Here is a 72,089-nt window from a genome sequence, read left to right as displayed (position 1 = left end):
CAGCCTTGATCGTCACCTAAATGAAACGTGCGAATATGACACTGACATATTTGCACATTTCCAGTACCGCAGATTTTAACATGATTTGTAATAGGCAATATAATATTTAGGAGGTGTCGTTGTCTAGTGGATACGTTGATGGACTTTAACTCTCGTGGCTCGCGGTTCGAGTCCCACTGCGACACTTATGTTCTTTAGCAAGATGTTAATCTACATTTGCCACTTTCCACCCTGGTGTAGTAAATGGCTAACCGATAGGAATATTTCCTTGAATGCTTGAGCACCTTATCATGGTTGCTCGGCTAGAGCTGGTGAAGCATTATGATTACAAAGCCCCCATCGAGAAGAGTATTTTACTGCTGAGGTTACCCTGCAAAAACGAAACATAATAATATTATCCTTATTTTCTTTTATTACTATTATTATTATTACTATTACTATCATTATGGTTACTATTGTTATTATTAATAATAATACTATTGTCATCATCATTATCACTATTACAGGATACTGACATTGTCCTTTTGTTTATTTCATTGTGTGTGGTTAAAGTGAATTCAATCTTCTTTAAATAAGGCATTCTTATATCCATGTCGTTATATTATTTCATTAACAGGAAGTAGAAGTGCATAATCCCGTTTCGGCTGAAGAGAGTATTCCTACAGAACAGCCGGACACAGCGCCACCAACGGACGTGACAGGAGGAGTTGAACAAGACACCCCAGAACAGCCCGATACAGCGCCACCAACTGACGAAACCGAAGGCGTTGAACAAGACACCCCAGAACAGCCCGATACAGCGCCACCAACTGACGAAACCGAAGGCGTTGAACAAGACATGGACAGTCCGCCCGCTGATGACGCAATAGCTGGTGAAAGCGACTTTCCTCCACCTCCAGAAGACGTAACCTCCCCACCAGAACCCGACCCCAGCGACGAGGTTGACCATGAAGTCAATGACGTCACCGACCTTATAGACAGTGCTGTTGAACCGGAAGTAGATGACACCGTCGAACCTACTACGACTGAAAACGAGGTCAATCCGCTAGACGAGGAGATTCAACCAACTTCTGAAGTCACAGAACAATCTGAGCTCGATTCTCCAGAGTTAGCCAACGGAGAAAGCACGCCTCCACCGATGTATGACGAAGCAGCTGAGACTGAGAAGTCTTCACCAGTTTATCAGAACGGCATGGTCGCTGATGACCCGGATGGCATCACAAGTCTGGACGATGAAGTTCCCAATGGTCACGGCATGAATGGCGATCAGGATCCAATCATTATGATGTACTCCGATGACAAGACGTCGTCGACGAAGGCCAGATTGATCTGTTTCGTCATGTGTTTCGTCGTGGTGGCCGTTACGGTTATTGCTCTTGTCTTCTACGTTGTTGGTGAATATAAAAGTCTATTGATATAACAATATATTGTGACTGATTGCCAAACAAAATCAAATCAAGAAGGAAATTTGAAAATATCAAATAATATTGATTTGACCATTTAATGTTAGTGTTTCAAGAAAGAACAATTATTCGAAGGTCAGATCAGGTGGTTTCATTTTTGGATGACAAAAATGGATAAAATAAAGTGGCAAATGTCGTAACAGATATATTGCACTGAATCCCTCTATTAATGGGTGTTAGTGCATCGACAAGTTTCAATCAACATGATTAACCCGTCTCCCCAAAGGACCCAAATTAGACTTAACTTTTAACAAATTACGATTATGTTAACAAAATCCAGTATTTAAAAAATGTATTTGATTGTAGCTGATTACCTCTATTGCAACGTCTATATTCACGGTATACGGTACAGCATAGGGCACGATTAAAAAATGGCCCGCCTTATAAAAGCCCTTCTCGCCCAGAAAATTTCGTGGGATAACATTACTATTTCGTCTTCTTTAAAACATCACCCTACTCTTTCTGATATGTTTTGTATCCATCTCTGCCCTACAACTTTGAATGTTTCTGCATTCCGCATTTCTCCTAAAAAAAAGATTAGTATGGTAGCGTAAAACATATTATTTATTGCTCTGCTGCCATACCATATTTCTACAGGGAAAGTTATGTCTTCAATGCTGATACAGTTTCCTTTCATTTCCTCTCTTTGTTGCAGTTTATTTGGGCATTGGGGAAAGTTCAGACGGTTCAGGAGACACGATGACTACAACACCTAGTATTCCATGTAAGTACGCCAGGATACACTTCTGAGGTCATTCTAAAGCCTTGTTCGGTGAACCGTCGCTCTGTGATTAAACAAAATATTGTGCCGAAAGTGTAAGCACTTCAATGATCACATTCTAAAAACTAAATATGCTCAATCACCATTTAAAGGCATCGCTTAACAACGTTAAATCTGAGAAGCACGGCCCTGCGTGTAATCAGTGTCTGTAATATTGAAGCCCTAGCATATTTGCGCTTCAAACTGATCAAGAAGTGCCTAAAAAAAGTAAACATCTTTGAGTGACCGGTTTTACCACACTCATTTTCCCCAATTGACTGTAGTGTCGTGAAAAACCGTTAGGTAAACGAATTATTCAATTTCGATTTCGAATCATTCATATCTTGATAAGTGTAAACCTGCAGGTCAGTCAGGAACCCCATGATTTTTACAAGCCGATAGTCTGTCCGATTATCAAGATATTGAACAAAAATAAAAGTACTGGTATAATAATATACACTGTGAGAAAACTATTCTTACACGACAGATTCTGCCATTGCATTGTTGGTGTTTCGTTTCTTTATTTATTACAGTAATAACGTTTTAATATTGCGAGAGAAATGCATACAAACATATACAACTCACCCAACAATTAAAAAAGAAAAAACAAATTTGGGATAGATGGCCGAAATTCGGAAGAAGATCTCAAGATGAAACAAAAGAAATCTGTATTAGAACAAAATAAAATATCTACGAATCTCATTTTTGTTGTTTTACATTTTTACATTTGCCTTTACCAAAAAAGTTAAGTTCTATGATAGTCCGTTTTTTGATCAATGCTTGCTAACATTCCAGGGTGTACTTTTATTATTTCTTCTCTACAGGATCCCGAGCAGAGCAAAACCAGTATTGGTCCTCGTCATCACCATGGGAACAAGGAATTTTCAGGTTGTAATATTGCCAAAATGGAGTCATGAACATTCACCATTATACTCAGTGGACATATTCTGATAAAATCCCGTCAAACGTACGTGTGGTGCCTGAAAATACTTTAGAGTGAGGACAGAATTTGAAGTGAAGCGAAGATATCCTGAGAACAGTTTTAACTTTATTTATTGAAACTTTTTTTGGTCATAACAAGTTTCCATTTCTAATTTTTTTCACCGCCGTTGGTACAAATGCGTGCATCAATGATGCGATCATAAGTAAAGATTTGTTATGACAATTATTTCACGAACATTACAAATAGAATAAGAAAAAAAATCTCTAATGATACAATTCAAGACGTACTTGGCTAAAGAGGCTTGGAGTAATGGACATCACCCAGACACAACTTGAGAAAACCGAGTACAGAGGAATACTTGGAAAACTGCGAATAACGTGCAGTGAATTGAGAGCCCTCAACGTTCAATTCAAAACAGTTTGTATAAAATACATGGGGGAATCCTTTCAAAGTCAACGCAATGTTGATGTGGGTAAACTATTTTAAAACCCCTGAAGAATTGGTCATTTAGAAATAACTTCCAAATTGCAAACATATGAAATAAACGTGTCCACAGCAGTAATTCTTAAAACAAAAATGTATTTGACTGTAGATGATTTCCCATACATTTGACAAATTACTAGACATGGAACTGTAAGGGCGATACATATATTGTGTGTTGTTTTCTGTTTCCCAAGTATTTACTTGTACTGAGTCTTTCCAAAGTTGTTCCTGAATGGTAATGGTAATCGCAATGGTAATTTTGGAAGATTTTTTTTTTTCTCTCTTGAATATTTTAAGTTATGCAAAGATCAATAGGCTGATATAATACCAATGATTTAAACATTTTCTCTTGGTATATGGATGGGCTGAGCAGCATTTCTTGTAATACGACTCCTGAGAAACATCCAATATAATCAATTTAGTTCAAGGATCAAGCAACTTTAAAAAACATATAGAATGATAGTTCAAACGTTCTTTGAAATTTTACAGCTCACATTTTTCACGATTTGCAAATATTCGATTGCTTTTACATGCATGTATATACTTTACAGTAAAATTTGTATTATCAATACTCCCCAATTTCCTGGTTTTATAGAATAGTCGTGCTTAACTGGCTTACAGTTTTCAGTATATTTAATATGTTTTATTTGTGTGATGTATTAAAGAACAAAATGCTTTACTTACATAGGCATATGTCAATGTATTACTAAAGGAGGATTTATGGAATTTATATAATAATTTAGTTCCAAGATCAAGGAACTTAAAAAAAAACATATAAAACGATAATTCAAACGTTCTTTGAAATGTTACAGCTCACATTTTCCACATTTTGCATATTTCGATTGCTTTTACATGTATATATATACTTTACAGTAACATTTGTATTATCAATAGTCCCCAATTTCCTATTTTTATAGAATAGTCGTGCTTAACTGGCTTACAGTTCTCAGTATATTTAATATGTTTTATTTGAGTGATGTATTAAAGAACAAAATGCTTTACTTACAATGAGCATATGTCAATGTATTACTAAAGGAGGATTTCTGGAATTCATATAGATATATCTCAATGGAAAGTTTGTGTAAATGAGAACAAAATAACGTCGTGTCAATGATAATTACTATGTATTTCACGTTGGGGGCAAGAGGGGGGGGGGGGGTCAAAAAGTTTTAGATTTTGAATACCAAGTGGCAAATCGTGTGTCCATTGATGGAATGATGGGGGGGGGGGGCAGGTCTGGACAGGATAAAATACAGTTGAAAATCACCACAGAGACCGAGGGCGGGATGTTATCGCAACTGACTCCTCTTCGTCTCACCCGTTTCCCCTTCTTGTTTACCCCTCCCTCTCTATTTCTCTCATTTGTCCATTTTATAGGCGAGGGTGGGAGAGGGGGCGGGGAGGCGTGCTTATCACGCCCCTCTGGACATTGCGTGACCATGTTCCTAGACGTCATGATTCCGTTAGTATTTTGTCCCACCCCAGGTGCCGTTATCGCATACTAGTCATGTTAAATAGAAGAGTTTTAAAATAGTTCATAACAAAAAATTGAAAGCCATCAGATCTCGTTATTTAGTTTTAATGCACTTCGGTTAGATGTCATGTTTATTACTGTCATTAGAAAAGAAAGAAAGTTCTTAAATTCTTTATAAGACACTAATGTTATCTAACGGGTTATAACCAATATATATGTATTGTTTGTATTCTACGTGTGATAGAGAAATGGCGATACTTTTTTCACTCTGTAACTGGGCCGTATCAAAGATGATCTTCAGTTAATACCTCGTCCATATAGTCTCATCATGGTCGTGAGATGTTGGCCTCAAGAGCTGTTGGCAAATTTACATCCATAATGCAAAGAAGATTTGTGGTGTGAAAGTGTCTGATAAAAAGAACACAAATGAGCTATTGAAAAGGTAGCTGTGGTGGAAGTGGTTAATCGAAGTGGAGGTGGATGGGTCATGTGTAGGAAAGGGATGCTAATGAACATGTACAAACACTATGTGATCTGGAATTGGATGGCAAAAGAGGAGAAGGAAGACCCGGTGTCTTATGAAGCGAAATGAGGAGGATGCTCCAGATAAGAAGAAGTGGCGCGTGGGAAAAATAACAGTATTTTAAGTGAAAATGTCTTTCATCTTGTGTAAATTGGAATGTAATTGTATTTTAACAGTTATTTTAGGTACTCGATTAGAAATGATTTTTTTTTTGTATGTGCGTACTATGGAAATGTAATAATGAAAATTGCCTCCTTTTGGAGGAAAATTTGGAGAGAATGAATCGACGTATTACATGATTGCGTAAAATTAGAAGTTTTATAAATAAAGATATTTACTTTACGAAACGATATTGATTGTACGTGAAGCAATTCTTGGAAAATTATAACCTCATTACTTTTCATCCTGGACTGTAGATAAAGATAATACATGGCATCACCAAACTCTGAATTCTTTCAACAAAAAAAGATTTTCTCCCTTTCCTAACGAAATAGTTATTACTATTATCAAATTATTTAAGCGAAGAGGGCGGTATGTGTCTGTTTTTATCTTATAAATTCGGAACAATAAATTATTTGTATAATGACCTTTGACCCGATAGTTCTTTCATTCGTCATCCCACTGTCCCGATTCATTTCAAATACTTTGTGCGCAGCCAGCCGAATAACAGTACTCTTGAAAGGCTTTGTGTAGATATAATGGCCAGACTAGTGATCAATTGAAAATCGTAGCTGCGAAAATATTTTCACACCATCTGAAATATACATGATAACGTCAAAAACACGACTGTGTCTAAATATAGTAGTTGTTCTTTGCTCATTGTATTGTGTTTCTTTGTGGAAACGGTGAAAAGCGTATCGGCTGCTCAATTGTTGTTTTGCCAGATACTATGCAGGATGGATATAAAAGTAAGCTCAGCTTTGATGTACATATGTCAGAGGTTTATAGTTTAATGTATTTCAATACATTTAGGTATGCACCAAATCATATAGGGTTAGTTGTAAGCCAGTAAATGAGAAGATATTACTTGGTTGGCTTGTAAATAATTTGCTGTTGACTTTATTTCTCATTTCAATAAAAAGAGCCAGAAAAAAGAACTTTAACGGGAGAAAGGAAAAAAGATACTAAAATTGAAAAATATAAACAGTATAAACTGAGAGTAAGGATTCATGTCATGAATGTTTCAACATAGGCCTTCGGTTTTCATATGGATAACTACTATGTTACATAAAGGAAAAGGTAAGAGAAACATTAAAACACAAATCACACACTGACAAATGACAATAATTGATTCAGTCTGTTTAATTTTAGTATGTTATTTGATAAAATCTGTCAATCTTGTTACCATTCGATGGGGGGGGGGGGGGAGGGAGTAGAGGGTCATGCTGTACTGGGTTCCAGAGTTCCGAAGGGGGAGGAGGGTGAGCAATAAGTCACAACAATTTAAGTAAATTGAAACATTCCTCGTTAGTTGAAATTTACATTTCATATTTTTTTCTGTATGTTCTGGTTTTGTCAGAACTGTTCAGAAAAATGTGCCAACAAAAAATCATCCGGGTATTAACTATGATCATTCATTCGGAGAAGGAATATGTTAACATTATTTGAAAACCTATTCCTTACGTGTTCTTCCAGTCTAATCAAATTGAATACCCAAACCAACAGATTCAAAAGTTCAAAGCCGAAAATTATTTAATTTTTTTTACCAAAGGTGTATTGCCCCCTTATGTCTAACCCATGGTCTTTTATTCGTAAAAACTAAAACTGACATAGAGGGGGGAGGGGGGATGTGACGGACAAGGAAGCATACTGTAAAATGTGCTTACGTAATACCAACGCAATACAGATTTTCTACAATATTTACTTGAACAGTTTGAAGGGAATCGTGCGAGGGGAAGTAGCGACCGAGCGAGAAGATTTTTTGCATTTGTATTAGTCTAAACGTTTCAAACTTGGGCCCTCCAGAGCCTAAAAGTGTGTTACAGTCTTTAGTCAGTATTTGTTATTCATTTTTTCTTTCTCACTTTTTCAAATTTTCCGGGGGGGGGGGGGAGGGGACGACCCCCCCCCCCTTCAAAAAATAAGGGGGACGTGGAAGCTTCCCCTGTCACACCCCAAACTGACACCATGCCGACTCCACACCGACTGATTCCTGACTATTTGTGACAATATAATGTGCCTTGAAGGGTGTATATGTAGTTTATTTTTCTTTTGCTATTAACAAAATATGTATACATGAACCTTGTAAGTTTGAGCATCCAGGGGCCCTATTTAAGGCAATTGATGTTGTCCGGAAGCTAAGGAGTTTCATGTATTCGATTACGGTCAGATGAGCATTTAGGGGGCCCGCCTTAGGGTCCTTAGTGGGGGTCCAGGGGGCAGAGCCCCGGAAGCTCAGGGGTTTTAGGTATTTAATTACGGTAAGATGAGCATCCAGGGGCACTATTTAAGGCAATTGATGTGGTCCGGAAGCTAAAGGTTTCAGGTATTTGATTTCGGTCAGGTGAGCATTCAGGGGCCCGCCTTAGGGCCCTTGGTGGGGGTCCAGGGGGCAGAGCCCCCGGAAGCTCAGGGTTTTTAAGGTATTTAATTACTTTTTATCTTGGACTGTAGATAAAGATAACACATGGCATCACCAATTCTTTCAACAAAAAAAGATGTCCTCCCTTTCCTAACGAAATAGTTATTACTATTATCAAATTATTTAAGCGAAGAGGGCGGTCTGTTTTGATCATTTACATTCGGAAAATTAAATTATTTGTATAATGACCTTTGACCCGATAGTTCTTTCATTCGTCATTCCGCTATCTCAATTATTTTCAAATACTGTCTGCGCAGCCAGCCGAATAACAATACTCTTGAAAGGCTTTGTGTAGATATAATGGCCAGACTAGTGATCAATTGAAAATCGTAGCTGCGAAAATATTTTCCCATCAGTTGAAATGTACATGATAACGTCAAAAACATGACTGTGTCTAAATATAGTAGTTGATCTTTGGCTTTGCTCATTTAATTGTGTTTCATTTTGGAAACGGTGAAAAGCGTATCGGCTGCTCAAATGTTGTTTTGCCAGATACTATGCAGGATGGAATTAAAAGTAAGCTCAGCTTTGATGTACATTGTGTCCAGGCACGTAGCCAGAGTTGGATGTTTGGGGAGCACCTACATGTAATCGATCGAGGTCAAAAAAGGGGTCTAAAAAAGTTCAACCGATCATGGATTTTTTGTGGGGGGGCACGTCCCCCCCCCGTGCGCCCCTCCCCACCCCCCTCGTGGCTACGTGCCTGCATATGTCATAGGTTTATAGTTTAATGTATTTCAATACATTAAGGTATGCACCAAATCAAAATTACCAAAGGTGTATTGCCCCCTTATGTCTAACCCATGGTCTTTTATTCGTAAAAACTAAAACTGACATAGAGGGGGGGATGTGATGGACAAGGAAGCATACTGTAAAATGTGCTTACGTAATACCAACGCAATACAGATTTCTACAATATTTACTTGAGGAGTTTGAAGGGAATCGTGCGAGGGGAAGTAGCGACCGAGCGAGAAGGTTTTTTGCATTTGTATTAGTCTAAACGTTTCACACTTGGGCCCTCCAGAGCCTAAAAGTGTCTTACATTCTTTAGTCAGTATTTGTTATTCATTTTTTCTTTCTCACTTTTTCAAATTTTCCGGGGGGGGGGGAGGGGACGACCCCCCCCCCCCCCTTCAAAAAATAAGGGGGACGTGGAAGCTTCCCCTGTCACACCCCAAACTGACACCATGCCGACTCCACACCGACTGATTCCTGACTATTTGGGACAATGTAATGTGCCTTGAAGGGTGTATAATTATGTAGTTTTTTTGTTGTTGCTATTAACAAAATATGTATACATGAACCTTGTAAGTTTCAGTTGTTCTGTAATTTAGTTTGAAGTTGTAATTAAAATTGTTAGGGGCCTAATATTTCATTTAATTTTCATTCAATATATTTTACAAATTCCAGTCATATAAAAATCATGCAAACATGCGAATACAAAATAATGTGCATTTTAAAATATAAAGGAATACATACATAACGATACAAATAAGTACACGACAAGGGGGGGGGGGGATAGAATGATAAACCAGTATGCAGAGGGGGGAAACGAAAAACAACCTGCTTGTCAGGGTTACCCCAAAATATTCATATCACATTGTAGACATAGTACAGCAATGAAGGGGAGGGGGGGGGGGGTCATTGGAATACAAGTATTACCAAGCTACGAAGAGAATTACTGTTTAACCATAAGTGTTTTTATGAATTTTGTTTTAATGCTTTGAAGTGCTACAGAGTTTTGTTTATGTCTTCGGTTTATCCATGTCAGAGGGCTTTTTTTGGTTCTTGGGTAGTTTTATAAAGAATGATATTAATGTGAATTTCTGGTGTTGTAGTTCAGAGCATTCATCACATAATCACAAAATGCAGTTAATGTAAGCGAAGTTTAATGAACCGTTCTAGATCCACGATTAAAGCTAGATAGAATGGTAATATATATAAATCTATATTCTGTTTCACAATAGTCTGTAGTACTGATACTACCATGACCTGGGCTTTTCTTTGGTTTTAAGTTTCTAACTATTTCAATAATGTCCTATTCTTTAATGGGTTTTTAAAAACATAGACATAGAAACATGACCTTTTAGGAAATTAAAATATTAAATAGGATCAATATTCAATGTATCAGAAGTCTTGGCTCCAATACTTACAGAGTATTGACAAAATTTATTTGCTATTTTATTGGAATCTGTAATGATACAATTTATAATTTCGAAAAAAAATGGATGAGATATTTACTCATCCGTATCTAGATGGATTCAGTCTAGCAAATTCATTTACAAATCTCTAAGTACACCGTTACGTTTGTTTTTTGCACATTTTGGATATAGCTGCTGTAAAACATGTTTCACTTTGTTTTGTTGGTATATAGACAGTAACAATATTTGATTTGTGTAACATTTTGTAATATTTCTATACAATGAAACTCTATATCACCATTAAAGACATCTAAATCAACGTGTTCTTTTTACAATGAGCTTATAACTAATGAGTACACCAACTCAAACACCACGACTCTCTCTGCTTTTGCCATAAAATGTGTAATTAGGAAATGTTTCCGAGGAATTCAGGTTACCTGTTAAGTAAAGCAATAACATCAAATTCAACTTTCAACCACTGCATGTACAAAGATACAGCTTAATGGTTCCTATTCAAGCCTCTGCAATTCATTTGAACAAATGAAACATTGCTAGAATGTCGGACATCAACGATCATATTATTAAATTGTCATATTAAAATCGAAGTACAATGTATCTGTTTCACACACTACATGAAATTTGTCATCAACTGTTAAAGATGATTGAGTATGCAAAACACTCTCTTCAGAATCCTCAAAAAGACCAGGTATTAAACAATTATTACATATAGACATGAAGGAAATATAATTTAAAAGACATGTAAGAAAATATCTGTTAAATAAAGAAAGAAAGTAAGAAAAAGGCCAATATATCCCTTAAAACTGCATATAAAATATCCTATTAGATATATTTCATGGAGAAATGGTGCAGTTGAAGATTATTCGTAGACTGCTTTAACCAGGTAAGATCACTCAGTTTCATTGCTTTAGTACAAATTATGTTTTTTAAGCAAGTTTTGTCAAATCTTATTTGCAGTTGATGAGTCTCCTGTTTTGGGTCCCGGCTTTCCTTGGGACCAAGCACCCTGAACTCTGACTATTAATCGCAACTCTATTAATCTGAACTATAGGCATAATAAATGGGAGAGTGCAAACTTATGATTAATTAAAAAAATTGCGATTACTCTTGATAATACACTCTTAAAAATACGTGGTCAAAAAATGACCACGTCGTGGTCGTTTTTAAAGGTGCATGGTTGACTACCAAAACGTGGTCAAAAAATGACCACGTCGTATTTTTAAGAGTGTACGGGGGCCTGTCATCAGTCCGTTAGTGGTCTCGTCAGACTGGCTGTGGTATAAGTGAGACTTTGATTGTCTGGGATTCTGATCAAAGCTCCTCTCTGCTTTTTGTCATACACAATAGTTTTCCACCCACCTAATGAAAATATGAGTCGTTCGTTGAAACTGGCGACCATGAAGCCCGCAACCTATAAAGAGGAGGCTAGCCACCAATAATGGGGCCTATAGTGTCTCTAAATCGTACAATCAAAATGATTTTTTTGTGTGCACTGGTCGGCTGACAATAACGGCAATAGGATTAAGAGATTAGATTTGGATGTATTAAACACTATCGTATGCTATTTAAACTAAGAAATGACTGACAAAATTTGAAAGGTATGATCTTACTCTTTGCTCTCATATATGTCACATGCCGAAGCCATTTGTCTGGGTCTTTCTGTTTCAGATTGAATCTAGGAATCTCCAAGGCATATACGGGACTATGGGGTTTATCCGGGCGTTTCGAGTATATAATTGGACAAAATGCGTTTTTTTTTTTTTGTTGGTTTGTTTTGTTTACTTTGAGGGCTTTTAACACAATCGTAAGACATTTTAACTAAATAATGGCTGACACCATTTAAAAGGTGAGATCCTATTCTTCACTCTCATATGTGTCTCATGCCGAAGCAATTTGTCTTGGTCTTACTGTTTTAGATTGAATGTAGGACTTTACAAGGCATATACGGGTTAACAGGGTTTATCTGGGCATTTCGAGTAAATAATTGGACAAAATGCGTTTTATACTCTGAGGGCTTTTAAAACTAACGTTTGACATTTTAATTCAAGAGTCCAATTGCATTAATTAAAATAAATAAATAAAACATCGAATCTCACTCGGGGTCCCTCCAGAACGGAGGCTCCTTTTTTACGGTTGTTTAAAATTCAAGACTACAGTTAAAGCTTTTATCTACTTCAACTTCTCTTTATCATTCATGTTACATATTATTTTTTAGTTTTCTTTCTTGAAGACACCATAGAGCGATTTCTATTGTTTAACGGGCTTACTTCGCCCGAATCCTAAATGGTCGCGGTTATTGGTCGCCAAAAGTAGCCAAATTGAGTGGAAATCCCCAGCTCTTGAACGTGTAATACTGTTGGGATAATAAAACGAAGCGTGCAAGAGGAACATATTGTATCTCATTTCACCCAGATGCAGTAGACAGTGGACGTAGGTAAGTTGCCTAGTTTAATAGCTAATTATCTAATCTAATTTTATCTAGAATACATGTTTCAAGTAACCACAAGAGATATTGTGATGAACTCATGAAATAGGCATTGACAATGATGATCATTACGATCTCATTATTTTCATGCGTGGGTCGTAAACGCTTTTTCAACCAGCTTTGAAAAGAGTAACCCATGTTTTTACTGTGGAGCAGGCAAGAGCATTGCCTCTTGATATGGTAACCAGCAACTCATCAATCATGTACAAAACGCACCCCACAACAAAAAAAGAACGCCCCCCTAAAAAAAAAGCAGTAAAGGAGTAAAGAAGGTTTGTATTGTTAACCCAAAATTTAATGACGTATAAAATTCCATTCAAAGAAAAGGGAAGTTAATAGGAATTACATTTCCTAAATATTGCGCATGCTACCATTTTTATCAATGGAGGTTTTCATAATAGCGATACGCGCATATCGTGGGCATATTGCGAGAGAAAGGGAAAGCGTGTCCGTTTTTTGTTACTAGGGGCGAGAAGCTCATGAGCTCCTGAACGCTGGCGTACTGATGGGGGGGGGGGGGGGGGGGGGGTTTATTCGATACCAGTGATTTAAAAATGTTGCTGAAATGATATGATTTTCCGGTTTTTGTTCTCAATTTGCGGGTCAGTCATACCTTTTTATGCGTTTGTTGGAAAATTAAAAATTCCCAAATTTACAGTCGGGCGAAAAATATGCTTATTTAGAATCCTTTATGTCAGGGTCTGCAGAACGGCCGGGCTCGGGGGCTCGAGCCCCCCCTCACTTTTTGGAAAAGTTTGTTACAGAGAAAAAGAAAGGAAGAGAGAGAGAAAAAATAAGTGACCTGCCAATGTCACAAATGAGGTATCAAAATATTTTTTCACATTGCGGCAGACTCGTCGATTCAAGATCATATCCATGAACGCACACTTGATATTCTGTCTGAACTTTGAATTCACGGATAAGGTAGTCTTTCATTTGATTTGCATTATTTGATTAAAATTCAAAAGCACATAAAAAAACCAAGGTTACAAAATTGCTCAATGGGAAATGGGCCAGCAATTTACATTTCATATGCTCATTGCATTTGACAGTTTTTTCCTTCATTTTCTTTCTGTTTTTTTTATTGCTACAATTCAAGTTATGCGCGCGCTTTTTCAACGTTAGGTGTACCTTGTTTAGTGTGCAGTCAGTCAAATTGCACTTCAAAGAGACGCTGACGCAGTATTATGTCACACATGACTCCTCATGTGCAACGGATATGACTTCAGAAAGCGTTAACAACCCTCTGAATCTCTGCAGGTGTCAAACAAATCATAAACATAGCGTTACTTGCATATTCTCAACTTTTTGTTGGTATACTGACCTTTGACCCAATAGTTTTTTCATACGTCATTCCACTATTTCAATCCTATTCAATAAGATTCAGCTCATGCAGCCAGCCGAATAACAATACTCATGAAAGGCTTTGTATAGAAATAGTTGCCTGAATAGTGAAGAAAAAAATTAACAGCTGCACAAATATTTGCCAAGTAGTTGAAACACCGTGTACAAATAACGAACATGCTTGTGTTTAACCAGGGAAGTTGAACATTTCTCATTTTATTACGTTTTATTGTGGAAACGGGGAAAAACGTATCGGCTGCTCTACATTATGTGTTGCCAGATACTTCACAGCATGGATACACAAAATAAGCTCCGCTTTGATGTAGATATGTCAGAAGTTTATAGTTGAATGTATTACAATACACTAATTGTTTGGTTTGCCCCTCGAAAATTTGAAAAATCGCACCCCCCCCCCCTCATTTAACGTCAGGGGGGGGGGGCATATCCAAAAAAAGGTAAGACTTAAAATTAACGTGTTTCTACACTTTTTTTTCCCAGGGGAAATTAGTTTGGGTAATAATTGTTTAGAAACAATGATCAGATAAGAGAAAATGGTGATAAGGTAGTGACTTCAATGATAGATGTACAATTTAATATACTCTGAAAGTTTGAGTAGAAACGGACTGTCATTAATGATAACAATTAGGAAAAACTGATCTGATGGACTCCTTAATTCTCCCAACTACATTATTTCAATTTAATTACATTTTAGGTGGATGTAAATTTTCACAAAGCACTGAATTGGCTTTAAATAAACCAATTTGGTCTGTGCCTTTACTTTTTTCGTCACATTCTCTTTCTCCCTTCTCCCTGTCACTTCTTGTATTTCATTTTTGCAATGCCCTTTTCACCACTCGATGTGTGTGTGAGTTGGGGGGGGGGGGGGATGTTACTATGGATGGAGTTCTGGGGAATACGGGAGGGGGCGATGATAACAAACATGTCGGGAGTTGAAACATCCCTGGTTAAAGTCTCCATTTGGTATTTGGTTTATGTATGTTTTGTCAAAACCGTCCCGAAGAATGTGCGCAAATTCCTCCGAGCATTAATAAGTAGATCATTAATTCGGGGAAATAATGTGTGTACATGAGTTTCAACCTATTCCTTACCACTTTTCCAAGTCTATTTGAGACTGAATACTAATCCGAAAACTATGAAAACAGTTACAGAAGGTGTTTTGCCCTATAATGCCTAACCTTAGGCCTTATATTAGTAAAACTTAAGAACAGAGATGGCTTTCTCTTTATTGCCCTATTTATTGTACATTGGACTCCATTATTAAACAAGTACATACCAGCGGGACGCCCCAACCGACACCACGCCGAAGTCACACCGGCTGAGTCCTGACTATTTGGGATAAACTAATGTGTCTTGGTGGGTGGGTACACAAATAATATGATAAAAGCCGTAGTTAAAGGTCATTGCTTTTTCTTTTGTTTAAACAAAAATATATTTACCTTGTAATTGTATTTTTCTTTTTTCAAATTGTATTTAATATTGTTTTTTTCAAATTGTTAGGGGCCACGTGTACCAGCACAAGTCGCTTATTAGCGGTCATGGCCTACTATGTATTCTGTATTTATGAGTTGTACTTTGATGCCCAATAATTGAAATGATTGTATTTGTTATGGTCAGGTTAGAGCCTCGGGGGGGGGGGGGGGGGGGCTTACAATCCAAACGTGGTTTATTTCTAATTCGATACCAGTGATTTACAAATGTTGCTGAAATGACATGGTTTTTCCCTGTGCATCCGGGGGCTCTGCCCCCTGGACCCCATCAAGGGCCCTAAGACGGCCCCTGGTTGCTCTTCTGACCTTAATTAAATGCCTAAAAATCCTAAGCTTCCGGGGGCTCCGCCACCTGGATGCTCATCTGACCCTTCTTAAATGCCTAAAACCAGCGGGCTTCATGGGGCTTACGCCCTTGGACCCCACGCCAATTTACGCTCCACGCTTCGCTCTACCTGATCGAAAATATGTTAGCCCCCCCCCCTCCCCCCCCCCCCCCCCCTGTTAGCAGTCTCGTCAGACTGACTGTGGTGTAAGTGAGACTTTGATCGACTGGGACTCTGATAAAATCTCCTCTATGCTTTTGCCATACACAATAGTTTTCCACCCACCTAATGAAAATATGAGTGAGTGGAAATCCCCAGTTATTGAACGTGCAATACTGTTGGGATAACAATACGAAGCGTGCAAGAGGAACATATTGTATCTCATTTCACCCAGAGGCAGCAGGCCGTAAACGTGGGTTAAGTTGCCTAGTTAGCTAATTATCGTTTTAATCTAATTTTATTTAAATGTCTACAGTCTCCACAGGGGACATTGTGGTTAACTTATAATATAGGTTTTTAAGAATGATGATCATCACGATCTCATTTTTTTCATGCGTGGCTCGTAAATGCTTTTCTAACCAGCTTTCAAAAGAGTTACCCCGGAGTTACCCATGTCTTTACCGTTTAGTAGGCAAGAGCATTGTCCCTTAAAACTGCCACTAGCACCATGAAACAGATGACTGCACGTTGCTCAATGGTATCCATTGATATAAGTCATTTGTTCAAGTCCCATGTACTCCGATTTTAACGGCTGCTCTAATAACTTGGTGAGGTGCTGCTGAACATAAGCTGTGTCACCTGGAATGGAAAAGATTATATTTTTGTAGGACATAATAACGTCAGCCAGGGGCGGATCAAGCCGGCGACAAGGGGGGGGGGGGGAGGGGCAATTCGTGAGAAAATATTAAGCTGCGAATCGGCTAGCCAGCAAATAACCGGAAGGGGGGGGGGTGGGGGGTTAGAGGACTTTTTGCTTTTTAATAATTAAATCCAAATTTGGCCGGGGGGAGGGGGGGAGGGGGAGGGGGGGGGGGAGCCCGTTAACCATTTTAATCGTTCACCTGTTTTTTCGAGGGGTGCTACTTCATATTCTGTCTCAACTCTTAATTCACGGATGAGGTTGTCTTTCACTTGATTTTCTATATTCGCTTGAAATTCAAAAAGACATATGACAAAAATCGAGGACACAAACTTACGGTTAACATTATATAATTGAACAAATGAAACGTTTATATAAACAAACATAATTCCGTTATATTTCAAAGATGAAAGACTTTCAGGGGGAGAAGCAAAAAATATCAATGATAGGTTTGCAAGTAAATATATTAAACATCGAGAATCTCGTTTAAACATTCATCCCCACCCCCCCCCCCGATATCCCAGTCAGGAGGCAAGCGTCACCATCCATGCCACTGCGCATACCCAAGACAACGCACACAAACACATAGTTACACACTCAGGAAAACACACACAATGACTCATACACGTACAAGCTCCCATCCGTATAAAATCCCCGTGCAGAGGATCATATATGTTATCTAATTTCACCTAGAGGCAGCAGGCAGTGGACGTTAGTAAGTGGGATAGTTAGCTAATTATACTAGAAAACATGTCTACAATCTCCACAGGCGACATTGTGATCAACTCATGATATGGATATTAAGAATGATGAATTTATTATCATCACAATCTCAATATTTTTATGCGTGGGTTTTAAGCGCTTTCCCAACCAGCTTTCACCCCTAGAAATACAAGCTACCATGCGACTGCCCTTTTTTCAAGAAAGAAAGGCAGTTAAATTTCGATCGACAGTTTGTTGTGAGCAACTCTAGCACATTTCACATGGGCAAATTATTTAATAGATCTAGTGTTAAACGATTAAGAAAACTCGTAAGATTCATAGCAGTAATAATATATACAATTATTTTCCTTTGTTCCTAAGGCTGAAAGGCATTGTCCTATATTTGTCAATAAATGGCAGTTACTCGTAGTGGTAGACAAACCCAACCACGTGATATTTTAGACTTATAACTATAACTCGTATATTATACAAATGATACACATCAGTGAGGGCATTATTAAGAATTACCCACACAAGGTACCTTTGGAACAGTCCGAGGCGACAATCTTAAGCCTGATTACTACATGTATCATAATTAAGTACACGTGATATTTTTTTTATTGAATTTACAGCATTATACTATACTCCGTTTGCAAAATGAGTCGCAACTCCAACGAAGATTTTGACGATATTTTAATGAAGATAGCTAAGCAAATCTACGGAAAAGTAGTTGTCGATGCTTTAGGAAAGGATCTAGGATTCATGCCTGCAGATACCGCTCGCTACAATGATGAAAACGCACAACAAGGGGGCTCATACATGGGCACTTTGAATATGCTTCGAAAATGGCGTCAAGGGCAAAAGAAGGCTAAGCAAAGGGAGATTTTGAAAGCTGCCCTGGAAAAAAACGGCTTCGAAGAAATGGCAGAAGAATACTTATCTGCTGACGATGTGGGTATGTAATAATGTTTAAGTGTCAATTAAAACAATTTTTTAATGCATACTAACTTGACTATTGTTAACAATTTAGAATAAAATAGCATTTGTACTCCGTCAGAAATCAGTGATAACTCGATTTAATTTATGGACAATTCCAAGCGTTACGGAATGAAGTTTCCAGACAATTGTCTATTTTTACTTAATATTATCGTAGTTAATTTCAAAATGATATGATATATAAACTAATATGAAATATTTTCAGAATACAAAATACTTCTTCTCACCTTCAAATGTATCCACGGTGTGGCTTCTCCCTACCTTCCTGAACTCATATCTATCAGGCTTACGTTACCTAAACCTACATCTGTGCGTGCCCAGCTGTATCTGAAATACCTTCACAAAATATTTCAAACCTTACCTGTTCTGTTAACAATATAACCCTAAAGCACATTTGAAAAAGTTATATTGAAAAGGCAATATATGAATAGATTATAAATAAAGCTATAAAAAGTGCTGTATTTATCCATGTGTTAATAGAAAAATTAGCTGTTGTGAAAATACCTCATAATAATTTTAAATATAATGACATTAAGTTATACATGTTTATTAAATCGCAACGCTTGGAAAAGACCTGATGTATTAAATGTTCTCTGGCGGCATAATTCACATTTATTTTAGAGCACTGTTCATTACAGGGTTCATATATTGAAGGTTATGCTATACCAGATGTGCCTTTGCAAAATATGCTTCCTCTCTGAAAATGTTCACCATGTTCTTTATAGGAAGGATTTACTTGCGACCATTTTGATTCAATCTCCAAATTTTGCGTAATCCTATCGATTGTTCATATTGACTTACAAGATATGGGACGGACTGAATGTGATAGCCCTGAATATTCTCTTAATCAGCAAGTTCATTTCCGCACTGTAAAAATACATAATTTCATATTTTAATTTGGACATTTTTCAACATCTCTGTGAAGATAATAATTCAATAACATGGAAAAGCTGGGATTCAAACAGCAGTGCCGCCTACATTAATAATTCCGTACCTTCTCCTTATTAAGTACCTTCTCCTTATGAATAAATGAAGGCATGAATATTTTGCTAATATTGTTACATTTCCTTTGGAATGTATTAGCTACCTAAGTAAATCCTGACTTCCCCTACTTTTCGTATTCAAAGGGCAAGACACAAAACACACTACGGCAGCTTTAGCGGGGCAAGGAGCAAGCTCCCGTTATCAAGAGAGGTATGTAGTATCCCAATTACAAATAATTTATTATCACTGTTTCTCAAATTGTATAGGAGAAGTGTATACGGATCAGTTTCAATCCCATCATAACCATGTATTATTGCCTAAATAGTTATCATAGGATATACTATGTATACTTTAACTTCTTAATAATGATTTGAAAGGTTGACGAAGTCTTAGTGTTTTCTAAAGATATATCTCAATGTTCCCAAAGTCAGAATGAATTTCACATAACCATAAATTAGTCGACACAGCACACTGCTAAAGCACCATGTTGTGAATGACGTACTAACCAACTCTTTTTCAACCGACTCATATTTCAAACTTCATTTAAAACGTTGAGTCGCTCAGATGATGAAAATATAAAAATTTTAATAATTAGTTTGCACAATAAATCTAGCAAATTCCCAGTGTAAAGTCGCGTTTCGCGATGTCCCATGAAAAAAATGTATTTTCCTCGGAAATTGAAATTGTTTCCATTCATACATTAAGTCGTCTAAAATCATGCCAATATCCTAGACTGAGATAAAGGGCCTTTGTAAAATCTAAAATTGATATTCGGAAAATATGACATAAACGACATGAAGTGATATTCCATGTGATTGTCCGTTTGGCAAAATCGATTAAATTAATACATTATGGATAAGCTATGGGAAGGGATGAGGCTAAACCCTTGGAATTTAATCGTAGATATTTAACCAAAATTATTTTAAAAACTAAGGTTTAACATTTCCCCTGAATGGTGATTTAAGTTTTCTATGATCTTACTTGCAAATCAAAATTCTAGGAAATTAAGACAACGTTAAATAAATGGAATCGCAGGCCTTTAACCTTTTATGGAAAGGTAACCATTATTGCGTTTCTTGTTTCACCAAAATGTATTTACTAACTTTGTATTTTTCCTGATACCCCTTTATCATTCTTCTTGGAAATTCAGAAAGTGTTATTTCAATTTGTATGGAGTAATAGGAAGGAAAACAATTAGTCTCTCTTTACCTTGCAATGAAAATAGAGAAGGATGACTTGAAATGCCCCGTCTATTATCGTTTAACCATTCAATGAAAGTTACTTGGATACAGAGAAACTTTGATGAGGGAAACAAAACTAAATTGAAAATGTTATTTGCACATTCTCACATGGAAACTTTGGAAAAGTTTTTTTTCGCTAAACTATGTTGATTCCTTATTTAAATATTTCTGTAAACTTAAACAAAAATCTAATATTGCGTACGCTATTTTCTCAGAACAATTTTAAGTTAAAATCTCAGATACAAATCCACAAAATAAATTGCAAATTTGAATTACAATATTTTTAAACAATTCAGAAATTTTAGAATCCAGTGTTACGTTACAAAAAGGTTCACTAATAGATAATAACAAATTACAGAGTATCCAATTCAAACCTATTCATAGAAAAATGGCAACATAAATTTGTGTTTATAATATAGGTGCAAGCACTTCTTCAATAGGTGCATTTCATAAACGGACGTTACCTCATTTTTTCATAAAATTGGAAAAACTACGATATATTTTCATGGTTAAAAAAAAAAGTTTTGTTGGTATTGTCATCATTAATCATTTCTGTTATGTCAGTAACAGTTATTATCTTTGCAAAATATTTCACATGCACTAGCAAAATGCAAACATTATTTCACTATATCCTTCTTTTCTACAAGCTCTTAAACATTGAGAAAAATTACATGTCTAATTGTTTTCAACAAAAATCGTCTCGATCTTCATAATAAGAAATGGCAGATATTTTGTTAAGTGATTTTGTTGATGAGTTGCCATAGAACAATACATTTTATTATATATTCTTTGTCTACACAAAAATCTTGTCATTATGTATGGCAATTGCCTTAATGAATACTTTGACAAAAACATTACAAAAAAAAGATCATTTATTAACTTATTTATCAACATAAAATTTCGATAATGATCTTTTCAAATTCAACAGAACATAACATTACATTAACACAATTAAGAGAACAAATGCATACAGGGGTAGTTGCTGGTTCTTGAACATTTTTTTGTTTTCATTTGCACAATTTTGCAAGAAAATTATACATTTTAATTTGTTTTGCTCTTTACAATAACAGGAAGACCATGTAGAGGTACAGCTCTATTGATCATAACGTTGTTTATAAACATAGATATATCTACCGTTCAGTGTTTTTGGGTTATACAAACTTTCGAGAATAATCAGGCCCTAAATCACGAAGTGAAACGTTTGTTAAAACCACCCCTCTCATTAGCGATAAGAGAGATGTTGGGTTGAGTTTACCCGACACTTTATGAAAAACCAGAAACAAATGTACGAAAACTCTGGTCTTGACCCGAGACTTTCTAGTTCGTATCAAGGCTAGACGCTTTGTCGTTGTATTGGCTTTTTCTCACAGAAATTCACCAAAAATATCAACGATTTCTTAACAAATTATTGATAATTTACCCGAAATTCCTGAATACGGAGGTCTGTTTTCACAAAAGTACGTGTAACCCGACACCCCACCTGAAGGGAATATCCAATGGAACGAAACAGGCTCTACGTTTCTCGTTTAATTATATATGAATGTCTTATGTCTTAGTAGCCAGTGAAGTGATGATAGTACCATAACAAACAAAAAATCAACTCACGTGAATATCAAAAACTAATTTAGCCACCTTGAGATCGAACTTTTACTCACTAAAACAAATACTTAAAATATAAATAATGTGACTTCGGTGATTATGAGTTATGTATCCGATTTTGTGATTGAAAACAAAAGTAAAATGTTGGTGATCAATCTAAGTGCAGACTTTATATAAGATTAAAAATCTGATCTTAAAAGAATATTATTTTACATAATAATCGGCCTTTATTCATTCAAGTTTTTAATTCAGGTATATAAATATATATTGTAGGTCAACCAACAGAGAAGTAACAAAAAAGGAGATCGTCAAGTTATCCAAACTTCTACCCGATGGAAAGTACAGCGAGCTGTGCGGAATCTTAGGATTCGAATACAACTACATAAAGAAAATAAAGAAGAACAATTTCATGGACTCCACGGCTGCTTTCGAAGAACTATTGCATGAATGGAAAGACAAGGCTGGATCCATTGAAGATCTCGATGCAGCTTTAAAAGAAGCAGAACTTGGAGGACTTGTATCTGCATACAAGAACTAGTCATGGCAAAGAGGGTGTACGACACTTGCTCCTGCGACAAATGGTCCGCGTCAATTTTCTAAACTGACCGAATTCCGAACTTCGACTCTGGACCAAAAACTATACCTAACCCCAACCCTATACCTTTACCTTTGATTAAATAAAGCAGTAGACTTTTTTGATTTTGTAGTCAAATCTAATGCGTACATTCTTGGTTAGTGCCACATAATTATTTCATCCACCTGTTACAAATAATTGTTGTTCAATAGAAAGAATGCTAATTGCTAATTACAATTATTACAGGTAGGACATAATGGCTTGTCCTTCCTAACATCGTGGAATTTTGCGATTCGCACTAATACTATTGAAATACAATTATTTGTAAATATGTATTAAATATTTTGTTAGCTGGCTCTTAACAATAATGTGTGCGTTAAATATGACTACATTACGAAAATGGTATATTATCGAGGGAGCATGTGTCGAGTCACCAGATATGATTTAAACATAAGTCACCACTATTACATTTGACTTATGAAATCACAGCAGCAATTGCTTTCTTTCAGTAATAAGTATTCGATTTGTAAATATTGTTCCAGTTGGTTAACCAAGATACACAATTGTAAACGGTTTATCCATTTAATTGGCTAGCGCTGTTGCTTTTCACGGATGAATCATTTTCTATTGAATTGATGGTTACTTCTTTTAAATGTTTCTTATATTGTTATCTCTCATCGGAGTCCATCGTTTATCTTTGTGTAATAATGATGGAAATGAATTTAAACAAAACATGTTAAAAGTGTAAATGAAATTTAAATGATTAATGTGGATAAACGTAAAATGAATCAAAAATTATCATAATCAATATTGCTGAAATATGTATTGTACTTAAAATGTAATTAAATACCTCGTTAAAATATCTACAATGCAATCATTTGGCAGTGTCTGGGTGATTGATTATCTTAGTGTCATCACCTGGAAAAAAAAGGGGGGGGGGTGGAAATTAACAATGAGATAAACAAAGAAAATAGAAAGTAAATAAAGGTGAAATTCGTTAGCAAATCTGCTACACTGAAGTAATCTTTGGAGGAAAGTAAGAACATTCAGAAAGAGAGATCATTAGTCCTTAAGTCACTATGTCGAATAATGCAAATACGTGTGCAGGACTGAATGATATGAGTATGAGTGGTCTTCTACCTCCTCTTGCTCTCTCTTTAATCCTTCCACTCTCTTTCCCTACCCCTACTTTCTCTATTCAGACTTCTGGATTCAATTTCTTAATATTCATCTCTCCATTCCTCTCTACCTCTCCTCCATATCGACCATCTCCCTTATTCTTTTTTTCCATTTTTCTTTAAACTTCAGGTAACATAAGAAATAATTTGAAATATGAAATGTAACAGCCTATTTGAGAATGTTATTCAGTGTAATTTCACCAATGTTATTGATTGGTGTACTTTATTATTTTTATTTTGGCATAAGGAGTAATTATTGGTACTTCTTGCCATTTTTATTGATGTGCATATATTCTCAATACTATATTTTGTGAAATAATGTTGATATTGTTGATGTTTTTTATCGTAATTAAAAGGAAACCGATTAAATCTATACAGAAATATACAAAAGATACTTCAAAATTTGATTTAAAAAAATGATCCAAGATGCAGAAGAAATTGGGAACAAAATATTTCAGATTTGCAAGTATAACATCCTAAACCACAACCCGCGTATATACATGTGGAGGTTTCGTGACATAGTGTTTAATTTACTTGATTCCCAATCCAAGAGTCGAGGTTCGAATTCCAGCCCGGTATAAACGTCTTTTGGCAAGACATCAATGAAGAGCAGTAGTCATGTCAATTAGTCATGTGGTAACCCCGGGTACACTACACCCTAATAAGGACCATTTGCAAGGAGTTCATTTTATATATTCTTGAATCATAACTTCATTGAGAGTATTTTATGAAATTAAGTATAATAGAGATTAATAATGGCTCGTACAAGAAAATTATTAGTCCGTTAATTTTGTATAATCATGTTTAGCCAACAACTGATTTGTTCATATCCTTCTCAAGTTTGAGATATAGAAATATTTGAGAAATTGATTTGTCCCTGAGAATATGACATGATGAATCATACATTTAAAAGTATTCAACAAAGGCTCTGGTTTAACAAGCCCATCTTTCATTTTTGAGTTGGAGAAAAAACGGTTTGGATAATTTAGTGATTAACTATATGTATATATAACATATAATTTTTACATATATAAGACGTATTATTACGTCATAACTTTTTTCAACGCACTTCTTCTCACTTTCTGCCTTCTTATTTCTTTGAGATGTAATTATTCGTGTTCTCTCTCTCTCTCTCTCTCTTTGCGCCTTGGCGCAATTTCTTGGGTTAAGATGCGCATAATTTGATGTATTACAGATTTCAAATTAAAATAAAACCATTACCTGGCAAACCCCATAGGGGCGAAAACTAGTAAAATAAAGAAATCCTTTATGAAGAATCACTATTATTTGTGTTGTTGCCTATTTTCTTGAACTCTTAGCAGAACTCGATACTTCATTAAACATACTTATTATACACAAATAGTCATATATATATATAAATATATATATATAAATAGAGTATTAATTGGCATTATTTTGTTAGGTCTAAATTGTTTCCTTTTTTTTTTTAGGAGAAAGAAATTGCTAAAAAGGATAAATAATTAAATATATATTTGGGTTTCAATGGGTGACACCCCGACATTACTAGGGTTTTCACCAGCATTACTAGTAATTGCGCCACAATACATTTATATTACACAGACGAGTTATTTTATGTGGCATATAACGAGATAAGAATCATAGGTTCTTGGTTTTTTTAAACACATCTTTTGTTCATGCCCTTTCTTTAGTTAGATCTCCTTTAAGTATTGTTAGTCACATCTATGTATGAACATACTGGACAAAAAAGAGTACATGTTTTAAAAGTAGCATTTTATCTCATGTATAAACATTTTATTTCCCAACAGTAAATTCAACGCTCTGATTTATTTCAAATCCGCTCGAACCCCAATCTTCTCAAAAAAACAAAATCAATATTAAGGATAGTGAAATTAAAAATCCAACCAAACCTGTGCAACATCGCACATGGTTAACGATGTGAAAGAAAATTGTAAAAGCTTAGTGATGTAATATCCTCATTGTATAAAAAAAGACACATTGTGATGCTTCGTAGGGCATTGAAAGAATGGCATTGTTTTAATGCTGCTCTAATGTTTTCAAGTTAAATTTATCCATTATAGAATTATGTGTGTAACCATCCGGTATGCATTTACCTCATTTGTTGTTTTACTAGGCGACAGCAGAGGCCAATAACTTAGTTGCAGTAGCAAGTGCTAAGGACAAATACACTAAGGATATGGATCAGGTGAGGACAGTTTGGTAGTACAACAATAGTATCAAGGCTGCTATGTTCACATGCAATGCTGAAAAGTTATTATACTGGTGCCTAGTATTTACTTTTGTCATGCCACAAAAACTCGGTTTAAATATGTTTTGATAAGAATAAAAACTTCTTGGTTGGGTGCATGCTTGCATGTTCATGTATCTTGAGAGTAACGATATGGGTTAATAGCATTACATGATTCCTTTTTAATGGTATATGGCTCGTTCATAAATGACGCGGCAAAAACAGCAGATGATCTTCTTTTTTTGTACGTAAAGTGTAAATAGACATCACATTTCTTTATCTTATAATACAGAGCTCAGTGAATTCATTTACACCTTAAAAGAAAAAAAATTGGCAGCCTTATGCGGCGCTTTACCCACCATATCTCAACAAGCCTTTAAAATGATTTATCTGCAAAAAGCCTTTCCACAATAGTTTTAGCTTTATAGTAAATTAAAGGCATATATACACAGCTCTTTAGTTACAAAAAACATTTGTGGAATGGTCGTTAGTTGCACACAGAGTCTCTCAACACCTACCCCCTACAGGTGTTAATTAATATCGAACCGTGGTCATACCCAGCAATTCCAAATACCATTTGCAAGCTAGCACTCTCATATATATACCAGAAGTCATTCTTCCCTGATTACACCAGGCTTTAGAACTTGCTACTTGCTGGACTTGTCAACTGTTCCTCCGCTGAAGCTTTTAAGCAAGGGAACAACACGTCTATCTTCGTTAGAAGGGGTGAAAGATTGTTTTTAGTTGCACATGGAATATTGTAGAAGGTTTAAAATTTGCACTTAACATTCACAACACCAGACCTGCCTAATAGTACGTGATACACCAGACGACACTGGCGTACTGTTGGGTGGGGGGGGGGGGCGTCGCCCGCCCCCCACCCAACAAATAAAAATAAATTAATCCATGACTTATCTTCAATTCCATAGTCAAGTGATTTATAAATGTTCGTACGTCACATGATTTTCGACAAAATGCGCGTTTCTCCACTTCTGTTGCAAACTGATACATTCCCCAATAACCAGAAAGACCATATGTTTTTGTTATAGTCACTAATGGGCCTTAGTGGCCACTAAAAGTAACACTTGTAAACAATTCCTTTCCAGAAGCTTGGCTGCGACAAGCACTTCCGGAAGATAACATGCTACCCAACACTTAGGCTGTGCATGCACAGATTTGTGAACGAACGTTCCATACGTACATCACGTGTACCGTTAAGAGGCCCAGTGGGATACCTGAGTTTAGACAAGGAGTAAGACTAGAGAGCGGTACAACCAATCGTATTTTTTCTCTAACAATTGAATGAAACGTGAAAGCTTCCACGGTTCACGCGTGAATGGGGGGGGGGGGGGGGGGGAAGACTTCAGACAAGGACACGATACGAATCGTTTTCTTGCTCTAATAATTTGAATAATGAAACGTGAAAGCTTCCGCGCGACAGGGGGGGGGGGGGGACTAAATTAAGACAAGGATTAAGAGTCGAGAACGGTACAATGAATCGTCATAGCTTCTGCGTTTTATGCGGGAGTGGCGAAACAAGAATTAAGAGTCGAGAACGGTACAGCGGATTGTCTTATTTCTCGAAGAATTTAATGAAGTGTCAAAGCTTCCGCGCTTCACACAGAAGAGGGAAAACTGAAAAATGATTTAGTTCCTGGCCCCAGGTTTATAGGGTTAACTTTGTAGACATTGGAAAATTGGCATCAATATGTTTGTTGGTAATTGATGGCTAGTTTTGTCGGTACTCAGGTCTAGCGACGCCCAAGTTAAAAACACAGTTTATACACTCGAGATAAATTTTGCTAGTACTATACAGTATACTAGTGAAGTACCGGACCATCTTCTTTGTGCATTGTGCAGTAACGAAGCATATACAACGTCTCACGACGTGACAGATCCCTTTTCCCTAACTTCTAACCAATCAGAAGGCCTCGTCGGTGGACATTAATGCGCCAAATGTGGTTCTCGAATTCAAAAAGATCCCTCTCTTGGAGGGGGTAGGAGAAAGCAATTTTACGTCATATTACTCCAGGAAGTGCCTGAAAATGCATCTTATGTGCTTCTAAAATTGCAAATGCTTCCTACTCTGGGAGCGGGTCAGAACCCTCTCCCAGACCCACCCCGCTTGGTCGCTCCGGTCCCCCGCCACTAAAGCCTCGCTCTGTCGCTTCATCATTTTACATATATTTCACCCCATGCCATTTTGTGCCCCCGCCCCCAGGTAAGAAATTCCTGGATCTACCACTGATGCCCATATCCCTAAAGCTTCGGGGGCTCCGCCTCTTGACCCCCGGAGGGGCTTTGGCCCTAGAACCTTCTTAAAAAAACGTTCAGCGGGGCCTGCATGTTAGAGTGGGATGATACGGAATTTTTTGTCTGCCCCCCAAAAGATGTTTTTGCTCATTACGCCACTGCCATTTGTTTTTAATAAAAGCAAATTGTGTAAATGTTAAACAATAATGTTTAAATTAATAAGCAGCTGTTGTGATTTCAATATAACTTCACAACTGGGATGTTTAAAGGGAGTTTCTTGTATTTTCAACATTGCTGATTGTCTCAAAGCCCCCGCGTTCGTAAGTAAAAAACACGCGCTTTACTTTTGCTGGAATGTCGGAATTTTTTCTTCACTATATTTGTTTTAATAAACTTTTCTACGATAAAAAGGTATGACAGCCGCTCTCTGGCATTGTCTGCTATGCAAAAACAGACTAAGAAGGTGCAGAATTCGACGTACACTGCCATGTCATCTCCAATATGAACGTCAAAGTAGATGGGGAGTGGATGAATTCACCAATGGCATTTAATCTATGATATAGATGGAACAAGAAGATGAAATTAAAAAAGTTGAAAATAAGCATTCTGCCTACAGTTTTCAAACGCTAGGGGGTTATCAGACAAACAATTAATTAATAAAGAATTAAATTAATTAAGAGATTTCTACCCAAAATGTCACAAACATCTGGAAAAAATTCTTCATTACAAAAAAAAAAAAAAAAAAATTTGACCAAAAAACGAATGATTATACATGATTTTAGCCCCCAAAATGAACATAAAATCTGGGTCGGTCGGTCCCGTAAAACAGGGCTTTTTCAAATCGCCTAAGGAACAATTTATTGATGAAATAACTATTTAAACTTTTAAAAAGATTACTCTTACGGAAATAAATTTTGTTCATCTTGGACCGACTGAAGATTTAAAAGTCCTTGATTCTTGAAATAAAGTCGATACAGTCCAGCTTTTGTTTGATTGTAAATAAATAGATGAAGTCAGTGGAGGCGGGAACTCGGCTTGAAGGTGTGTGAACAGTCAACAGATCATGGACCGCAAGTAGGGTTTTTGTTGGTGAAAATCGAGTTTCGGCTGGGCCCAACTAAAATAGATGTATACCCGATGGGCCTTTTCACCAAGAACCCACAAGTAAAACGGAGCCCACGTGTACGAACGATTTGCCTCATTTGCACAGCTATACGCAGCTTGCTTGGTGATACGTGCGCGCACAATCGCCGCCATTAAAGGCCGGATGTACTAGTTTAGCCGGGCGGGATTAGACCACACAGCGTGGTCATTGAGAAGTAGTTATCTCATCAACTCAGCTCTCAATAAACATAATAAAAAGAAGATCATGGGGGACCAATGGTCACCGATTAGGCACTGCTTTCTATTTAGAGGGAGCAATACGTAGCTACAAGGACAGTGGGGCTTAACAAAAAAAAAAAAATCGACGTCATTACGTTTGACGTCCATGCTTCGATGAAAGGTATTTTAACCAGGCGCGGATCCACGGGAAAGGGGGGGGGGGGAAGCCCCCCCCCCCCCCTTGCCAAAAGATTAAAACAAATATGAAGAAGAAGAAGAAACAAAATTGGTTGAAAAAAATGTTTGTCCCCCCCCCCCTCCCCCTCCCCCTCCCCCATTATTCACCGGCTGGGTGAGTCGCCGCTAAATATTTCCTCAACCGCCGCCATTAAAAAAAAAATTGCCGGGATAACGTCTGGCGTCCGTATTCTGGCACGACCACCCCCCCCCCCCCTTTGCCACAAAAAAAAAAATACAATAAAATATGAAGACAAAAACAGATTCGCTTCCTTTTAAATTTCGCAGGCATAGCTTCTAGCATCTCTAGTTTCTAGTCACTACATTCTTTGATTTTCGAAATCACTTTCGAATGATACCAAATACGTTATGTAACCTCAGAAATATTTGAGTAAATTGCGTTTTAACAAGGGTCAGTATACAAAATCTGCTGAATTTCCGCCAAGTTATAACACGTATCGGCTATGACGTTATTTTTCCGACTGCTTTTCGCCCCCTTCCCGTCCATTTTTTCTTCAAATTTTGCAATGATATTCCGAGTTGCTATACGCAGTGCACCTCGAAGTTGGATTTTTAGAATCGTCAAGGGGGCCAATTGAGACGCCATTTTATACTCTGCATGATTGTGTCAGTATGGGTGGCTGTTTGTGCCACAGCACGCGCCCTCACATTTTCATCATGCACCAAATCCCGATGGTTTTGCACGTAGTGCTTGCGAGCCCTTTCTAGGTCCCTTCCTCTATTACATTCCCTTTAAACTTCGTAGGCATAGTCTCTAGCTTCCCTTCAAGGTCACTGTATTCTCCGTTTTCCCTCATGCTCGACCGCCCAGGCGCCATTTTGTCCGTTTCGGGCCGTTTTGGTGGCCTTTCTTTCGCTCTAGCTATCTCCACTATCACATAAGCTACATACTTCTTAAAAATTGCTCTGGGTAGTCCAAGAGAAGCTCTTTCGTTTATGATACGATTGCATGTCTAGTTATATTCATAATGTTCTTTATTTCGGTATACTATTACATGTTGTTTACGTTTTTTTAAACAGCGTTCTAACTGTGTAATTTCGAATTGTTCTAGAACCTGGTTTTTATACAATGTAAGGCTGAATTCCTAGTTTTATCTGCTGATTTTAATTTTGACAAAGGTTATTAGGAGATATGAGCAGATGGTCGAAACCATTTTGCAAAGCATAACAGTTTAGCCATCCATTCTCAGTCTTATGTCGGGCTATATTTATATCATGTGTGTGATACAGGTATGTGGAAGTGCCAAGCCCTTCCTGAGTCGAAGTATACTAAAGAAGAAACATAATGAAATCAAGGAAGCAGCCATTACTCAGTTCAGAGAAGTACGCAAGATGGGAGGAACAGAGTACAGCCAGGAATATGAGAAGCAACTTTTAGCTTATATCAAGGAGTCTTACGCTCAGTACATCAAACACAACGATGACAAGAGCCTGTTATACGTACTTTTAAACTTCATCAACACGCCAATGTTAACAGCTCTTTTTGCAGGAATCCTAAGCGTTGTGGTTATTGCGCTTGCTTCTCTTCCGTTTATATAAATCACATACAAATTGGTATCAAGAAGTAACGGCTGGAAAGCTCGTTATCAACAACATTGACATATTGCTGATGTACGTTCTTCCACGAGATTCAGTTACATTACATAAAATATATCTTTACAATGAACACAGTAATGAAATCATATTCATTCAGGTGTTATTGAAACTGACATTTCGGATCATTTTTCCATTTTTGTATTTTTTAAAGGTAAAAAATGGTTCATGAAAAAGATCTTTTGTGAGGAAGGTTCGAGCATATAGAAAGTCCAATGTCTGTCCATTTCAAGAAGATCTGTCAAAACTTAATTGGGAGCATTTATATAGATATGAAAATGTGAATGTAGCTTATGAGAAATGCTATGACGTGTTTGTAAATGTCTGTAATAAACGTGTAATGTGACTTTAAGCGATTCAAAGAAAGATCTACATCAACAAAGCCTTGGATATCAACAGGTATTGTTAAATCTATAAGGAAGAAGCATATTCTGTATACAAAATATAGGTCATCACATTTTTAAGAGGAGTATGGAAATGAATACCCAAAATATAGAAATATGTTGGTAACTACTATAAAGAATGCTTTAAAAAATGTATTGTTTCGATTACTTTAGCTCAAATAAAAGTAATATGAGTAAGACCTGGGGTATTATCAAGGAGTTTATTACTATAAATGATAAAAATAAGAAAACAGAGATTGAACAGTTAGTTATTTGTGATGAGGGAACGAATAACGTTGTGTCTTCACATGTGGGCGTTGAAATGAACTCAATGATTATTTTGTTTATTTGGGGTCAACATTAACAAAGAAGATTCCAACTGTTAATCTTGATTTTGAAAACTATTTAGCTAGTAGAATTTAAAAAAAAAAATTCTTTTGGAAAACCATAAAAAAGGAGGTTTTTGATAATCTAAATGCTCGGGATACAAAGAAATCCCATGGATATGACAAATGCCAGTACGATTAATCAAGGATGCAATACCCTATATCGTTGCGCCACTGACCTACATATTCAATTCATCATAAGAAAAGGGAGAGTTCCCATATGCATTGAAGACTCATTTATACAAAAAAAGGACCAAAGATCGACCTGGAAATTACAGGCCTTTTTCTGTTCTACCGGTCATTGCAAAAGTCTTTGAGAAATTAGCTAATGGTCGTCTAATGAATTTCTTAGAATCTAAACAAAAATTGTATATGAACATCAGTACGGTTTTCGAAAGCGGTATAGTACCAAGTTGTCATTGATAAACCTTGTAGAAACATTTCTTTTTTAAATCAATGGATCATGGTAAACCAACGCTAGGTATTTATATAGACTTTAAGAAAGCATTGGATACTATTGTTCATGACATCCTTTTAGGAAATTTAAAATATTATGGTATAGTATTACAATGGTTTCGAAGTTACCTTTAAAATCGATCTAAAATCTTATGCTATCAGGAAATAAGATCAAGTAGGTGAAGTTGTTGTTGTTGTTCGTTTGGTTTTATAATGGCTATTAGTCAAAATTGACTATTGTTGCCAATTTCATCGCATCTCTTTCTTTTAGTGTCTTGGTAAAATTATTATTTTTTCTTTCCTTTTCCAATCTCATTTTAATATAATATTAGTCATATTCCACAAAAAAAAATTAAAAACAAAAAAAATATTTCAAATTAAACCACGATCCGCACACAGTTCCAACTCACGCTGGCCCTGTCCTTTCTATGATGCCTTCTTACCAGCCCAGCGAGTTACGTTACGCCGTACGCTTCTCGGTTGATAAACTCAACCTAGGTCACTCTGGCATAGACAAAGGGGCGTCGTGTACCTGTATGTTTAGAGGGTTTATTTATTTATTAGGAGAAAAACAACTGCATAAGCAAAACACTTGTGGGCTTTATTAGTTTATATGAGTTAGTTCATGAGATTATTTATATAGTGCATGACTTTTAACTACTATAATCATTCAAAGGGGGGTGACATGCTTTCTTTTGTCACCCTGGCCAGCAGATTGTATCCTTCTCTCTCTCTCTCTCCTTTCCACTTATGGTGTCCCTAAATGTTCAGACCTCGGGCTCACTTTGTTTTTATTATATATTAATGATTCATCATCTTCTGCTAAATATTTAGAATATTTGCTGATGAATCAAATCTATTTCATACTTCTGATAAAAGACGAAATAGATATGATTTGAATGAAGTAAATATCAAATCTTTGGAAGTTCAACAAGGGTGTTTTGTTCACAAGTTGGCAATAAACTTAAAGGAATTAAATGACATGGTAGTTAAGGGACAAACGCAATCATGCGAAATTAGGGGTATATCAAAGCTCAGTGATAGATAGAGTCAGTGTTGCATCTTTCGTTACGTCGTTACGGTGGGAATTCAAATTGATGAAACCTTGATGTGAAAGGAGCAAATTCAGAAGATTAATAAGTGTATACGGAGGAAGATTGGACTACTTTGTACGCATACTCTTGTATAAATTATTTATCCAGCCGCACATACTTTATGGTATTACAGTTTGGAGAAGTTGTTGCTATAATGGTCATTTAAATGGCATACTATCGGCACAGAAAATGGCCTGCGTGTGATAACATTTTCCCTATTTAGAACAAGTTCAAGGCACTGTTCGTATGTCTACAGGTATTAGATGCGCATAATCTGTTCGAGCATTCAGTCTCAATACTTGTGTATGCCCTGCAGAAAGAAGATTTACCACATTCGTTTATGGATTACTTTGATTTAATTATTCACATGTTTAGAATAAGAGAGAGAGAACATTTAATGTTACGTTTACCAAAATGTAGTACGACACATGGGACTTCTTCAATTTTCTTTTATTGGAGCAAAGCTGTGGAAATAATTTGCCCATAAACATAAGAGAAGCAAACACAAGATCATAATTTCGTAAAAATCTCAGAATGAAACTCTGAAGCAGAGATGAATCATAAGGATCAAATAATATGATATTAAGCCGAAATAAAAGTTCCTGCCTAATTGTTCAGTGTGAATACATTTATTTTAATATGACTTTGCAAACAGATTGAGAAAATCGGAGAACCAATCCAAGGTAGGACTCGTGCTACCTTTTGGTTCTCCCTTTAACAATATTTTAAGTTTTTAAGTTTGAAATATCTTTTATTTGAATCAAATATACACTATTGGAACTCTGTGAAATTCAATTTCAGCCACACTTGTACGTATCTTTAAGGAATCCAACCAAATCTCTACGTATTAGAAAGTTTTGACTAGTTCACAGGTTTGATATGGCATGATATATGATTAATTTAATTTGTACATTATCGTTCAATTATGGATATTTTCTTTTTCTTTCTAACTCGACATCAACTGTCTAATTGTTGTTATTTTGAAACCTACTTGAATACATTTGTAACATTGTTGTTAATAAATTCAAATTCAATTCAACTGTCAACAAATTCAACCGTGCCTCTATATATCTAACTTGCAAACAATCCTGATTTTTTTTTCATCTTCAAACCACTTAGATATTGATGATTTTCTTTGAAGGTGTCACTGTGCAGCACCCTCTTACAATAAATTCTCCCAACCATTTTTTAATTTTCCTAACCGTTTTTCCATGAAAATAAGGCACTAATATTAAGACAGGCTTAAATGTCTCGAATGGTATACAGAGCTAACTCATTGCTTTGTGACGATTTACAATCACCTACAATTTAATTTAATTCTGAAAATATAGTTTGGAGGATAAAGAAATCGATCAGATCAGTTTTTCCCAATTTGTATCATTAATACTGGTCTGTTTTCACTGAAACTTTTAGATTATCTTAAATTGTATACCGAGCATTGATCTCACTACCTTAGCACAATTTTCTCTCATTTAAACAATGTTACCAAGTCCCTCAATTAAGAATGGCTTCAAAAATTATAATATTACGTTTTAATATATATGTACATTGTCGAATCATGATTGAAAACTTGATTTCAAATAATAAAAATGTCTTTCACTTTGTGTAAATTGGGATGATCGTGAATTTGTACAATCATTTTAAGTACTCGAATGCATTTGCCTCATTTTGGAGGAAAATTAGGAGAGAACGAACCGAGCTAATACCAATTAAATGATTGCTTAAAATTAGAAGTTTGTAATGACCATTAACCCAATAGTTCTTCAATACGTCATTTCACTATTTAGATTGTTTTCAATTAGTTTCTGCTCAGCCAGCCGAATAACAGTACTATACAAAGGCTTTATATAGAAAAACTGGCCTGAATAGTGAACAATTGAAAATCGTAGCTGCGAAAATATTTTCCCATCAGTTGAACAAAACACATGGAACCATAACAAATACGCTTGTGTCTAACTATGGTAATCGAATGTTGCTCATTCTACTGCATTTCGTTGTGGACAAGTTGAATAACGTATCGGCTGCTAAAATATTGTTTTTTTGCCAGGTAATACACAGGATGGATATACAAATACGCTCTGGTTTGATGTAAATACGTCAGAGCTTTATAATTGAATGTATTTCAATACATTTAGGTAAACGCGAAATCAAACAGGTTTAGTTGTAAGCCAGTGAATGACAATAAATTTTCCGTAAGGCTTGTTAAAATCTTGCTGTGTACTTAATTTCTCATTTCAATGGAAAGAGACAAAAACAATGCATATTTAATACAGGAGGCAGGTTACTACGAAAATAGTAACTAAAATTGAAACTATAAACATTATAAATTGAGAGTAAGGATTTAGTGTTCAAATGGATGTTTAAATGTTTAGACCTTTGGTATTCATATGGCTATAAACTACTAGTTTACATCAAGGAAAACGTTAGAGAAAAATTTTTAGATACAAATCACACTGACAAATGATAATGATCAATAACCATAAGTTATTTATGAAATATGGTTAAGTTTGACTTCAATTGAATGTATTTGAAGTATGTTATTAATTCAAACCTTGCAATCTTTTAAAAGGAACACAAATTTAACGTAGCTTTTATTTATATTTCTTATCTTTTTCTTAATGCTGATAAATCGTATCCAGTCAGCACGGCCGAGCCGGACTTTTGGGTTACAGAAAATAAGCTATCACTTTTAGCATGAATTATTAGTGAGTGTAATATAATTGCCAAGTTCAACAAATCGTAAAAATAGAGAGATTCAATTCATCTTTATTCAACGATATACAAGAAAATTGTACAATGCAATAAAACATATTGACATAATCATATACATGTATACAATTTACATATCGTTAGGGGCAACCAAAAAAGATCAGGATCTTGTGGACTGGTGCCCCTTTGAAAAAATTAACACATTATAAGTAAAACATTAATAGCAGACACATCCAACACACACACACACACACACACCCAAGAGAAGGGAAGGAGAAAGAGAGATTACATGTACAGTGTACATATATGAGGTAAACTTATAAAAAAGATATATGGAAATCAAGAAGTATATTTATGAATAAAGTGACTTTTAAGTAAGGCTTTGAAGGAGGAGGCTGTTGAACATGGACGAATGATTGTATTTAAATTATTAAAAATCTTCGGTCCAACATGTTTAAAAGAATTATACATTTGCGTATTAGAAGTTAATGGAAGGTGAAATTGGGAAGCTGAACGTGTGTAATACTGATGAAAATCATTATTATAGTTAAACAAATTAATTATATTGGCTGGGGCCATTTTATGTTTGACATAATACATCAGTACTGCGACTTTAAATTCATATATATGATAAATATTGAGTGTTTTTAATTCCAAAAAGAGGGGGCGAGATGGCGCTAAATAAGGTGACTTTGTACAGATGAGTAAGGCTTTTTTCTGCAGTTTATGAAATGGTTCTAATTTGCTTTTTCCAACGTTGGCCCAGGTAATGTTACAATAATGGATCAATATCATTAATAATATCATCATTGTCATCGTAAACAAAATCATCATGGGATATTTGGTTAGGTAAGTTACGGTAGTCAACAGGGTTAGTAGTAAATGTATTGAACAGTTTGTTAAGGTCTAAGTTAGAAAGAGAGGAGAAGGGAAATTGGAAATCACACATCATCAACAATCACACACTATCAACAGTCACACAAGAGAATTTACTTAAAACTACAATTAAGATTACAATACAGTATTATTTAAAATAAAATATGAAAGAAGATACAAAATCAATTTAAAATTAAGTGCACATGCAAAGCCTGCAGAAATTATTATGCTATCTGTTCATTTGATTTCATAGTCCAATTATAGCTCGCGTTCAAAAGTTATTCTGTTCAGATTACATAATATGAATAGTCACTGTCTAGCTAACACTTGTCGCTTGCACTTGTAACTTGTCTCGTGCCTAGAGTTTTGTGAGATCACTTTCAGACCTTATACGTGTCTTTTCTGTTCTGCCACCGGGTTTCTTTACGAGGACGATGACCCTTCCATCAATGGACCAAGCCGCCTCCAGATGCTGAATTGCTTCAACTGCTTTTTTGGCATGGTCAAGTAATGCCCGGTTCTGTGAGGTGAGATCTTCATCAATCCCCATTCGTGATCCCTTGAGTTTTCTGCGACTCTTTATAACATCTTGTCTCACATCATATTAAGTAAACTTCACTATAATGGCCCTCGGGCCAACCTGCCTGCCCCTAGATGGTGGACCCACTCTATGTGATCTATCTATTGCAGTTGGCCCAAGGTTAATGCCAAGCTTGGATTGTACTACATCTCTTATCTTTTGATTTGTGACTTCACCTTCAGATTCTTGGATCCCAAAAAATCGCAAACAATTCCTCCTTTGGTATTGTTCAGCATCATTTGCCTTCTCCTGAAGATTGACGATAGCAGAGTGGTCTGTTCGCTGTTGTTCACTCAAGCTGGTGATGACCTTTTCCTTTGCTTTGAGATCATTCTCGAGTTGAAGAATTTGCCCTTCCGCTGTTTCTAGCTGAACACGCAGATCATAGAGTTCTTTGCTTATGGCATCAGTGACTGTTGATTTAAGTAAATCAGCAAATTTGGCGCTGTTGAAAAAGGATCTTACTTCAGCTGCGATCGTGTCGGTTACGGGTTCATTGAAGGGGGTTGGCTGCTCTGTAGGATGCAGCATTGCAGAAGGTGTATTGTCATCCATGTCTTTATGCTTGCTTTCGGGTGTTGCACTAGAAAGCATATTCTCCCCAGTGGGTGAGTGCTGCCCTGCAGCAGGTAAGAGCTGATCTTCATGTATGCCAGAGGTTGATGAGGGGGTAAGTACATCCTTTGAGACATTCCGGATGGATTTTGGAGTTTTAGAGCTAGATTCTGTTTTCTTTCCTTTTCTCTCTCCTATCTTTGGTGAAAATTTGTTGGCTGGGGAACCTACATTCCCGTGATTTCTCCTTGACCGCCTGGACACTTGGTTTTCCTCTTGGATATCAGGCATGATGAGAGTTGAGATTGCTCTACTTCTAAATGTATGTCACAAAGGCAGCTAGTTAGCTGTACATGTCCAAGCTCTAACAAAAAATAATGTGTGTGGGACCGTGCTCAAATCATCCAGTTTCTTTGTAAAATGTGTCACAAATTCTCCTTCCAAGAAAGCAAAATGACTATCACAAGATTTCAGAATAATTGTATGCCACAGGTATTGATGTTTCCATTAGAATATATAGTCTAATATTACTAACTTACAATATATCAATACGATATCAATATTTCCTCAACCTGTACCTGTGGCAAATATACTACCCATTAGGGGGCACCAGTTCTACTCGGACAATAAAAAGCGATCGTATTTGTACAAGCTTACATATTTGGGGACGGTGCGAGAGGTGGTTCATTTCGTTTTCCTTTTCTCGTCATATTTCCATCTCCATTTCCCATTACCTCTTGTTGTTTTAATTTGTTGTTAATCTCTTTTCACCACTCGATTGGGCGAGGGGGTGGAATACCTTTATGATTTACAAACTCTTTGCTGTCCTTTAAATGATCTTTAATCGAGTCAAATACTAATGCCCTAATTCTTAAATCTTAGTTTTGCAAGTAACAATTGATGATTAGTGCAATAAACAGCTTTTTAAATATCCAAGTACAAACCAATAACAACAATATTTTAAGAGCATTCATCACCTGATCTAAAAGGTCATTTATTGCCAGCAAAGTTAAATCATCAGTTCAAATAAACGCCCATAAATGTTTGAAGGCAATGGTCGTACTTATATAGGACGGTTATCTACAAACTGGTCAATATGGCCCTTTTCAAGATTTTGGTGATACCTTTGCAAGTTAGAGACTTTGTGGAACTTGACCAGACTCAAACGATAACTTAAATATATATTTCAAAGGTAATATCAATAAATCTGTATTCTGTTTCACAATGGTAGTACTGATACTATCCTGACCTAGGCTTTTTTTGGTTTTATGATTCTGACTTTTTCTATAATTTCTTATTCTTCTATGGGTTTTAAAAACCTAGACTGAAAAATGACCTTTTAAGTAATTCAAACCTTAAGTCAGATTAATATTCAATGTATCCGAAGTCTTGGCTCCAATACTTACAAAGTATTGATTATATTGATTTGCTCTTTTATTGGAATCTGTAATAACGCAATTTGAATTTTCTACAAAACTGGATGAGAATTTTAATTGTTTAGTTCGTCTCAAAACTTCATTAATACTTAATAGCACCTGAAAGTTTTGTACAATCCTTTTTACTACCATTTATTGTCTTAGTATAATAATTTATTTCGCAGTTGGAATCGTGTTTTAGGAATATTCCTATTCTGTTAATAATTTGTATGTTTAAGTTCCATACGTTTTTTTCAGATTGTTTGTATACAAGCATATATTTTCTTCATGATTTCAGAATGCCACAATTTGTTTAGTGTTTCCTTTTGTGCTTATGTGTTTTCCTTTTGAGAAATGGAAAATAATTTTCCAAAATATCTTTCAAAATCAGTAGAAATCTATCATATGCGATATCAGATACACTACATTATAAACCTCTGTCCCATGATACATTACTGCTGCAATTTAAAATGTTATATAATTGTTTTCCGACATGTCATAAATATAAGTGTATTTTGGGAAGATAAGTAACATGGTTTTCTAGATGCATTTGTAATAACGAAAATAGGTAAGCCATCATGATTATATCTGAAATAAATATACCACTCTTTACAATCCAGTCCTTATCACTCGTTAAAAAATACAATCTATCAAAGTAGCACAAGACCGCACTATTCTATTGGGTTTCAAATGATAGGAAAAACAAACATTCGTCGTTTCTTAAAATATATTTACATTTCAAATTTCTTTTTAAATCTAGTGAATTCAGGTTAAAATCTCCGGGAACATGATTTAGTTTGTTTTCATTCATTCAAGTTTTCAGATCAGGGATAAAACATTGATCAATTCGGTTTGGTGGTTTGTACACAACAACAATAATGATTTTGTATTACCCTTTTGTAATATTTCATAATAATGAAACTCTATATTATCATTAAATACATTTATAGCGATTTTTTTTAACGTATTTTTTTTTTTTAAACGTATTATTAATGAAAAGACCAACTTCACCACCACGACTCTCTCTGTTTATGCCATGGAATGTGACATTAGGAAATGTTTCCAAGGAATTTAGGTCACGCGTTAACCATGCTCCACTTAAAGCAATAACATCAAATTCAATGTTCAATATATAAACTTAAGGTACACAGATATAGCTTCATGGTTCCTTTTCAAGCTTCTACTATTCATATGAGCAAATACAATATTTCTGGAATTTCGAACATTAACGATCATATTATTGAAATTTTCAGGGGGAAAGAACAATGTTTCTGTATCACACACTCCACCTAATTTGTTATCAACTGTTACATATGATTGAGTATTCGATACACTCTTATTGAAGTTTTTTCCAAATTATCAGCTATCACAAAATAATTCAATAAAGACATGCAGGCAAATTATTTTAAAGACATATACAAACAAATTCTTTTAAAAAAGAAATGAACAAATAATAGTTCAATATATCCCTTCAAAATGCAGGTAAAATATTAAAAATATATCATGGAGACTTGGTGCAGTGAACGATTATTGTAAGTTTGCATTAACCAGGTAAGATAATTCAGTTACATTGTTTTATAGTACACATCAAGGTTTTAACGCAATTTTTTTTCAAATCTTCTTTGCAGTGGATGAGTTTCCTGTTTGGGGTCTCGGTTTTGTTTGGGGCCGATACAAAGAAGTCATCCATCGTAAGATCATGTGCTTTGTACTCTACCTATAATTTACAACTATATCAATCGCAACTATGGCGTACATAAGAAAAAGGAAACTGCAAACTTGCGATTGATTAGAAGACTTGCGATTACACTTGATAAGAAGGGGCCTTGTTCTATATCCGTTAGTGGTCTTGTCAGTCTAACTCTGCTAAAAAATGTGATTTCGATCGATTGGGACTCTGATAAGCTCCTCCTTGCTTTTGTCATACACAATAGTTTCCTTCCCACCTAATGAAAATATGAGTGAGTGCAAATCCCCGGTTCTTGAATGAGTAATATAGTTGGGATAACAATACAAAGCGTGCAAGAGGAACATATTGTATCTCATTTCACCCATAGGTTTCAACATAGGTAAGTTGCCTAGGTAGTTATTTATGTATAAAAAAACATGTATACGGTCTATACAGGGGAAATTGCGATAAAGCCAGTTGCTCATGTATTTACAGTCTAGTAGGCAAGACCATTTGCACTCACCACTGCTAACAGCTCCTTCCGGATATCATTCGGGTCCTTCCGGAGCACCATGAAACAGATTACTATACGTTGCTCAATGACATCCATTGATATACCTCATTTTTAAAGGTCCCGGGTACTCCGTTTTGAACGGATGCTGAAATAACTAAGGAGGTGCTGCTGAGCTTAAATCTTCTCACTTGTAATGGAAACGATGAAATATTTACAAGATATAATTACGTCACGGTATAGCTGTTCCATCAGGGTCGGGCTATGAAATTATTGAAGGCCAATCATAGTTGTAGACGGATCGAAATTATATAATATTTGATTTCTTGAAACAAAAATTTGGTATCCATCTTTACTAAAGGGTAAACACAGCCTAACATAAGTAGGGACTTTTAGATTTGCACGTCGACAGCTTTGACTGCAACGTGTGACGTCATTTTAAGGCACTGCGCATGCGTTACGTCGTCTCAGTCGGCGATCGAGAATGCGTCAACCTTGATTTTCCTAAATCTAGTACATACATACATATTGATATTTATATAGCGCCTTTACATGCTCAAGGTACTAGTATGCCGCGTGCGCATAAAATATACAGTTCCTCATGTAAACAAAGGAACATCCCTTCCCTGCTATTATGTAAAAATGTGTAGAACAGGTGTCACATGCATATTCACCTGTTAAACACATTTTTACATAATAGCAGTGAAGGGATGTTCTTTTGTTGAGGGTAGAATGAGGAACTGTATATTTTGTCCTCTTTCTTTGTCCGTGATGTTCATAGTACTTCCTGCATGCTTTTATATCGTCGAGTGCAATCTAAAACATTTCTAATTGTAGTCAACATGGGCAGTTAAGTACGTTGACACGCATGATCGTCGGCGTTCGTCGTGTTCTCGTCCACTCAATCTAAAAGTCCCTAATATCTCGTCTGCAACGACGGCATATTAGAGAAATCGCACATTGGCAATATGTTGCGGCAGATTCGTCGTTTCAAGATCATATCCATGATTGTCCACCTGATATTCTGTCTGAACTTTGAATTCACATATAAGGATGTCTATCATTGCATGTTCTTTATTCGCTTGAAATAAAAAAGCAGATAAAACAAATCAATGTTATAAAAATTGAGGTTAACTTTATCCCAAATTTCAAACGTCCATACAAACAAAAAGAGTTGAGTTATATTTGAAATATACAACACCTCCAAAGAGAGAAGAACAAATTACCAATGATAGTTTTGCCATACAAAATTTGAAACAAAAGCAATCTTATTTAAATATTCAACCCCCCCTCCACCCCTCCCACTCCCCCCCCCCCCCCCCCCCCCACCACCACCACCAAATGCCCCAGTCAGGAGGCAAGCGTCTAGGACCACGGTGCATAACCAAGAAAAAGCACACATATAATAGATAAACACTCATAAACACATACACATTCACTCCCACACACAAAGGCTCCGCTGTGTAAAAAAATACCCCTGCTAGAGGAACATATATCTCATTTCATCCAGAAGCAACAGGCAGTGAACGTTGGTAAGTCGCTTATTCAGCTAATTATATATATTTAAAAAAGTCTCTAATAATATATGTCTTAATAATGATGAATTCATCATTATTGCGATCTCAATATTTTCATTCGTGGGTCGCAAATGCTTTACCAACTAGCTTTCACTCCTACACATACAAGCTCACTTGTGTTCAAAATACCAACATTAACAAATTGCAGTAAACTCATGAATGGCTATGCAAAGTGGCCATGGTAACAGACACATATAGACGAATCCGAAATCGCACATCTCCAACGCTGGTAGCGTTATGTCTGTCCGCCATTACTGGGGTTTCCCTGTATTCGAAACCCAAGCATCGCCCGCCTACAACAGCCTACGTTCCCTTCAATATCCATTTGATTCACTTGTTATTAGCTTCAATGTTAACATCTTGTAGATAAATTAAAGCGCTTGGGCACTAAGGGATTTCGTCATTCGAAAGGATTTCTGGCTGATGGAGGTCACTCCTCCTTTTCTCCCGTCCCTCTCTTTCTCTCTCTCTCTCTCCCTCTCTCTCACCCTCTCTCTCTCACCCTCCCTCTCTCCTTATACCACCCGTCCTCGATTTCTTTTTCATACACCTCAAAGATTCACTCAAAACTCACTTCTTCCTTCAGACATTTAAATGCAAATTTTATTGGAGGGCTGGCGCCTTTGAATGTTTTTTTAAAGGTAAAGACCAGTAATGGTCATGCGATTGCATTGTGAAAGAAACGTTGTGGAATCGATCAGAAAAGGTTGATCATCTAGCATCTAGCATCTGCAAGGTTCTGGAATCATCAAAATGATAAGAAATTTGGCCCATTCTTCGTAAAGTTACAAGCACTATACACAGAAAGATGTATACGGGACTACCCTATATCTCTCACACGACCATGAGAGAAACAAATTTACCAAATATATGAATTAGTAGGCGGTTTACCGGCAATTTTTTTATCATCATCTATTAGTCAAAACATATTCTTTCACATGATTGGTAATGAGAGCTTTCATTTCATTTTTTGAAATTGGGGCGTTACCAATACTGGTCTTTACCTTTAAACAGATATATTGCGCCATACAAATGCATGCATTACATTTCATATTTATGTATTTTGATATTTTATGACATAGTGTGCCTATTGCTCCATGTTGAATAACAATATAACGTAATGGCCAATGTCTTTTTCAATCGGAGTGAAATAGGGAATTCTTGTATTCAAATTGTAAAAGAAAGATTTGAATTATAAAATTTCTTAAACTCAAATTATAAATGCATGTGCTCCCAAACTAAAGGGATTTACCGAAATTACACAATATTTTGGTTGAAAAGTTATCCAATTCATCATAGATCAATCCCTACTGTTAAATGTAGGAAGCTTACATAGCCATATAGGCATAAACATGCTTTTAGTTTTAATATGACATTTTAAGATATATAGTCTTGTTACTTCTTCCCTTTTACCCATTCATCACTACCCCTCCACCTTCCATCCACAAACGCACCCGCCGACATTCTTTTTATCACAAACATCCTTTTTAACTGAACAAAAGTGAACTCGCTCGCTTGTCGGACGAAGGACGAATTGCTACATTCATTTCATAAACATCATAATATATTTCCGATGGAATATTTTCGCATTAGTTTCATGCCTCTGCTTTTTTGTGATACTTTTATTATCCTTTTGGGGAATATATGGTACATTTTCTCTATCAACTTTTCCTCGTTTTGTTGATAAACTCAACAAAAAAGACTAATTAAAATGAATCTCCTTCGATGAATTACTCATGACAAAATATTTGTCAATGGAATACGTTTTATAACGATCTCCCATTTAAATGAAATGAAATTAAAAACAAAAAATCCCGATTTTAACAGTTTACACATTATAATCTCTTTCCAAAATTATGTAGGCTGTAATAATCTCCCATTCTAATGTTCTGAATGATGTGAGAGAATGACAGACTTACTTAGTTTAATAGGAGATTAATAGGAGCATTTTCACCGAAAATATGATTGTGGGCATTTCATAGCTACCCCTGTGTTGCTGAGCTTGGTGGAGGTGACATATTCTTAGGCCTAGGATAAAAAAAACCCAGTAATTTTCCATTTTGTTTGTTTGTTTTATTTCCGGAAATCGTCATAACAAAAATAACACAATATAACAAAATCAAAGACTTATATAACAATAATTTAATGGAAAAAAAAACAGAGCCATTATTATAACGGCTCTATGCTTCCATGGAGTCCAGTAAATTATACATAATGATACTATAATAAGAAATGATAACACAAAACAATAAGGCTTAATAAATTACCTTGTACATGTGCTACACTAAACTAAATTAAATTAAACAAAAAAACACAAACAAAAATCATTACAATCTAGTCAAAGATCCCCTACCATCCATAATGTAACCAAATACGACCCCACCCTTATTACCCACCCTGCTAAAAATTGATTTAATTAGTTTTAAATATTCTACATATTATCTAATTGAGTCTTATATTACATTGATTATGTTTACGTCAAAAGCCAATGGGATCGCGAAATTTAAATATCAAAATAATGAACGTTTTTTGAACATGTTTGTTACCTAACTGACGGCTTTTAAGAGGCAGTTCATTGTCTAAGACGGATCCACGACACAAGAATGTACGTTAAAAATGATTTTTCTTGGTTTCGGAAGCATTAAATTGTCATTATATCTTACCCCGTAACACTTTTCGTTAAATACAAATTTATCAGTCATTATGTTTAGGTGCTAGCTAATGAAATGCTTTAAACAGTAACGAATACGTATTTCTCGTACGTCGAGATTTTAGAGTTTCCCAATTCAAGGTATCGTGAATCTGATGAATAGATATATGTTCACAAAGTTTAACCTGAAGAATAAATCTTCCTGCCCGATTCTGAAGCTTCTGAAGTTGATCAACATGAGTATTATTTGCAGTTTGCCAAACAGTCTCCGCATAGTAAAAGTGAGCCATATTAACAGTTTTACAAATCAATTTCAGATTTGACTCATTACTTAAATATCTAAATCTCCTCAAGAAACCAATCATTTTCCCAATTATGTTGTTCAATTGCTCTATATGAATATTGCACTTAAGTTCACAACCTACATTTATTCTAAGATATTTGAAACATTTTACTTGATTTAGCTCAGTGGCATTTATCTCTAAATTAAGAATATCAAGCGGCTTAGAAAGCATAAACTTTGTCCCTAAAAGCATGAATACTGTTTTACTGGATCACATCTACATCGTTGTAGGAATAATACATAACCGTGTCGTCGGCATAAAAGTGCAAATTGCATTTCGTTAAAGACCTAGGCAGATCGTTTATAAAAACTAGAAATAGTAGTGGCCCCAGAATTGAGCTCTGAGGTACTCCGTCATCAAGGGTCAATTCCTCTGACAATGTTTGTCCTATGGAAGTTCTAATACGTCTTTTCATTAGATAATTCTGAAACCATATTAATGAGGTTCCTTGGACTCCAATATCAGAAAGTTTTTTTAATGAGAATTTTGTAATTGACAGTATCGAATGCCTTATGTAAATCGACAAAGACACACCCAGTATATTTCCCTTGATCAATTGCGTCAAGCCATACATCAGTTCATTTCATAAGTGCAGGAGCTGTGGAATGTTTCGACCTAAAACCCGATTGCTCCTTTTACATCATTGTCATACAAGTAATGAAGTAATTGTTTTTTTAACAACCCTCTTTAAAAGTTTCGAAAGCAAGGGCAATACTGATATAGGCCTGTACTTATCTGGCTTACATTTGTCACCTTTTTCGTGCAATGGTATAATTTTTTGCAATCTTCCATTTGTAAAATCCTCATTGGCGATTGACTGGCCATTTTGTATCCATATCGATAGCCATACTAGCTGACAACTGCAATCCTTCTTCCAGGATTTATAAAGCACCAAAGTAAAGGGCAACCATCATGGGCCTTCAATTTACAAGTTGTGCTTTACAAGGGTCCAAAGTCATTCGCTATTCACACAAATGAAAGTGGTAATGATTGGCTTCAACAAATTTCAATAGCATATCAGAGAAATCACGCTTTCATTTTCATTCTCAAAACCTACTATTCAGAATCACTTTTTAAACTGTTTAATCATAGGGAAGAGAAAATGCACGCTATTGTATATGAACGGAAATGTGTACGATTCATGGCCTAAAAGACCCCCCTTCCCCTCTTCTACAGCTATGTCGACGATGTTAGAGGGTGCATTTTGTAGGAAGCCGGTCGGATTCGTCCATACGAAAGCAAATTAAATTTAAACTTTTTACAAAACAGAAACCATGAAAACCAGCACTTTCTAATAATTATATCCTTTAATTGCCCTTTCAGTATTCCTTATCTGCCATTAAAATGCAGACAAATATAAGTAAAATATTCATTACATTCGTGAGAAATTTGAAATAAATGTAAATATTGTTATTCCTTACATGGATGGACTTCTTTTTTGCTCCACTATCATTATGACATCACCCGTTTTAGGTTTGCATACTCTAGAGAATGTGTACTATCCAGATATCTCAGATTACCTCCTATATATTTGCCTTTGCAATACGTCGCGTCATTTCGTTGCATAATTAAGCCCGTCGTCTAATGAGCTGTTAAATCGACGTTTAATAAGCTTAATATTGCATGTCTTCACCCCGGAATGTCAATTAAGATTATAAAACAATATTTACACAACCATACGCATATGGCATAGTATGATTTCACCCAACGAGGGGCACTAAAACGATGTATTTAATTTTTGTGTTGTGTTGTTGTGGGGGAGGGGGGGGTGGGCAACAGTTTTACTCGGAAAATGATAAGCGATTGTACACGTTGAAGGTTACTGGTTTGGGGGCGTTACGGGATTTGGTCTGTGCCTTTACTTTTTTTTGTCACATTCCCCTTCTCCCTTCCCCTTGTCACTTCTTGTATTTCATTTTTGTAATGCCCTTTTCACCACTCCATGTGTGTGTAAGTGGGGGGTCACTATGGATGGGGTTCTGGGGAAATCTGGGTGGGGGCGATGATACACAAATATTGAAGGGAGTTGAAACATCCCTGGTTAAAGACTTTAATTAGTATTTTGTTTTATGTATGTTTTGTCAAAACTGTCCCGAAGAATGTGCGCAAATTCCTCCGAGCATTTATTAAGAAGATCATTAATTCGGGGAAATAACACGTGTACATGAGTTTAAACCAATTCCTTACCACTTTTCCCAGTCTATTTGACACTGAATTCTAATCCGAAAACTATGAAACAGTTACCGAAGGTGTCTTACCCTATAATGCCTAACCTTAGGCCTTATATTAGTAACACTTAATGGCTTCCTCTTTATGGCCCTATTTATTGTACATTAGACTCCATTAATAAACAAGTACATACAACCGGCACTCCCTAACCGACACCGGGTACCGACACCACGCCGACGTCACATCGGCTGATTCCTGACTTTGTTGGGATGAAATAATGCGTCTTGGTGGGTGTGTACACAAATAAGATGATAAAAGCCGTAGTTAAAGGTTATTTTTTTCTTTTCCATATACCTTGTATTTCATTTGGTTAATTCTGGAACACAATGAAACAGATGACTGCATGTTGCTGAACGACATCCGTTGATATAGTCATGTGTTAAAGGCTCGGGTACTCCGATTTAAACGGCTGCACTAATTACTATGTGGGGGTGCCGCTTTAAATCGACTCATACTTCACCGTATACTTAACTGTTCCTTCATAGTTCGGGTTTGAACTTTTGGTTGCGACTTGATACGATGGGGACGATGGGTAAGAGGATCCCCAACTGAAACCTATTTCCATCCAATCTTCATCGTCTCAACCTTTCCCCCCTCTGTTTCTCCAATTTTTGTTTTTCATCTGACAGGCGGGGGGAGGGGGGCGCTTTACATGTCCTTCATGAACGCTGCTTGACTATGTTTGTAGACGTCAAAATTTCTCTCGTTATTTGTCCCATCCCAGGTGCCGTTATCGCATACTAGTCCTGTCAAATAGAAGACTTAAGAAAAGTTCATTAACAAAAACCTTTAATTGAAAGCCATCAGATCTCTTTTTTTTTCTTCAAATGCACTTCTGTTAGGAATCATATTTATTACTGTCATTAGACAGGATAGAAAGTTCATTCATTCCTGAAAACACGATAATGTTATCTCACGGGTATATAACCACTAAACTTTCATTGGTATTCATCGTGTGAAATGGAAACGGCGATATTATTTCATTCTGTCTTTGGAGCGTATTAAAGACGTTCTTCAGTTATGACCTCATATATTTAAGTCTCATCATGTTCGTGGGATGTTAGCCTCGAGGGCTTTTGGCAAATTTACATCGTTAATGTAAAGAAGATGTGTGATGTGAAAGTGTCCGAATGAAAGAACACAAATGAGCTAACGAAAAGGTTGGGTCTGGAAGAAACAGTGGTGGAAGTGGTCAAGAGAAGTGGAATAAGGTGGATAGGTCATGTGTTGGGAAGGGAAAATAATGAACCTGTGAAAAGAGCACGGGATCTGGAATTAGATGGCATAAGAGGGGAAGAAAGACCCGAGGTCTTATAAAGCGAAATGAGAAGGATGCTCCAGATGAGAAGAAGTGGAGGGTGGGGAAAATAATAACAGTATCTTAAGTGAAAATGTCTTTAATTCTATTTAATTTGGGTTGTACATGTGTTTGTACAATTATTTTAGGTACTCGATTGGAAATGATTTTTGTTGTGTATGAGCGTACTATGGGAATGTAATAATTAAAATAGCCTTCTTTTGGAGGATAATTTGGAGAGAATAAATCGACTTATTACCTGATTGCGTAAAATTAGAAGTATTAGAAATAAAGATATTTACTTTTCGAAATGATAGTGATTGTACGTGAAGCAATTCTTGGGAAATTATAACATCATTACTTTTCACCCCGGACTGTAGATTACAGATAATACATGGTATCACCAAACCCTGAATTCTTCCCCGAAAAAAAAGATTTCCTGCCTTTCCTAACGAAATAGTTATTATTATTACTGTCATCAAGTTATTGAAGCAAAGAGGGTGGTGTGTGTCTGTTTTGATCTTATACATTCGGAACAATACATTGATGTACATTTGTCGAAAGTTCGTGGTTTAATGTATTTCAATACATTTAGGTATGCACCAAATCATTTAGTGCCAGTTGTAAGCCAGTGAATGAGAATATATTTTTTGGTTGGCTTGTATAAAATTTGCTGTTGACTTTATTTCTCATTTCAATAGAAAGAGCCAGAAACAATTAACTTTAACGGGAGAAAGTTTACTAGGAATATAGTAACTACAATTAAAAAATATAAAAGGTATAATATGAGAGTAAGGATTTATGTAGTGAATGTTTCAACATCAGCCTTTGGTATTCATATGGATAACTAATAGGTTTCATAAAGGAAGAGGTAAGAGAAACTATAAAACACATATCACACCCTGACAAATGACAATAATTTATTCAGTCTGTTTAATTGAAGTATGTTGTTTAATAAAATCTGTCAATCTTTGAAAGGAAAACAAATGGAATTGATTAATACTGATGGTGTTTGTTTCAGGTAATAAATCGTGTTCAGTCATCAGGGACGAGTCGGACTTTTTGTCTCACAGAATATAAGCTATAATTTGTAGCATGGATTTTAATAGTGAGGCAGATACTTTTACGTAGTGCGAATTATCGTGACCATAGAAAGATTTGAGGCCCTTAAACGATACGATGGGGGGGGGGGGGGGTGACCAGTTTAACTAGTACAATGAAAAGCGTTTGAACTTGTATAATAATACTGAACTAGGGCGGTGCGATAGATGGCCATTCGTCTTTTTTTCTCGTCATATTCCCCTTCTCTTTTTCCCTTTAACTTTTCTTGTGCCAAAAAATGTGCCAAAAAAATCATCCAAGTATTAACTATGATCATTTATACGGAGAAGGAATATGTTAACATTCAAAAACCTATTCCTTACCTGTTTTCCCATTCTAATGAAATTGAAAACCCAAACCACCAGACTCAAAAGTTCAAAGCCGAAAATGATAATTACAATTACCAAACGAATTGCCCCCTTTTGTCTAACCCATGATTTTTTATTCGTAAAAAAGAAAATAAAAAACATAAGGGGGGAAAATGCAAGCGACAAGGGAGCATAGTGTAAACTGTGCTTACGTGATACCAACGGAATACAGGTTTTCTACAATATTTACTTGTACAGTTTGAAAGCTATCGTGCGACGCAGTGTAGCGACCGAGCGAGAAGGCTTTTTGCATTCTTATTAGCCTAAACGTTTCACTCTTGGGCCCCTTCAGAATCTAAAAGTGCATTGCAGTCCTTTAGTCAGTATTGGCTATTCATTTTTTGTTTCCCACTTTTTCATTTTTTTTCGGGAAGGGGGGGGGGGGAGGGAGACGATTCCCTCTAAACGAATTGAGAGGGAACCCCCCCCCCCCGTCCCCCGGGATCGCCGCCCCTACCACCGTCGCACCCCAAACTGACACCATGCCGACACCACACCGACTGATTCCTGACTATTTGGGACAATGTAATGTGCCTTGAAGGGTGTGTGCACAAATAAAATGATACATTTTTAGTTGAAGGTAATATCTTTTTCTTTAGCTATTAACAAAATATGTATACATATACCTTGTAAGTAATACTTATTTGTGCAAAATAATTTTACGTTGTTTTTAAATTGATAGGGCCTCATGTTTTATTTCATTTTCATTTAATATATTTTCCACATTCCAGTTATAGGGTCATATCTTTGTCTTTAGCTATTAACAAAATATGTATACATATACCTTGCAAGTAATACTTATTTGTGTAAAATAATGTTAGGTTGTTTTTTAAATTGATAACGGCCTCATGTTTTATTTCATTTTCATTTAATATATTTTCCACATTCCAGTTATATGAAATAAATACATACATGCAAATAAAAAATAATGTGCATTTTAAAAATGCAAAGGAATACATACATAACGAGATTATGAATTTTCTGGGTTACCCCAGAATAATCATATCCAATTGTAGACATAGTAACACAATGAAGGGGGGGGGGGTCGTTGGGATACAAGTATTACCAAGCTACGAGGAGAATTGAATATCTAACAATAAGTGTTTTTGAATTTTGTTTTAAAGCTTCGTAGTAATACAGAGTTTCGACTTGACAAAGATAATTTTATGTGACCTGACTTGAACAAGATAATGTAATCACCCCTACTTGACAAAGATAAAATTATCTGACCTGATTTAAAAAAGGTTAATACTATCCTTTACATTATATACACACATATTATATAGGATATATCATTGTGATATATTGCGTTCCATTGAGTGACTATGTTGTTTTGCAACAATTGTGAAGACTTTAAAGAAAACATGTCCGAATGAGGGATTTTTGTATAATTAGAAAAATAAAAAAATTAGCTGAAATTATATAAATGTAAGCTTTGATGAATTGAAAAAGAGTAGTAAATTTCATTCTGACCTTTAAAGAAATGAAAATAATGCTTAAGAGACGTGAAATTTAATTTACCACTTTTTTGCTCATTGTTCACTTTGAAAAGATATACTGTGACTCTGGTTTGTTGGTTTACACACAACAGCAATAATGATTTGTTTAACCTTTTGTAATATTTCTATATAATAAACTCTATATCACCATTAAAACCATCTAAATCAACATGTTCTTTTACAATGAGCTTATACTTGAAGAGTACACCAACTCCAACACCACGACTCTCTCTGTTTTTACCCTAACATGTTTTTGCCATAATTAGGAAATGTTTCGGAGGAATTCAGGTTACCTGTTAAGTAAAGGAATAACATCAAATTCAAGTTTCAACCACTGAAGGTACAAGGATATAGCTTAATGGTCCCTATTCAAGCCTCTACAATTCATTTGAACAAATGAAACTTTGCCAGAATGTCGGACATCAACGATCATATTATTAATTTTTCAAATTAAAATCGAAGTACAATGTATCTGTTTCACACACTAGTAACCCTAAATTAGCCACATATTGAGCCAATCTGTGAATTTTTTTAAAAGAAGCTAATTTCAACTGATTTGGGTAGGTATGGGTATGGACAACTACCAAAAAAAAGGAAGGAGCGATGGGGGTTGGGGAAAATTTTTTATTAGAGGTCAAAGGTCAATGACCTCTGCCTAAATCACTAAAAATTGTATTTCAGCAACAAAATATGGTATATAGATGATCTTGGTGTCAAAATGCACAGGATTACAAAAGAAGATGACATAGAATAACTACTGACCCTTAGAATAAAATCTTGACCTCCGAAAATGAGGTCAAAGGTCAACAAACTATTTTATCTCTAAAATGTCATATTTATAACAGTAAAATTACTATATCATATAAAAATGAGCACAAACAAATCAAAGAGGCTAATTTCAGCTTATTGTGGCAGATATGGGGGTATGGGGGTTATTATTTATTCCAAAAGCAGAGGGGGAGGGGTAAATTTTCTTTCTGAGGGTCAAAGGTCATTGACCTTGCATTAAACAATATACATTGTATCTCAGCAACAAAATAAGGTATATAGATGATCTTGGTGTCAAAATGCACAGGATTACGAAAGAAGATGACATATAATAACTACTGACCCTTAGAATAAAATCTTGACCTCCAAAAATGAGGTCAAAGATAAAAAATATACGTTTTATCACTACAATGTCCTATTGGTAACAGGAAGATGACGATAAGAGTAAAACTTAGCACAAACAAATCGAAGAGGCTAATTTCAACTTAATGTGGCGGAATGTGGGTTATTATTCCAAAATGAGAGAGGAGGAGGGAGAAATTCTCTTTCTGAGGATAAAAGTTCATTGACCCTGCACTACAACACTAGAAACTATATTTCAGCAACAGCATGTGATGTTTTACGTAGGCCTTGATGATCTTGGTGTCAAATGCACAGAATTATACTGGGAGATAAACAAAATAAGAAATGGAGTCTTCACCACCAAAATACGAGGGTGAAGGTCAAAATGAGCAGAGGGGGAGGAGGGGGGTCAATTAGTTTGTGTATGTAAAGTACATGTGCATTTATAATCATTATAATCAACCATTTGCAGAATACTACTCACAACTTAATAGTACTCATTCTGTTTCCTCTTCATCGCTATCAATAACTACTTCTGCATCTATGCTTTCTGTTCCTTTGGAGCAATGTCCACAGCACACTCCACATGCAGATACACATGACATGTCAGCTTTCATGCAGCTGCATTTCATGTTTTGACACTGCCTCTCCCCTTCTTTGCAGTTGTAACAAATTCCTTTAAGAAGGTTGTCTGGCCCGATACCAACAGACAGCATCTTTGGTCTGAGTTTTCTGTTGGAATCTAACTCCCATCCCTTTCCTTTGGGATTAAGAAAAGAGGTGTCAAGATACTTCCATACTACAGCTTGAAGATGGTCACAAAGGGAATGTTGAGCTGTTGCATCTTCTGTTGGTGGAAGGCGGTCAGGATCGATTTTGCCCTTGGATGCTTGCTTCTTGAACTTCATAGGCAAGACTTTTCTAGGGGAGTATCCAGAGCCATAATTATGCGATCTGAATTACTTTTAACCCAGCTGTTCGAATTGTGGAGTCAGTTAAAGTGTTACTTGTGAATGCAGTAATGACACTGGCAGGAAATCTGCATTTGCAGAGAGCACATTTGGTACGTCCATGAATGCCGCGAAACAGTGTCATTTCCAGACCAGCCATACTTGACGAGGAATTCTTCTTTGTCTATCCTACAGCTGTTGTAAAGACCATCAAAGCCTGCTTGGAAATACAAATGAGTACAATGGATATGCCTATGATAGCAGAGCAATATCAAAATATTGGTGTCCTGGGCGACAACAACAACTGGGGAATTTACACTTCCGACCATGTCTATTGCAGACCTAACGATCAGCGTGTCACCATTATATTTTGCTTGGCGTACAGTGATATTGTGGCTTGCCATCCTTGCAGATATCATTGTCATTATAAGGATCCTTTGTTCTTCTCATTTGCCAGGAAAACCTCTCTGTCACATGATATAGTCCGGTGTGACGCTTCCCAACCAGGCGCCGCATATGTTCATGATCTTTCGTTGATGATTCTTCCCCGTAGCATCCACTACATTAGCATCCTTGAATTGTTTTGAACATATACCCGACATAATATATCAACTAAAGTCTTGATGGTTGCACTGCTGGACCACTTTACATGTACCTGATAAAGTAACCACCCTCCATCAACAACATGCATCTTGCTGTTTATGTCCAAACATCTTTACACCACTATTCTTAATCCCAAAGGAAAGGGATGGGAGTTAGATTCCAACAGAAAACTCAGACCAAAGATGCTGTCTGTTGGTATCGTGCCATACAACCTTCTTAAAGGAATTTGTTACAACTGCAAAGAAGGGGAGAGGCAGTGTCAAAACATGAAAGCTGGCATGTCATGTGTATCTACATGTGGAGTGTGCTGTGGACATTGCTCCAAAGGAACAGAAAGCATAGATGCAGAAGTAGTTATTGATAGCGATGAAGAGGACTTGAACAGAATGAGTACTATTAAGTTGTGAGTAGTATTCTGCAAATGGTTGATTATAATGATTATAAATGCACATGTACTTTACATACACAAACTAATTGACCCCCCTCCTCCCCCTCTGCTCATTTTGACCTTCACCCTCGTATTTTGGTGGTGAAGACTCCATTTCTTATTTTGTTTATCTCCCAGTATAATTCTGTGCATTTGACACCAAGTTCATCAAGGCCTATGTAAAACATCACATGCTGTTGCTGAAATATAGTTTCTAGTGAAGGGGAGAGGCAGTGTCAAAACATGAAATGCAGCTGCATGAGAGCTGGCATTTCATGTGTATCTGCATGTGGAGTGTGCTATGGACATTGCTCCAATTGAATAGAAAGCATAGATGCAGAAGAAGTTATTGGTAGCGATGAAGAGGATACAGACCGAGTACTATTAATTTATATTGTGTTGCCAATAGTTACTGTAAGTTCTAAGTTGTGAGTAGTATCTGCAAATTGCACATATACTTTACCGACACAAACTAATTGACACTAATGAACTTTAACCCCCTCCTCCCCCCCCCCCCCCCCCCCCCCTCTGCTCATTTTGACCTTCAACCTCGTATTTTGGTGGTGAAGATCACTGAGGCCTATGTAAAACAAGTTGTTGCTGAAATATAATTTCTAGTGTTGTAGTGCAGGGTCAATGACCTGTGACCCTCAGAAAGGAAATTTTCCCCCTCCTCCTCTCTTCTTGGAATACACAATAACCCCCATACCCGCCACAATAAGTTGAAATTAGCTTCTTTGATTGTTTGTGCTCATTTTTATATAAGATCGTAATTTTCCTATTACCAATAGGGCATTTTAGTGATAAAACGTATATATTTTTTAACCTTTGACCTCATTTTGGAGGTCAGGATTTTATTCTAAGGGTAAGTAGTTATACTATGTCATCTTCTTTCGTAATCCTGTGCATTTTGACACCAAGATCATCTACATACCTTATTTTGTTGCTGAGATACAATGTATGGTGTTTTAGTGCAAGGTCAATGACCTTTGACCCTCAGAAATGAAATTTACCCCTCCCCCTCTGCTCTTGGAATAAGTAATAACCCCCATACCCCCATTTCTGCCACAATAAGCTGAAATTAGCCTTTTTTATTTGTTTGTGCTCATTTTTATATGATATGGTAATTTTACTGTTATAAATATGACATTTTAGAGATAAATAGTTTTTTGACCTTTTACCTCATTTTCGGAGGTCAAGATTTTATTCTAAGGGTCAGTAGTTATTCTATGTCATCTTCTTTTGTAATTCTGTGCATTTTGACACCAAGATCATCTATATACCACATTTTGTTGCTGAAATACAATTTTTAGTGATTTAGGCAGAGGTCATTGACCTTTGACCTCTAATAAAAAATTCTCCCCAACCCCCATCGCTCCTTCCTTTTTTTTTGGTAGTTGTCCATACCCATAACTACCCAAATCAGTTGAAATTAGCTTCTTTTAAATTTTTTCAGAGATGAACCTTAAGTTAGGGATACTACACTACATGAAAGTTGTCATCAACTGTTAAAGATGATTGAGTATGCAAAACACTCTCTTCAGAATTCTCAAAAAGGCCAGGTATTAAACAATTATTACATATAGACATGCAGGAAATATAATTTCATAGACATGTAAAAAAATATCTGTTAAATAAAGAAAGAAAGTAAGAAAAAGGCCAATATATCCTTTAAAACTGCATATAAAATGTCCTATTAGAGATATTTGATGGAGAAATGGTGCAGTTGAAGATTATTCGTAGGCTGTTTCAACCAGGTAAGATAACTAAGTTTCATTGCTTTAGTACAAATCATGTTTTTTATGCAAGTTTTGTCAAATCTTCTTTGAAGATGATGAAGTTCCTGTTTAGGGTCCTGGCTTTGTTTGGGACCGAACCACAAATTCTTCCATCGGACCAAGTGCCCTAAACTCTGCCTATTATTCGCAACAATATTAATCGGAACTATATACATAATAAATGGGAGAGTGCAAGCTTACGATGGACCAGAGGAATTGCGATTACTCTTTGTAATACGGGACCATGTCATCAGTCTGTTAGCAGTCTCGTCAGACTGACTGTGGTATAAGTGAGACTTTGATCGACTGGGACTCTGATAAAAGCTCCCCCTTTGCTTTTGTCATACACAATAGTTTCCACCCACCTAATGACAATATGAGTGAGTGAAAATCCTCAGTTCTTGAACGTGTAATACTGTTGCGATAACAATACGAAGCGTGCAAGAGGAACATATTGTATTTCATTTCACCCAGAGGCAGCAGGCAGTGAACAAGTAGGTAAGTTGCCTAGTTAGCTACTTATCTATTTTATCTATTTTTGTATATCTAGAAAACAAGTTTACAGTCTCTATAGGGGACATTGTGATAAACTCATGATGAAGGTTTTTACAAATGATGATCATCACGATCTCATTATTTCCATGCGCGGGTCGTAAACGCTTTTCAAACCAGCTTTGAAAAGAGTTATCCTCCCGGAGTTACCCATGTCTTTACTCAAGTAGGCAAGATCCTTGTCCCGTAATACTGCCGCCAGCTCCTCATTGATATCTTTCGGTTATTTCTGGAGCACCATGAAACAGATGACTGCACGTTGCTCAACGGTATTCATTGATATATTATAGTGTTTTTGTAAGTGCCAGGTACACCGTTTTGAACAGCTGCTCTAATAACTAGGTAGGGTGCTGCTGAACTTAAAATGTATCATCTGGAATTGAAAAGATGACATTTTCAAAAGACATAATAGCGTCACCCAGGAGCGGATCAAGCCGGCGACATGAGGGGGGGGGGGGTGAAATTCTTGAGAAAATATTTAGCGGCGAATCGGCCAGCCAGAAAATAAGCGGGGGGGGGGGGTGGTGATTAGATGACTATTTGTTTTCAGGAATTAAAACAAAAATTAAAACAAAAAAGGGGGGGGCGATTGAGATTTTTTTTTAACGGGTAAAATTTACATAACCATTTAAAATGTTTACCTGTTTGGGGTGCCGAAATCATTTTGTTGCAACATTTATACAGAACTACTCGTTAGGCAAACTAATTGCCTGGTCACGTGTAGCTCTCAACCAATCAATTGATTAGGATCCACGTCATCATCTTATAATGTGTACCAATCTTTAGCTCATGTGTATTATGTTTTATCAATGTAAATATTCATATATCATGTCAATGTCTTTTGTTATCATATCTTACTTTGTTTGATATATCTTTCTGTATTGTATTGTAAATATGTTGTGCTCTCAAACCCCTGAAGGGATTCGATAGAGTCAAATAACATCTAAATCTAAATCTAAATCTAAACCATGCGTTCAAAATTCCCACATGAACACATTGCATTAAACTCACAAATGGCTATGGAAAGTGCCAATGATAAGTGACACCTATGCCGTTAACTGTTTTTACGAAAGCTGATTAAATTATTTATAAAACAGAAATATAAAAACATCACTCCCTAATAATTCTCTCTCTTAATTACCGTCTCCCTGATTTGATTTATATCTGCCAGTCTAACCTTGACAATTAAAGGTAATACAAGAATTCCATTATTGAGAACTTTGGGATGAAAGTAATGATTGCTATCCCTTTTACAGATCGATTCTCGTATTTTCTCCACTGTCCCTATGACATCATCCATTTCAGATAATACATTCAATCTTGCTCTTACGTTTACATACTATGTGCTATCGAGATATCTCAGATGACGTCATATGTATTGGCCATTGCAATACGTCGCGTCATTTCGATTACCATAATCAAAATTTATATCATTACATAATAAAGCCCGTCGACAAACGGGCCAGTAATTCAATGTTTGATAAGCTCATTGCATGAGACTTTTCAATACTTTTTAGGTGGTTATTTTTACCATTTAAGATATTATGTGTTCGATTTTAGAACGTTAAGTGTGCATTGTTTATTGTGCAGTCAGTCACATTGCACTTTATAGAGCGCACCACTCGCTGACGCAGTACTACGTCACACAAATGACTGCTCGTATACAACGGATCTAACTTTAGAAAGCGTTAACACCCTTCTGACTCTCGGCAGACGTTAAACAATTTATCAGAGTAGCGTAACTTGTATATTCTGAACTTTAATTTTCCCTTTATATTTTTATATAAATTTAGTTCGTATTAATTCGAGTAAATCGAATTCCTAAGAGTAAGTCAATATATACGGGCCTATCTCGATAAAACCGTGATAGTATTTTGGTAAAAGAAAATATGTATGATGGGAAAAATAAAGATGGATGGATTGGCTATAACTTTATCTTAAAATGGGTGAACCAAAATCGGCAATTTTCATCTCAATCTTTTTCTTGTTCATGTTACAAATGATAGTATCATTACGTTTATGTGTTTACTAGCACGCCTTTTGTGAAAGCGCAATGTATACGCTAAAAGTGTCTTTAACAAAAAGTCACATATTGTTTGAATGGATTTCCATTCTAACACTACAGTATTGCTCAATATCGTTCATAAAAGTGGCTTCAAAAAATTAGTCTTACGTTTAGATACGTATATACATTGTAGAGTTGTGATTGAAAACAGCATTTCAAGTGAAGCATTTCTTTCATATTGTGTAAATTGGGATAAACATGCATTTCTACAATCGTTTTAGGAACTGGATTCCAAATGAACGTTACCTTTCGGGGGCATACTATGGAAATACAATGATCAGATTTGCCTCTTTTTGGAGGAAATGTTTGAAACATTGGATCGACCTTATATTTACGTGATTGCATAACATTAGAAGTATACATAAATATATTTTGTGCAAAGTTTGTTTATTGTATATGAAGCAATTCATTGAAAATGGTAACCTCATTACTTTTCATCCCGGAATGTCAATGATAATACATGGTATCCCCAAACCCTCAATTCTTTCAATTTTTCCCTCTCTTTCTTAAAGAAATAGTTGTTATTAGTATTACTATTATCCTATAAGGGAGTTTACAGATAGCACATGGTACAAATGACCCCAAATATGCACAGATCTTTTACACATGGAGAAGTTCCACTTTGAGCATCTTAGAATAATAACTGCCAAAGTCCTAGATGTGCTTCATGAATAACTTTTGTTTGCCCTCTTGAAAAGAATACTTCCACCTGCGTAGCTTAGAATGTACCGTTGGTGCATAAATAAATAATGATACATAACTTTAATAAGCGCATATCCAGTATTCATCTCTGGTGGGTTTTACCTTTTTGGTACAAATTACCTTTATCTGCCCATGCGCAGATTAGATTTTTATTTTTTTCTGTTTCAAAACAAACAAAATATAAACAGACATAATATAATACAGTCAAATATAATATAAACAAAGTAAATTCAGTATTATGTAGAACAAAATTTAGTTGATAAGAAATATTGGGAAAAAACAGTACTGAACAATAGAAAAAAATGACCTTGATGAAGTAATTCAAAACGGAGGGGATTGTATCTCCTAACTCCCTTATTGTTAAGAAAAAAAGGGTGGTGTGTGTCTTTAAAAAAAATCTTATCAATTCAGAACTACATATTATTTGTATAATGACCATTAATCAAATAGTTCCTTCATACGTCATTCCACTATTTCAATTATATTCAATGAATTTCAGCTCAGCCAGCCGAATAACAATACTCATGACTGCTTTGTATAGAAATAGTGGCCCGAATAGTGAACCAATAACAATCATAGGTGCAAAAATATTTGCCAAGCAGTTGAAAAGCCGTGGAAAAATTAAAAAAACATGCTTGTGTTTAATCAAGGTAGTTGAACATTGCACATTTTAGTGTGTTTCATTGTAGAATCGGTGAAAAACGTTTTGACTGCTCCTACATTATGTTTTTGCCAAATTCTTCAAAGCATGGATACACAAAATAAGCTCCGCTTTGATGTAGATATGTCAGAGGTTTATAGTTGAATGTATTTCAATACATTTAGGTATACTCCAATTTATATAGGGTCTATCGCATGCCAGTGAATGAAAATAGATCTTGCGGTTAGGCTGTATAAAGCTTGGTCTTGACTTCATTTCTTATTTCAATAAAAAGAGAGAAAAACAATGCCCATTATAGGAGAGAGGCAACTAAGAAGATAGTAACACAAAATAAAACTATAAACATTATAAACCGAGAGTAAAGAAAAACCTTATTTGACACATTAAATTATATAAATTACACCGACAAATAATAAAAAATTAATAATCATAAATTGTTATTCAAGTCTGGTTAAGTTAGGTGTATAACATATGCATAAATTTAGATTGATTTCAGTGGAACTAATTTAATGTATGTCATTAAATAAAATTTGTCAATTTTTAAAAGGAAAACAAAAAGACACATGGGTTAAATTTGTACTTCTTATCTGTTTCAAAAAATGGTTAGGAGAATTTACTGTTAATCACTGTTAGAGGGTGATGCACAGTGACGCCTTCAGAGAAAACTATAAACATCTTCGTGGTTTGAGAATTTGTGCAGGATTTGTTGCAGGTTAGAGAGTTAGTACAGTAGAATTAATATAATAAGTAACATTACATACACAAATTACACAATTTTTCATCAACCTTACAACAAATCCTTTTCAGTCAGCACAGCCGAGCCGTACTTTTTTGTTACAAAAGATAAGCTATCATGTATAACTTTATTAGTGAGGCAAATACAATTGCCAAGACAGTAGTGCAAAGCATCGTGAAAAGAGAAATATAGCAATATTTACACAACCATAACCAATGGCATAGCATGAAACCACCCAATGAGGGGCCCTACAACGATGCCTTTTTATTTTACTTTTTTTAATTTATATATATATATATATATATTTTTTTTTTTTTGGGGGGGGGGGGGGGGTCAACAGTTATACTCGGAATATGATAAGCGAGTATACACGTTGAAGGTTACTGATTTGGGGCGTTACGGGATTAGGTCTGTGCCTATACTTTTTTCAGTTCAGTTCAGTTCAGTTCATTTTATTCAAAACCAAACAAAGCATGATATAATCTGTTACATAAAAAAGAGACTGGTAATAGTACATCAATCGACATATTCTAACTTGATTACATCATAACTAAATGGTTTTAGGACCCCTTTAGAAGCTAAGCTTGTGAGCGGGGTCCTATAATCATCAAAATACATACATTTACAGTAAAAAGAATGTTACGTATGATTATGCAATGGATGAAAATACTAAGCTACAGAATATAGAACATACAAATACTCTCTCTCTCACACACACTACACACACACACACAGAGACACGCACACACCAAGCCCATACACAGGAAACACACTGACGAGGAGGTCCTTAGTGGTCAAAAAGCATTTCAGAATAAGAAATTACTAAGATGCAAATAAAAACTATGTCAGTCTTTCAAGTAGGTACGTTTTAGATAACCTTCTAAACCTAGAAAGAGTTGTACTATTTTTTATATCATCAGGCAGACTGTTCCATTATTTAATGCAAGAGATATGGAAAGAGGTCAGAGTGACATTTGTTCTTGCAAAAGGCTGACGAATAAGACACCTTTGACGTGTATTATAATTATGAATGTGCAAGTTCTGACGGAATAAATCTTTTAACGTACATTCATGAGGCATAGACTTAAGATTAAACATAAACAATATGCAATTAGACGACACAAGTCCACTTAGTGGTAACATTCTTAGTCGAAGGAACAATGGAGAACTTGGATGTCTATAATAAGAATTAGTAATAAGCCGTCTTGCCTTCTTCTGCCATACTCTCAACTTATCAAGATATGACTTAAAAGTATTTCCCCAAGCAACATTACAATATGTCAAATAAGGAAGAATAATACTATTATATAATGTTATCAGCACTCTTTCAGGTAAAATAGATTTTAATCTAATTTGTTTACGTCACATTCCCCTTCTCCCTTCCCCTTGTCACTTCTTGTATTTCATTTTTGCAATGCCCTTTCCACCACTCAATGTGTGTGTAATTAACTACAAGTTATTAACTATAAATTCTCCAAACCATTTTTGAATTTTCCCAACCGTTTTTCCATGGAGAAAAGACATAAAACAGGCTATTACAAATCTGTTAACACTTAAATGTCTGGAATGGTATGTAGAGCCAATTCATTGCTTTGTGACGATCTACATTCACCTACAATATAATTAAATTGTAATAATATAGTTGGGAGGCTAAAGGAATCGATCAGATCAGTTTTTCCCAATTTGTATCATTAAGAATTTCAAATGTTCAGATTATCTTTAATTGTTCATCTAGCATTGAAGTCACTACCTTAGCACCACTTTGTCTCATCTGAACAATGATACCAAGTCCCATTAATTTTCGAGACATAGTTGTTTCTCAAAACAGTCATTATTACTATAATATTGTCAACTACTCATGGATATCATTTGGTTAATTCTGGAACACAATGAAACAAATGACTGCACGTTTCTGAGCGACATCCATTGATATAGTCATTTGTTAAAGGCTCGGGTACTTTGATTTAAACGGCTGCTCTAATTACTATGTGGGGGTGCCGCTAAAATTGAATCGTCTCTCATGTGATGGGAAAGATGAAATATTCATAAGACATTCATTATTACTTCACCGTACACTTAACTGTTTCTTTATAGTTCGAGTTTTGAACTTTTGGATACGACTTGATACGATGAGGACAATGAGGACGATGGGGGTGGGAGGATCACCAACTGAAACCTCTTCCCATCATATCCTCTTCGTCTCAACCCCCCCCCCCCCCCCCCTCTGTTTCTCTATTTTGTTTTGTTTCATCTGAGTGGCTAGAGGGAGGTGGGCGCTTTATATGTCGTTCCGAACACTGCTTGACTATGTTCGTAGTCGTCATGATTTCTCTCGTTGTTTGTCCCATCCCAGGTGCCGTTATCGCATACTAGTCCTGTCAAATAGAAGACTTAAGAAAAGTTCATTAACAAAAAACTTTAATTGAAAGCCATCAGATATAGATTTTTGGTTTAAATGCACTTGTGTTAGAAATCATATGTAGTACTGTCATTAGACAGGAGAGAAAGTTCATGCATTCCTGAAAACACGATAATGTTATCTCACGGGTATATAATCACTAAACTCTCATTGGTATTCTTCGTGTGAAATGGAAATGGCGATATTATTTCATTCTGTCACTGGACCGTATTAAAGACGTTCTTCAGTTATGACCTCATACATTTAAGTCTCATCATGCTCGTGGGATTTTAGCCTCGAGGGCTGTTGGCAAATTTACATCATTAATGTAAAGAAGATGTGTGGTGTGAAAGTGTCCGAATGAAAGAACACAAATGAGCTAACGAAAAGGTTGGGTCTGGAAGAAATAGTGGTGGAAGTGGTCAAGAGATGTGGACTAAGGTGGATGGGTCATGTGTTGGGAAGGGAAAATAATGAACCTGTGAAAAGAGCACGGGATCTGGAATTAGATGGCCTAAGAGGAGAAGAAAGACCCGAGGTATTATGAAGCGAAATGAGGAGGATGCTCCAGATAAGAAGAAGTGGAGGGTGGGAAAAATAATAACAGTATTTTAAGTGAAAATGTCTTTAATGTTATGTTAATTGGGATGTACATGTGTACAATTATTTTAGGTGCTCGGTTGGAAATGATTTTTTTGTTGTGTATGCGCGTACTCTGGAAATGTAAAAACTAAAATTGCCTCCTTTTGGAGGATAATTTGGAGAGAATGAATCGACTTATTACATGATTGCGTAAAATTAGAAGTATTAGAAATACAGATATTTACTTTTCGAAATGATATTGATTGTATGTGAAGCAATTCTTGGGAAATTATAACATCATTACTTTTCACCCCGGACTGTAGAATACAGATAATACATGGTATTACTAAAACCTGAAATCTTTCCTCCAACAAAAAACATTTCCTCCCTTTCCTAACGAAATAGTTATTATCATGACTATTATCAATTTTTTGAAGCAAAGAGGGCGGTATGTGTCTTTTTTGAGCTTACATTCGAAACAATAAATTATTTGTATAATGACCTTTGACCCGATAGTTCTTTCATTCGTCATTCCACCATCTCATTTATTTTCAAATACTGTCTGCGCAGCCAGCCGAATAACAATACTCTTGAAAGGCTTTGTGTAGAAATAGTGACTCGAATAGTGATCAATTGAAAATCGTAGCTGCGAAAATATTTTCCCACCAATTGAAATGTCCATGATAACGTCAAAAACACGACTGTGTCTAAATATAGTAATTGATCTTTGCTCATTTACTTGTGTTTCATTGTGGAAACGGTGAAAAGCGTATCGGCTGCTCAAATATTGTTTTGCCAGATACTATGCAGGATGGATATACAAATAAGCTCCGCTTTGATGTACATTTGTCGAAGGTTTATGGTTTAATGTATTTCAATACATTTAGGTATGCACCAAATCATTTAATGCTAGTTGAAAGCCAGTGAATGAGAATATATTTTTTGGTTGGCTTGTATAAAATTTGCTGTTGACTTTATTTCTCATTTCAATAGAAAGAGCCAGAAACAATGAACTTTAATGGGAGGAAGGTTACTAGGAATATAGTAACTACAATTGAAAAATATAAAAGGTATAATCTGAGAGTAAGGATTTATGTAGTGAATGTTTCAACATGGGCCTTCTGTATTCATATGAATAACTAATAGGTTTCATAAAGGAAGAGGTAAGAGAAACTATATAACACGAATCACACACTGACAAATGACAATAATTTATTCAGTCTGTTTAATTGAAGTATGTTATTTAATAAAATCTGTCAATCTTTGAAAGGAAAACAAAAGGAATTGATTAATACTGATGGTGCTTGTTTCAGGTAATAACTCGTGTTCAGTCATCAGGGACGAGTCGGACTTTTTGTCTCACAGAATATAAGCTATAATTTGTAGCATGGATTCGTAGTGCGAATTATCGTGAAAATAGAAAGATACTAACATTTCCTAAACCATTACCAGTTGCGTAATACTTTCCATTTGAGGCCTAAAACGATACGAGGGGGAGGGGGGGGGGGGGATGTGACCAGTTTAACTAGTACAATGAAAAGCGTTTGAACTTGTACAAGCATACTGATTTGGGGCGGTGCGATAGATGGCCCAGTCGTCTTCTTTTCTCGTCATATTCCCCTTCTCCTTTTCCCTTTATCTTTTCTTGTTTTAATGTGTGTGTTTTATTTTCTTTTTACCATTCGATTGGGGGGGGGGGGAGTGTCATGCTGGACGGGGTTTCAATTTGTCTAGGATTAAAAGTATGAAAAAGATATGAGTCATCAGCAAATAATCTGAAATTGAAAAAGTTTGTGGAGTTAGGTAAGTCATTTATATATAGTAAAAATAATGTTGGTCCAAGAACGGAGCCTTGAGGGACACCACATGTTATATTCAATTTCAAAGACATTTTGTCTTTATATTGTATAAACTGTGATCGTTTACACAAATAATCTTCAAACCATTGCAAGGCTAACCCACGTATTCCATAGTGTGACATTTTTTTGAGGAGAATGCTGTGGTTTATAGTATCAAATGCCTTTTGAAAGTCAATAAAGATGCCAACTGTTGTTCTACCTTCATCAATGTATTTCAATAGTGTATTTGTAAGATTAATCAAAGATAACTTAGTGCTATGTTTCTTACGGAAACCGTACTGGTGTTGAAACAAGATATTATTTGCTTCCAAATAGTCAATTACACGATTATTTATTATTTTCTCAAAAATTTTACCCAGTATAGGTAAAACTGAAATAGGTCTGTAATTACCAGCTAGATCTTTTCGCCCCTTTTTATAAATAGGTGTCACTTTTGCTACTTTCAGTGCGTCTGGAAATTTACCTCTTTCTATGGAAAGATTGAAAATATATGTTAATGAGCTTGAAATGTATAGGGCAGCATCCCTCAACAATCTTGCCGGCAAATTATCATAGCCACATGCTTTTTTGTATCTAAAGTCTGTAAGTGGCACTTCAATTCATTCTCTGTTATTGGTTTTAAAAATAGTGATTTTTCTGTTCTATATCCTAAATATTCTGTAAAGTCAGAATTCACTGGTGGTATTTCCTTTGCCAGCTTAGGACCTATGTTTACAAAAAAGTTGTTAAATTCGTTAGCTATTTCATTGTCAGAAGTTATCACTCTATTTTCTCCACCACCTGAGCTTAATAATTTCTCTACATTGGTCACTTTATTTTTGACATTTCCACCACTCAACAACTCGTTAATTGTTCTCCACGTTTTACGACTATCATTCTTATTAATGAAGAAGAGGTTACTATAATATTGTCTCTTTGCATTTCGTAGAACTGTAGTTTTTAGGTTCTTCGAAGTTGATGATATAATTGGTGCATGCTTGTCACAGACTTGCGTAAACAAGTCGTAAAATACAGAGTACGACTCATTTAATTTTGTACAACTACTTACATTGTTCCAATCAATTTTACCTAGATCATCATGGAATTTATTAATATCATAATTTCTGAAGGTACGAAACACAGACTTTTTGTGGCTTGTTTTACTTGCCTTTCTAAGATGCTCCAATGCAACAAAGATAGGGAAATGATCTGATATATCAGTTTCTATAACTCCAGCATGAATAGAAGAAATTGTTACATTAGTGTACACATGGTCAATAAGAGAGGAAGTTGTTTTAGTTACTCTTGTTGGTGAAGTGATTAGTTGCTGCATACCCAAACATTGTAAAGAAGTTAAAAATTGTTCTGCTTTCATATCTATTCCTTCCTTGTGTAGTACATTAATGTTAAAATCTCCAAGTAAAACTACATCTGCTTTATCAATTTTCAATCTTTCTAATGTTACAAGCAAGGAGTTTTGAAATTGATCAATATCAGTATTGGGCTTACGATAAATAATACCTACAGTAATTTTCCTACCATTCAGGTCAGTTTCTAACCAGAGACTTTCTGTGTGAGTGACTTCATGGTCAAGAATAACATATTTTAATGAAGAGTGAATGTAAGCTCCAACTCCTCCACCCCTTGTGCCACCTGTTCTACACTTTACCTCAAGGACATAATCCTTTAAACCTAAAATACCTTTGTTTGAAACATTCCACACTTCTGATAAGGCAATTATATCAAATTTTGTTTTTAATGTATCTTCATATAACAAATTTAGATTATCAAAGTTCTTATTCAGAGATCTGATATTAACATGTGATATACAGAATGAATGTAACATTTGCTCTGATAATGTATTATCAAATAAATGAGGGCTAACATTATGTGATTGAATTACAGATGTCTCATTTTGTTCCATTTAAATAATAAAACATTTGTTGCTCATCATATTTATAAGTCATTTACATTATGGAGAGTTTAAAATCTTCGTATTTGATGTCGGTTAGCCCAACATCAAACAAGTCATCAGGTGTTTTGATGACTTTGAAAGTGTCATCCTGCATTTTGCAAACGATATTTCCATTTTTTGTGGAAATATTTTTAACAAGTGGAGAGTTTTTTGCGCTTCTCAGCGAATTGAAACATTCCTCGTGTTGGTTGACATTTACATTTGATATTTTTTGTCTGTATGTTCTGGTTTTGTCAGGACTGTTCAGAAAAATGTGCCAAAAAAATCATCCGGGTATTAATTATGATCATTCATTCGGAGAAGGAATATGTTATACCCAAACCAACAGATTCAAAAGTTCAAAGCCGAAAATGATAATTACAATTACCAAGGGAATTGCCCCCTTTTGTCTAACCCATGGCCTTTTATTCGTAAAAAAGATAACAAAATACATATGGGGGGGGGGGGACGAAATGCGAGCGACGAGGGAGCATAGTGTAAACTGTGCTTACGTGATACCAACGGAATACAGATTTTCTACAACATTTACTTGTACAGTTTGAAGGCTATCGTGCGAGGTCATGTAGCGACCGAGCGAGAAGATTTTTTTTGCATTCTCATTACAATATTAGCCTAAACGTTTCACTCTTGGGCCCTTCAGAACCTAAAAGTGCGTTGCAGTCCTTTAGTCAGTATTTGCTATTCATTTTTTTCTTTCTCAAATGTTCAAAGTTTTCGGGAGGGGGGGGGGAGGGGGGGAGGGGGGGGGGAAGGGGGGGGGACGATCCCCTCTAAAAAAATGAGAGGGACTTGTCCCCCCGTCCCCCGGGATCGCTGTCCCTGCCACCGTCGCACCCCCAAACTGACACCATGCCGACTCCACACCGACTGATTCCTGACTATTTGGGACAATGTAATGTGCCTTGAAGGGTGTGTGCACACATAAAATGATACCTCTGTAGTTGAAGTTCATTTCTTTTTCTTCCGCTATTAACAAAAATGTGTAGACATATACCTTGTTAGTTTTAGATATTTTGTAATTAAATTTGACATTGTATTCAAATAGCTAGGGGCCTCATTTTTCATTCCATTTTCATTCAATATATTTACCAAATTCCAGTCATATCAAATATATGGAAAACATGCAATTACAAAATAGTGTGCTTTTTAAAATACAAAGGAATACATACATAACGGGATTATGAATTTTCTGGGTTTCCCCAGAATAATCATATCACATTTAAGACATAAACAAATGAAGGAGGGGGGGGGGGGTCATTGGGTTTCAGGTATTACCATTACTGAGCTACGAAGAGAATTGCATATTTAACAATAAGTGTTTTTTTAATTTTGTTTTAAAACTGTGTAGTAATATAGAGGTTTGACTTGACAAAGATAAAATGAACTGACCTGATTTGAAAAAGTTAATACTCTTTTTTACAGTATATACACATATAGGCTTTATCAATGTGATATATTGCGTTCCATTGAGTGACTATGTTTTGTTGCATTTACAGGTATTACAATTGTGAAGATAAAGAGAACCTGTCCGAGTGAGGGATATTTTTTTTAATTAGAAAAATAAAAAAATTAGCTAAAATTATATAAACGTAAGCTTTGATCAATTGAAAGAGAGTAGTGAATTTCATTCTGACCTTTACAGAAATGAAAATAATACTTAAGAGACGTGAAATTTAATTTCCCACTTGTTTGCTTATTGTTCATTTTGTAAAGATATACTGCGACTCTGGTTTGTTGGTTTACACACAACAGCAATAATGATTTGTTTAACCTTTTTATAATATTTCTATACAATAAAACTGTATATCACCATTAAAGACATCTAAATAAACGTGTTCTTTTACAATGAGCTTATATTTAATTAGTACACCAATTCCAACACCACGACTCTCTGTGTTTTTGCCAGAATGTCGGACATCAACGATCATATTATTAAATTGTCAAATTAAAATCGAAGTACAATGTATCTGTTTCACACACTCCATGAAAATTGTCAACAACTTTTAAAAATTATTGAGTATGCAAAACACTCTCTTCAGAATTCTCAAAAGACCAGGTATTAAGCAATTAATACATATAGACATGCAGGATATAACATTTCAAAGACATGTAAGAAAACAAGGAACAGGCCAATATATCCCTTAAAACTGCAGGTAAAATGTCCTATTAGAGATATG

At 35.8% G+C, this 72,089-nt stretch overlaps 3 protein-coding genes across 3 annotated transcripts in view; all 3 read left to right on the top strand.

The window, feature by feature from the left end:
* Positions 1-4,050, top strand: part of LOC590794 (cell surface glycoprotein 1) — an 18,717-nt gene extending 14,667 nt beyond the window's left edge. The window contains exons 2-4 of the mRNA XM_030977830.1: positions 617-1,394; positions 2,119-2,187; positions 3,048-4,050. Of these exons, the coding sequence (XP_030833690.1) occupies positions 617-1,394; positions 2,119-2,187; positions 3,048-3,049 (849 nt within the window). The 3' untranslated portion in view covers positions 3,050-4,050. The remainder of the gene's footprint in view (positions 1-616; positions 1,395-2,118; positions 2,188-3,047) is intronic.
* Positions 4,051-18,267: 14,217 nt separating this feature from the next.
* On the top strand, positions 18,268-23,170 carry LOC115921286. Its single transcript, XM_030978618.1, has 3 exons — positions 18,268-18,565; positions 19,734-19,800; positions 22,704-23,170. Exons 1-3 carry the CDS (start codon positions 18,268-18,270, stop codon positions 22,966-22,968), a joined length of 630 nt encoding a protein of 209 aa, XP_030834478.1. The 3' UTR covers positions 22,969-23,170.
* Positions 23,147-38,251, top strand: LOC115921285 (atlastin-2-like). Its single transcript, XM_030978617.1, has 4 exons — positions 23,147-23,161; positions 26,296-26,367; positions 31,474-31,672; positions 38,103-38,251. Exons 1-4 carry the CDS (start codon positions 23,147-23,149, stop codon positions 38,249-38,251), a joined length of 435 nt encoding a protein of 144 aa, XP_030834477.1.
* The last annotated feature ends 33,838 nt before the right edge of the window (positions 38,252-72,089 follow it).

Source organism: Strongylocentrotus purpuratus, unplaced genomic scaffold (assembly GCF_000002235.5).
Source record: "Strongylocentrotus purpuratus isolate Spur 01 unplaced genomic scaffold, Spur_5.0 spur5_scaffold_1, whole genome shotgun sequence".
NCBI classification, from domain to species: Eukaryota; Metazoa; Echinodermata; class Echinoidea; order Camarodonta; family Strongylocentrotidae; genus Strongylocentrotus; species Strongylocentrotus purpuratus.
This window is presented reverse-complemented; position numbering and strand designations above follow the sequence as displayed.

Excerpts from the sequence above, each read along its gene's own strand:
- LOC115921286 (XM_030978618.1), top strand. The coding sequence starts at position 18,268 with ATGAGTCGCAACTCCAACGAAGATTTTGACGATATTTTAATGAAGATA. Across the intron at positions 18,566-19,733 it reads CTTATCTGCTGACGATGTGG|GGCAAGACACAAAACACACT; the intron begins GTATGTAATAAT and ends TCGTATTCAAAG. Across the intron at positions 19,801-22,703 it reads AGCTCCCGTTATCAAGAGAG|GTCAACCAACAGAGAAGTAA; the intron begins GTATGTAGTATC and ends TATATATTGTAG.
- LOC115921285 (XM_030978617.1), top strand. Across the intron at positions 26,368-31,473 it reads ACACTAAGGATATGGATCAG|GTATGTGGAAGTGCCAAGCC; the intron begins GTGAGGACAGTT and ends TGTGTGATACAG. Across the intron at positions 31,673-38,102 it reads CAAACACAACGATGACAAGA|AGTTTTGTGAGATCACTTTC; the intron begins GCCTGTTATACG and ends TCTCGTGCCTAG.